Source organism: Euleptes europaea, chromosome 18 (genome assembly GCF_029931775.1).
Source record: "Euleptes europaea isolate rEulEur1 chromosome 18, rEulEur1.hap1, whole genome shotgun sequence".
Lineage (NCBI taxonomy): Eukaryota > Metazoa > Chordata > Lepidosauria > Squamata > Sphaerodactylidae > Euleptes > Euleptes europaea.
Genome location: NC_079329.1, coordinates 8,067,568 through 8,138,748, shown reverse-complemented (window position 1 = coordinate 8,138,748; position 71,181 = coordinate 8,067,568). Strand labels below are relative to the sequence as shown.

General features: G+C 47.8%; 1 protein-coding gene and 2 non-coding genes across 4 annotated transcripts in view; 2 read left to right on the top strand and 1 right to left on the bottom strand.

The window, feature by feature from the left end:
- The window catches only part of PARP2 (poly(ADP-ribose) polymerase 2), a 13,113-nt gene extending 5,439 nt beyond the window's left edge, over positions 1–7,674 (bottom strand). The window contains exons 1-10 of one of the 2 annotated variants that reach the window (XM_056863643.1): positions 7,520–7,674; positions 7,312–7,433; positions 6,270–6,482; positions 4,839–4,970; positions 3,885–3,958; positions 2,910–2,960; positions 2,074–2,170; positions 869–944; positions 675–777; positions 427–586 (exon numbers count right to left, since the gene is read on the bottom strand). In XM_056863643.1, coding sequence (XP_056719621.1) covers positions 427–586; positions 675–777; positions 869–944; positions 2,074–2,170; positions 2,910–2,960; positions 3,885–3,958; positions 4,839–4,970; positions 6,270–6,482; positions 7,312–7,433; positions 7,520–7,671 — 1,180 coding nt within the window. In that variant the 5' untranslated portion in view covers positions 7,672–7,674. The remainder of the gene's footprint in view (positions 1–426; positions 587–674; positions 778–868; positions 945–2,073; positions 2,171–2,909; positions 2,961–3,884; positions 3,959–4,838; positions 4,971–6,269; positions 6,483–7,311; positions 7,434–7,519) is intronic. The other variant, XM_056863642.1, reaches the window with a different exon arrangement.
- A 39,573-nt stretch (positions 7,675–47,247) lies between these two features.
- LOC130491023 (small nucleolar RNA SNORD126) lies at positions 47,248–47,325 on the top strand. Its single transcript, XR_008933859.1, has one exon. It is a non-coding gene; the product is annotated as a small nucleolar RNA SNORD126 (small nucleolar RNA).
- Positions 47,326–48,648: 1,323 nt separating this feature from the next.
- LOC130491018 (small nucleolar RNA SNORA79) lies at positions 48,649–48,798 on the top strand. Its single transcript, XR_008933855.1, has one exon. It is a non-coding gene; the product is annotated as a small nucleolar RNA SNORA79 (small nucleolar RNA).
- Positions 48,799–71,181: the final 22,383 nt, after the last annotated feature.

Below are 71,181 nucleotides of genomic sequence, written 5' to 3'. Positions count from 1 at the left end.
GTTTCCTAAAAAGGTGGAACACATTTCAAGATATTCAGCCACAAGTGAGGAATTAAAATCAATATTCACAAATCCATCTCCAAAACAGTCTTTAAAAGGTAATTCCCCACCATACCTCTTCAGAGTAACTGAAGAGTTGGCTTTTATATGCCGACTTTCTCTACTACTTAACACAGAATCAAACTGGCTTGCAATCACATTCCCTTCCCCTCCCCACAACAGATACCCTGTGAGGTAGGTGAGGCTGAGAGAGTGTGACTAGCCCAAAGTCACCCAGCCGGCTTCGTGTAGAGGAGTGGGGAAACCGACCCAGTCCACCAGATTAGCGTCCGCCGCTCATGTGGAGGGGTGGGGAATCGAACCCGGTTCTCCAGATCAGAGTCCACTGCTCCAAACCACTACACCACACTGGCTAGGGTCACTCACCTAGAGGGGCCTTCTTGGTGTCATACTTCATCTCCACAACCATCTCTTCCATGGTGCGGATGCTGCAGATCAGTTCAACCAAGGCCTGCACCCGCGGATCCAGTTGCGACACCGGCTTGGGGCATGAGATTGATTTCTGTGAAGACTCTTCCTCTTTATCCTGCAAGGAATGTAAAGCAAGAGATTATGAGCTGGTAGAGCAACCTCCCCCGTCGTTCCTTCTCCCCAACATTTTCTCAAATTCTCACTGCATCACTGGCTTTGTAGTCCATGTGGAGAAGGTCATATTTGCCTGGAACCTTCTGAAAGTTACCTCGCTTGGCCCACTCATTCTTGGTTTTATCTAAGAATCTAGAAAAAATAGAAGGAAAAGCCAAGATCACTTCAGAGATGGGGGACACTGGATTGAATGGGGACTTATTTGAGTTTCAACTCTACTTACTTCTTGGCGAAAATGGCTTTGGCTTTAGTCAAGTCTCCAGCGCAACTCACAAGGGAGTGCTGACCTTGTTTACCCACTGAAGAGGAAAAAGAAACAGAATGAGGGGAAGCTTTATTCAAAGAAACAGAATGAGGGGAAGTACACACCCACAGTAGGAGAGGATGGGAAGAAAAAAACCAGGAGTCCTGGCTCCTGGGAATACTGTTTACAGACCCCAAAGCCCCAACCTAGGGGGTTACTGCACTTGTATTTCCACCGATGTATTAAGAGTTTGAAAACGTTATAAAAAATACTGTTTGCACTTTGTTTGGCCCCTTTAGCTGTGAAGATGTCTTCCAACCATTTATAAGCCGTGGTATCCAAAAACCCTTTTAAAGCGATGTTTTTTACAACATTTTCAAACTCTTAATACATCGCTGGGAATACAAAGTGCAGTAACCCCCATAGTTTGAACCGGAAGAACCATCTAACACCACAAAAACTACTTTGCCTTAAAACTGACAAGCTATGCGAACAATTGAAATGTGAAATTACAGATATAGTCAAACTAGTTTATATATTGCATTTATCGCTTTATATTTGGCACACTTGACCATTAGTTAGGCTGTTTTTGAATTTTGTACTCTTTTGAAATATTGAGATTTTTAAAGTGATATAATCTCGATATTAAGCATGCTTATTTTATTCTCTTTAATCATGTCCTTGGTTTGATTTTGCCAGGTATCTTCATGCGTAGTAGTAATCTCAGTTTTATTTGTATTATTCGCTTTATCTATTCTATTTTATTACTTTTTCTATTTTTTATTATGTAAAATAAATCAATATAATTTAAAAAAAACCTACTTTGCCAGCCTAATAGTGATTAGCCAGATGTTCCCGTGAAACTCCTAAGTGGACTACAAAGCCATCGGCTGTCACTTGTTGCCTGTCTCAATCATTTGTTAACCCAAGGTGGATTACTCCTGAACTCAGGAGATCTCATCCTCGGCTATCATGCCTAATTGCCACCGACTGAATATCCTCCATGAACATCCCATTCCCGTCACAGCACTGTCCAGCGATGGAATCAGACATCATGACTAAACAGGGCCCCAGCTTGCCTTACATTCAGAGAAGTGAACTTGAACTCCCAAATCTCCCCCCACTCCCCTTAGAAGCTTATTCTTGTTATTCGGCAACCATCCCGGCCTGTTCCCTGGACTCACCACGCCCCCAGCGCGTCCAGACGCTGTAGCTTCGCGCCCCATCATCCTCCAGCAACTGGATGAGGTAGTACTTGTTGTTGTTAAACTGAAGATTTGTCTGGGAGGGCCCAAAAATAGATGGGAAGCAGGATTCAGTATGTGAACGAACAAACATCCTTTGGGGCTTCTTCCCAGATAGCCTTGAAGTCACCCCAGCGGGATTCCCAGTAGAGCCTCTGCTTTGCATGCAGAAGGTCCCAGGTTCAATCTCTGGCATCTCCAGTTAATGGGACTACACAGGTAGGGGATGTGAAAGACCCCTGACTGAGACCCTGGAGAGCTGCTGCCGGTCTGAGTAGGCAGTACTGACTTTGATGGACCAAGAGTCTAATTCAATATATAGCAGCTTCATGTGTTCATGTGTATTCCCTGTTCAAAAGTATTTGTCTCCTGGATGATTCCCCAACACCTAATCTGCATCTTGCTATACAAATGTCTCGCACATGAATGTCACACATGAAGCTGCCTTATACCGAATCACACCCTTGGTCCATCAAGGTCAGTATTGTCTATTCAGACCAGCAGCGGCTCTCCAGGGTTTAGCCAAAGGTCTTTCACATCACCTACTACCTGATCCTTTAACTGGAGATGTCAGGGAACAGACATCTTCTGGGCATGGAGTATGGGGGTCACTGGGTGTGTGTGTGGGGGAGGTAGTTGTGTGAGTGAGGAGGCCACCAAAGTCCCCTTTAGCAGGCTGTTCTCCCACACAGGCTGCCAAGATGTTTACTCTAATTTAACCCTCCAGGGCCCCCATCGGTTTAACTTTTTTAAACAGATAGGCATATTCTACTTACCTGATTCAACATCACATCGTAAATGTCATCTCCCTCACAATAAACATGAGCCTTTCGTAAGTAGGAAGTGGGAAAAGGAGACAAAAAGGAAAGAAAAACAGTGTAAGCGCATAGGTCTTTTGGTGACTATAAGCTAGGCGCCTCACTTAGGCAACTTGAAAATGTACACGAACTAACCAGTGGATGTTATGATGGTGTGGTCACGTAATCGCATGACACCAAGAATGAGTAGCAACTGCCACAGGGAAGAAGGTTCATATAACATTTATTGCTCATTGGCAAAGTTTTAAGCATTTACACAAGGAAGAAGAGGGGCTGGTTTTTATATGCCAACTTTCTCTGCCACTTAAGGGAGACTCAAACCGGCTGACAATCACCTTCCCTTCCCCTCCCCACAACAGACACCCTGTGAGGAAGGTGGGGCTGAGAGATCTGTGACTAGGCCAAGGTCACCCAGCTGGCTCCGTGTGCAGGAGAGGGGAAACAAACCCAGTTCACCAGATTAGCCTCAGCCGCTCATGTGGAGGAGTGGAGAATCAAACCCGGTTCTCCAGATTAGAGTCCACCGCTCCAAACCACCGCTCTTAACCACGACACCACGCTGGAAAACTCACAGGCATATCCCTAGTCAGCAACTGGCTTTCAAAAAGCTGGGCTGGATGGCAAACTAATGCTGTATTTGCCCTATAACGTCCCATTATGGTGACTGCTGCTCCTTCCTCCTAACCTCTTTGACTTCTGGGATGGCAACCGGCAAGCGAGGCTGCCCCTCACAAGGGGTCTGTTTGGGCTTTTGGGCCACTTCTTATCCTCAAGTAAAACGTCCCAAAGATGGGTTGTCTTGCCCCTGATCTGGCAATGTCCCTAGCTATCAGCTGCTAGTGGGCCATATGCGGAGTTAGACTGAATTATTGCTCTGCCCCCTTAGGTCCCAAAATGGCAGAGCGCTACTGTTCACGGTAGCCAGCGCCTTACTGTGCCAAGCTTTGCAGTGCATTCTGGGTCCACGGGCGCTTTCCCCTTCACGACGAGTGTCTTCACAGCCTCTCCTGGGGGAGAGGGAGACAGGTTCACCACAGGGTTGTGCAGACGACTTAAAAGAGCAGCTCACAAATATACGATTTTGCTCTGAGGGTCAGTAGTCAGAACTCTGGTTAGTGTTTTTTTTTAAAGCAAGTTTCTAATTTTTAAAGCTAAGAATACAATACAGTGGCCTAATGTGGCCTCGAAGATCTGCCTCAAGAGATGGCTGGTTTTGTGTTTCAGTTCTTCCTGTAGGTCATCATTCGGCACACCAGGGACTGGGCTGACAAAATCTTAGTGGTAGTAGTGGTAGTAGTGGAGGAGGAGTTGGTTTTTATATGCCGACTTTCTCTACCTTTTAAGGAGAATCAAACCGGTTTATAATCGCCTTCGCTTCCTCTGCCCACAACAGACACCTTGTTAGGTAGGTGGGGCTGAGAGAGCTCGAAAGAACCTTGGCCTTCTATGCAAGGATGTTTCCCCACGGTCACCCCAGCCGACTGCTTTAGGGCTTCCTTTTGATTACGCATGCCTTTTCCGACAGTCAGAGGTCATCTTGCTCTCCCTGTGCGTTTTTGCCCACATTTCCCACATGTTGTTTTACTCAGAATTTGGAAAATGCAGGTAAAACGCGTGGGGAGAGCGAGGCGACCTCTGATGGGCAGAAAAGGCATGCGTAATCAAAAGGAAGCCCCGAAGCAGTTGGCGGGAGTGACTGTGGGGAAGCGTCCCTGTATAAAAGGCCTGTGACTGGCCCAGGGTCACCCAGCAGGCTTCATGTGGAGGAGCGGGGAAACCAACCCGGTTCTCCAGATTAGAGTCCACCGCTCCTAACCACCACACCACACTGGGTGAGAAAGTCCGGTCACCACCTGACCCATCCAGGGCCATTTCTGTGGCCCTTACCCTTGGCATCCCCCTCTCCCTGAGAGGTCGCTGTATTCGCTCCGTTCCGGGCCTTCTTTGTTGCAGTGGGACCTCCGGTATCAGAGAAGCTGTTGCTGGCTTGAGCTCCTCCCTCCTTATGCTCTGCTGCGTCTGGATTGCCAAAAAAGAAAAGAAAAGCAGAATGGAATGGGGCTCTTGACTGGAGGAAAAGGGAAGGCAGCTACGCAGGCAACTACAGCACCCACTGTGTGTGCAAAGTGCCTTCAAGTCGCAGCCGACTTATGGCGACCCCTTTTTTGGGGTTTTCATGGCAAGAGACTAACAGAGGTGGTTTTGCCAGTGCCTTCCTCTGCACAGCGACCCTGATATTCCTTGGTGGTCCCCCATCCAAATACTAACCAGGGCTGACCCTGCTTAGCTGCTGAGATCTGACAAGATCAGGCTAGCCTGGGCTAGGACCCTTTTTAAAAGGGGAGCAATCTCAGGCTCTTGCAGGGACCCCATCCCGGCTTCTCACTGTGCCTCTTTCCCTCCCCAGGGCCTCCCCCTCCTCACGCTACTTCTCAGTCTACTGGCGTGCTGTGTTTTGTTTCTCTTCTGGTTGTTGGATTGGAGGCTGCTGGTTTCAGATTTCTCCAGTGAGTCATCCTAAGGCTCTCTGGGTGTGTCTGCCCACATCGTTGGACTCTTTGCTTGTTTATCTGCTTCGCATTGTCTCCCTCCTAGCCACCCGTCCGTCCAGACGTCCTCTCCCAAAACTGGGGAGGGAATTTATTGATTCAAGAATTAATTTATTTGTGGTCCAAATGCCCACAGTGGAAAGGGACAGCCATAAAATATATCATTTAAAAACACACACACAAGAAGAAGAAGAGTTGGTTTTTATATGCTGCTTTTCTCTACCACTTAAGGAAGAATCAAACCGGCTTACAATCACCTTCCCTTCGCCTAACCACAACCAATACCCTGTGAGGTAGGTGGCGCTGAGAGTGTGTGACTGGCCCAAAGTCACCCTGCTGGCTTCATGCGTAGGAGTGGAGAAACACATGAAGCGGCCTTATACTGAATCAGACCCTTGGTCCATCAAAGTCAGTATTGTCTATTCAGACCGGCAGCGGCTCTCCAGGGTTTCAGGCAGAGGTCTTTCCCATCACCTACTTGTATAGACCCTTTAACTGGAGAAGCCAGGGATTGAACCTGGGACCTTCTGCATGCCAAGCAGATGCTCTACCACTGAGCCACGGCCCCTCCAGTTCACTGAAACAAATCCAGTTCACCAGATTAGCCTCCGCTGCTCATGTGGAGGAGTGGGGAATCAAACGCGGTTCTCCAGATCAGAGCCCACCGCTCCAAACCACTGCTCTAAACCATTACACCATGCTGGCAAGAACCCAGCTGCCCCGACAAAGGGACAAAACCTAAGCTTTTGCACCACCCTGCCTTCCCTACCAGATCGACAGCATTCCATCTCGCGTTCAAATCCAGTACGGGTGTTGATCTGCACCATGCGGGCAGTGTCCAGCTTGTAGCAGGTCCGGCCAACCATCACTTCCACCGTGGGCTCTCCGTGGCCGTTCTTCGCGGCCTGCAAGGCCAGGCAGGTGTCGGCCGGGTACGGCAGCCAATCGCCTTCTTGGTCCCCTCGCCACCGCCATACAAAATCTGTCCCCGCAGAACAAGGGAGGAGAGTCAGCAACTGAAACACTGAATCGTCCCTTTAGAACAAACACATTTTGGACAGCAAAGGTAACGCTTGATGTCTGAATTCAGCACTGCTAGCCTCCCCCACCCTCCACAAAAAAAAAAAGATTATCTTGGGTCAGGCCCGCACATGCAGCAGAATGACGTGGTAGAGCCCAGAGGAGTGGTAAGCTGAGACTGTACCACTCTGGCCTGCGGGTGGTGGATGACAGTCCTGCCAGGTAGACATTAGGAGGAATTTTCTAACAGTCAGAGCGGTTCCTCAGTGGAACAGGCTTCCTCGGGAGGTGGTGAGCTCTCCTTCCCTGGGGGCTTTTAAGCAGAGGCTAGATGGCCATCTGTCAGCAATGCTGATTCTATGACCTTGGCAGTTCATGAGGGGGAGGGCATCTTAGCCATCTTCTGGGCATGGAGTAGGGGCCACTGGGTGTGTGTGGGGGGGAGGTAGTTGTGAATTTCCTGCATTGTGCAGGGGGTTGGACTAGATGACCCTGGTGGTCCCTCCCAACTCTATGATTCTATGACCCCCTAACCCCAGGAGAGGCTGACTGGAAGGAGATGGCCAGAGCAGATAATCATACAGAGATACACAGGGCAGGCTCCTCTACTGGTAGATACTTTGGCCAGCCGAGATTTAATCTGATTAATTCCTCAGAACACATGCTGTTTGGGAATGCTCGGAGCATGGGTGTTCATCACAGAGTCAGCGACTGAACACCAGAAACTGGGCAGTCCCAGGGGGCTCAGTACCCCCACCCAGCCCTTCACGAGTGCCCCACGAGTCACTCACAAGCGTCCCGCTCCCGAACCGCTGCTGCCACGCGCACTTCCTGCCCGGTCTGTTTATCCCACAGCACCATCCCACGCAGGTCGACGGAGGCCTCGCCGAGGTCCACGGAAAGCTTTCCCGCCCTGCAGGAGAAGCAGAGCTTGTACCCCGGAGCTCTGCCCGAGGTGCCCGGGCTTCATGCAGAGGGACAACAGGCACTCCGACTCACCTGGCTGCCTGGCTTAGGGCCTCACCCTGCTCCGCGAGGAACCGCTGCCACCCGCTGTCGGAGGTCTCCCGCTCCCAGCATAGCTCCAACTCAGCCCCTGCAGGGCTGGGTTCCTCGTCTTGGGCTTCGTAGGCCTTCCGTTTCCGTCCCATCTCTGAGGGGGCCGCACCGAGGGTCCAACTGTCCCTTCTCAATAGCCCGGTGGAGTTACTGGAGAGTCTAGTGGAGTGACTGGAGAGAGCAATGAATCAGTAAGTCCCTGGTTCGAATCTTGCGTCTGCCACAAGCAGACGTAGTTATTAATTAATATCGGCCTTAGTTATTAATTAAGACGTTTATATCCCACCTTTCCTCATCGTTCAAGGCCTGCCAGTGTCTGTCTCTGCCTCCACCTTGCAATAGAGGGATAATAACCCTGCTTTACCGTAAGGCGTTGTTGCAAGTATTCCAGATAATGTATGCAAAGACCACTGAATACCAAACAAGTATACTAAATTATCTGCTTTCGACCAGTCCAAGCATTTGTTTGCCTTAGTTAGGGTTGCTAGCCTGTAGGTGGGACCTGGGGATCTCCCGGAATTACAGCTCATCTCCAGACATCAGTTCCCCTGGAGAAAATGGATGTCTCGGGGGGGGGGGGGCTCTACGGCATTGTACCCCAGTGAGGTCTGTGTCCGCCCCAGGCTCCATCCCCAAATCTCCGAGTATTTCCCAAGCTGGATCAGGCAACCCTAACCCCCACCTCCACCCCATCCCTTGCCAGTGGATGCCCAGGGGAGAGCTGGCAACCCTAGCCTTAGTAGCTGCTAGCCACGGCGATCAAAGGGAACCTCCCCATCCAGAAGTAGAAAAGAGCAAGAGTCCAGTAGCACCTTCAAGACTAACACAAATATTTTCTGGCAGGGTAGGAGTTTTCGTGAGCCGCGGCTCACGAAAGCTCCTACCCTGCCAGAAAATATTTGTGTTAGTCTTGAAGGTGCTACTGGACTCTTGCCCTTTTCTACATTCAGATACCTGAAGAAGTGAGCTGTGGCTCACGAAAGCTCATCCCCTGCCAGAAAATATTTTTGTTAGTCTTTAAGGTGCTACTGGACTCTTGCCCTTTTCTACATTTAGATACATTCAGATACCTGAAGAAGTGATCTGTGGCTCACGAAAGCTCCTACCCTGCCAGAAAATATTTGTGTTAGTCTTTCGGGTGCTACTGGGCTCTTGCTCTTTTCTACTACTGCAGACAGGCTAACACGGCCACCCACTGGGAATTAGCTCCACATCCAGAGGCAGTGAACCCCTGAGAGCCAGTGCCAGGAGGCAACCTCAGGGGAAGGCCTGGACTTCCCCAGGCAAGGGACCAGAATACCAACCCAGACGGAACCCTGGTGCGATTCAGCGGGGCTCTCTGCTTATGCTCTTGCGCAAGGAACCAAACCGAACCTCCCCAGCTTGCAACGCGAATGAACGCTTTGCAGCCCCTTGCACGGTATGACCCCGCTTTAAAACAACGAACCCCTTTAATTCCCTTGGGCAACCCACCCCGATCTCCGGCTTCTTTCCGGGTCGGCGCTGCAAACGCCGCCTCTTTCCCCGCCGCCCTCCGCGCGCGCTCCCGGGAACGTTCCACAGGCCACGCCCCGTTTCCCGGGCTTCCCTCTCTCTTGGAACGTCGGCCGCTCCTTGAGCTGATTGGCTGAAGACGGCTGGCGGGGCGGGGAGAGGGAAATCTCGGCGGGATGCAAATCGCGCCCCGTTGCATTGTGGTCGCGGCTCGCTCGCTCCCGAGCGTCCCTCTCCGGTTTTTCCGACCGGGCGGGGGGTTTTGCAATGCCTAACTCGTTCGCACCCGGCGTTGCGATCCCAAACTAGCGAGCCGCCGGGCCTAGCCGAACCGATGACTCGCTCACCATCACCGAGAAGGCGCCAAGGAAACGAAGCTTATATATTGCACGTGTGAATGCTTTGCGGGTAGCTGGGAGGAAGCTCTCCGCAGAGGCTACACGCTGGGTGTTTCGTCACCCCCATTGCGCCTTTGGGAAGGTCTGAGAGAAGGGCCGAGCACCGCCCTAGCAGGGCGCCGCCTCCTGGAGGCGGGTGGAGTTCCCAGAGATGCGGGTCCCGGGCCGGCCCCAGATGTTGGGGGCAGGAGAAGCGGCCCTCGGGCTGCGGATGCCCCAGTGGCCGCCCTGGGATTTGGGAAGGACCCACGGCCAGCGCGTTGAGTGCAATGGGCAGAGGTGAGGCGAGCGGCAGCCGCTTCATAACCCAATTCAGACTAGTCTCCCCCCAGCTTTTGCAACCTGCAGCAGAAAACACATTTATTTATTTAAAGATCCAAAAGAGAAAAATGCCTCCGCAATGCAAGGGGGGGGGGAGGGGAAGCAGCTTGCATATGTTTTTTTTTTTTATGAATTTTTATTTTCTTATTAAGTCACATTCAATTTCAATATTCACAGTGGGTCGCCGTGTTCGTCTGTTCAGTAGTAGAAAAGGGCAAGAGTCCAGTAGCACCTGAAAGACTAACAAAAATATTTTCTGGCAGGGGATGAGCTTTCGTGAGCCACAGCTCACTTCTTCAGGTATCTGAATGTATCTAAATGTAGAAAAGGGCCAGAGTCCAGTAGCACCTGAAAGACTAACAAAAATATTTTCTGGTAGGGTGTGAGCTTTCGTGAGCCTTTATCTGAAGAAGTGAGCTGTGGCTCACAAAAGCTCCTACCCTACCAGAAAATTTTTTTGTTAGTCTTTAAGGTGCTACTGGACTCTGGCCCTTTTCTACTAGTTTCAATATTGTCATCTTCAGAGTTACATAAAATAAAACAATTTCAAACTGATCAGCCTAATCAGTAATAACTTTTCTGACTTCCCCTCTCCCCTCCTCTACCAAATTAATATCTATATAACCTCCTCTGTGTTTGTTTTCTAATTCATTATAATTCATTATATCATTTCTATAAACTACATATTATCATACTTCTATACTTTAATTATTGAATACTTCATCCTTTCAACATTGATCAATTGAATTAGATTAAATCATAGCCTTTAACATTTCCCATATTTAAAGGGTTTTCACAATATGTTATCCATGCCTCCCATTCTCTCGAAAGCAGCTTGCATCTGGATGGCCTTTTATTTTTCACCTCCATCATCAACCACAAGGGAAGAAGAAGAGTCTCTGTTTTTATATGTCCACCACTTAAGGGAGACTCAAACCGGCTGACAATCGCCTTCCCCTCCCCGCAACAGACACCCTGTGGGGCAGGTGGGGCTGAGAGAGCTGTGACTAGCCCAAGGTCACCCAGCTGCCTTCGTGTGCAGGAGTGGGGAAACAAATCCAGTTCTCCAGAGTGGCCTCAGCTGCTCATGTGAAGGAGTGGGGGCTCGAACCCGGTTCTCTAGATCAGACTCGGGGGGTTACCGCACTAGGTTGCTTTAAAAGAGTTTTTGGATGCCACGGGTAAAAAATGGTTGGAAGACGTCTTCACAGCTAAAGGGGCCAAACAAAGTGCGAACAGTGTTTTTTATAACAGTTTCAAACTCTTAATACATCGCTGGGAATACCTAATGCGGTATCAGCCTCTAACGCTCCAAACTACCGCTCTTAACCACTACACCACACTGGCTCCATTCCAGATGGCCTTTCTATTAGGGCTGTCAAAAAAAAAAAAATTCGGTACAGTTCGGATTCGGCCGAATTTGGCCCTTGTGGGTTCGGTACGTGCCGAAGTCCGAACTCCCCCACTTCGGATCCGTTCAATTCGGCGGGAATTCAAAGTTCGGGGAAAAAATTCGGCCGAATAAAGCCATTAAAAACACAACCGCGCCTTTCCGCGGCTCTGGGGGGGGCATTTTTGGGCTTAGAGGTCCCAAACTTTCAGCAGAGCTTCAAAGGACGTATATTGAAAGACTCCCCAAGTTTTGTAAAGATTGGGTCAGGGGGGGCTGAGATATGGGCCCTGAAAGGGGTCCCCCCCACCCTTAATGTGGATCTCTCCGCAGAGCTTGCCGCCCACGCACAAAGCTCCCGGCCCGACAAACAGCTGATGAGAGCAAGGGCGGGGCAGGTGCTAAGAACTTTGCAAAGCAACACAACTGCAGAGCAACCCCTTTGCAAATATGCAAAGGGCGGGGCAGGTGTGAAGAATTTTGCAAAACAATACAACTGCAAAGCAACACAAGCACGCAATGCAAAACCTTTGCAACAGTGCATAGCAACACCTGACACCTGGGAGTTTGCATACCATGGAAAGGGACAGAGGCAGCTAGCTATGCATAATAAGCAGGAGGGGGTGGAATGTCTCCTTTTGCATTGGACTTGGGACCAGGCAGATGCATTCTTTAAGTCACCATTTGAAAACCAGTTTTGAGCAAGCATCAATAACCTAACTGATCTTATGAATGAGGAAAAACCTGAAGAATAAAAATGAAGCCCCCCCTCAAACCAGGGAGAGAGAGACTGGAGGGGGAACACACACCCCAGGCAGAACCGGCAAAAGCCCCCTTTGGCTTCCCCCCCTCCCACCCACAGAAACTGCTCCCTCCCCACACACACACACAGACTCTGCTTTCCCCCCACACACACACACAGAAAAGAAAAAATATAGATTAAAGCCCCCAAAGGGGTCTTACTGTGGCTGTCTTCTGTTCCAGCAGGAGGGGCTGGGAGGCTGGGTAATCCAATATGATTCCATTTGTATCCAATATAAGATCCATATGTATGCATCTCTCGAGGGTGATCCATTCATCCCAATAGGGGAAAGGGGAAAGCCCATATCTCGGGGGGCCCTGACCCAATGTTTACAAAACTTGGGTGGTCTCTTAAAAAGCCTTGACTGAAGCTCCGCCGAAAGTCTGGGATCGGCACACCCAAAAATGCGCCCCCTGCAGCCATGGAAAGAGAAAAGGGGGGGAGCCCTTTCAGCCCCCACTGAACCCATCTTTACAAAACTTGGGTGGTCTCTTAAGAGGGATTCTCTGAAGCTATGACAAAAGTTTGGGGGCTGAACCCCCAAAAAAGCGCCCCCTGCAGCCACGAAAATGGAAAAGGGGGGAGAGGAAAAAGGGGTGGAGCCCATATCTCGGGGGCCCCTGACCCAATGTTTACAAAACTTGGGGGGTATCTTAAGAAGCCTAGTCTGATGCTCCGCTGAAAGTTTGGGGTCGGCACACCCAAAAATGCGCCCTCTGCAGCCATGGAAAGAAAAAAGGGGGGAGCCCATATCTCGGGACCCCCTGACCCAATGTTTACAAAACTTGGGTGGTCTCTTAAAAAAACCTGTCTGAATATCCCCTGAAAGTTTGGGGTCGGTACCCCAAAAAATGCGCCCCCTGCAGCCACGGAAAGGAGCGAATGTGCACAAGCACCCCCTCACACACACATGAGGATTTCCCTCTTTCTCTCTCTTTCCCCGGCCGGCCGCACATCAGCTGATTCCTCCAGCACTCAATCCTGACTGATTGGCCAGAAGAAGACCCAGCTTGGCCACCGATTGGCCGGGGGAGGAGAATGCTGCTTACTGACGGTTATGCTGCTTACTGACGGCCGAATTGGCCGAATTTATTCGCCGAACTCCCGAACTCGCTGAATTCGGCCCCCCCGGTTGCCCGCCAGTTTTGAGTTCGGATCCGTCCGAACTAAAAACCGCCGAATCAAGGGAAATTCGGCTGATTTTCAGTTCGGGCCGAACCGAATTGACAGCCCTACTTTCTATTTCTCAGCTCCATCACCAACCAAAAAGGGAGTCTGCAACCAAGGAATCAGGAGGAGACTTGCGATGAGAAGGGCAGCCGTGAAGGAGCTAGAAAAGATCCTTAGGGGAAGGATGTGTTGCTGGTGACCAAGGTCAAGTTAGTTCATGCTGTTGTTGTTGTTGTTTTATTGTTGTCATTTATTTATTATTATTATTATTATTATTATTATTATTGCATCCTGCCTAGATTAAGTCCTAGATTACAACAGTCCTAGATTAAAACAGTTTAAAACAAAGACAAACAGCAGCCTGACAATCAAGACAGCGGACAGGAAGACAGTAGATCCCTTTGAAATGTGGGGTTGGAGGAGAGTTTGACAGATACCCTGGACCGCCAGAAAGACAAATCCGTGGGCTCTAGATCAAATCGAGGCCAAACTGTCCCTAGAAGTGAAAAAGGCTAAACTGAGACTGTCGTACTTTGGTCACATGATGAGAAGACAAGAGGCACTGGAAAAGACAATAATGCTAGGAAAAGTTGAAGGAGAAGAGGAAGACCTCCAGGAACGCAGGGGCCAAGGGCTTGCAATACCTCATCTGGGGTTGCCAGCTCTGGGCTGGGAAATTCCTGGAGATGTTGGAGGTAGAGCCTGAGAAGGGCCGGGTTTGGGGAGCGGAGGGACCTCGGCGGGGTATGATGCCACAGAGTCCACCTTCCCAAGAGGCCTTAAACATGGTTATGTGCAAGCAAAATGGAGGAGGGGAAAGCCGAGTGGCATGCACCACCCCTAGCTCCTTGGTGGAGCGAGATAAACATACAATGCATTGACTAATCAGCTCCTCTTTCCTTTTAACTTCTGGTGTGATCTGAGGTCTGCAATTTAAACCAGACAAAGTCATTGCAAAGTAAGCTTTTTGAACCCATGGGAGGGGGGGGTTGTTTGTTGACATGTATCTCTGAGCTTATTATTATGTTCTGGCTCAGGGTGATAATAAAAATGCCTGACTCAGTATGATGATTCATCATCACTTACTACAGACTACACAGAAATGGAAATTTTAAAACGGCAATGTCAGTTTCGGATTCCTGGATGTGTTCTCGTTGCTGTGATTCCGTAGCTGAAACCACCAGACACCAGATTGCTGCCCCCAAGTTGGATTTGGCTAAAGATGCCCTTACAGTTTACAGGGAGCGAAAGGAAAAGGAGAAAAGCACGTGTTTTATTCTCTGGCTGTTCGCATGGAACTGGGCAGAATACTCACTTCAGGGAATCTATTAACGGGAGGCTTATTTCTCTGGGACTCAGTGGGTAGCTCTGCACTCTTCGGGCCATTGGAGGATCCAGGGTTTAATTTGGGTTTACCCAAAGAACCTAGTTATAAATATCATTGCCTAGGCCTAGAACAACAACAGAGTGCCCCTGAGCATGCACAGAGCATTTTCCCCCTCACCAGCTGTAATCAGCTATGAAACCGCGGAATAGGGCATGATACAGATCAAAGAAACAAATTTCCAGCTGTTAAAATAGCATCCACAAACCTACAATGACATCCATAAATGTGTCCAAAAATGGTATCTAGTCCTCAGTCTAGAAGCAGGCCGTAAAAATGGTCAAAAAGGATGGAACCCCGCAGTTAAAAGCCTAGATCCAAAGGGCCCAGGCAGGAGCTGATGTGAAAGGCTTCTGCCTGAGACCCACCACCTGGAGGTTGGTAACCCATGGGACTTGACGGTTGTGGGGAGGAGCAATCTCTTGCTTCAGGGTTGCCCTTTTCTCTTCTGGCAGAGTACAGAAAGCCACCGACGAAACTTTCCCTCCTACTGGAGATGCAAAAATGGTGACAGCCGTTCGGATTTCTGTCCCCTACACAGCTGTTAAAAGCGCAGGAGCCCTGCTGGAAGAAAAGGTGGCAACCGCCTCATACAGAGACATAGATTTGGAGAGCCTGACGTGGAAACGATTCCAGGGACTCCAGCTTTGCCTGAGGGGTAGATTCGATACAAACGGCGTACCCTTCACCCTGTTTTTATCCGGCAACAGAAATGGCAGGAGGATAAATGTCCGATTTCCTATGCTTTTTATGCCTGCGGTCGATGGTGACCCTACCAAAGTCCATTTAGCATCACACTGCAAACAGATTTCAACTCGACAATTTGGAGAGTTGTCCACTTTGGGATGAGACGTGCCTGGGCAGGGGAGGCGATGCTTCTCTTTTGTTTCCTGGGAGCCCTTCTCCCTTCCCGGACGTCTTCCTTTTGTCTGGGTTTTTGGCACAGTTTAGGGTCCCGCCTTTGCTTGGCCTCACCCTGCGGTGTGAATCAGACAAACCAGCCCTGAAGGAATGGAAAGTGAAACTCCTCGCGGTGGAGAAAAGGGTCTTGTCTCCTGGCCGAAACTGTGCAGTAAGGATTTGGTCTTCTCCGAGGATGCAAAATGAAAGGGCTGGAGGAGGGAGGAGCGCAAGGAGCAGGTGAGTTTAACGGCAGGTGATGCGGATGGGGGAAACCGCCGCAGCTTTAGAAATGGGGGGTATCTTTCTATATTTAACTGGCCAGCTACCTATCACTTCTTGAGAAATTAATCCTCCAGTTTTTACTCTAAGAAGAGTTGGTTTTGGGATGTACTAATCCCATTGGTTTTTATATGCTGACTTTCTCTTCCACTTACGGCAGAATCAAACCGGCTGGCAATCAATCGCCTTCCTTTCCCCTCCCCACAACAGACACCCTGGGAGGTAGGTGGGGCTGAGAGAGCTCTAAGAGAGCTGTGACTAGCCCAAGGTGGCCCAGCTGGCTTCATGTGGAGGAGTGGGGAATCAAACCTGGTTCCCCAGATCAGAGTCCACCACTCCAAACCACCGCTCTTAACCACTACTCCACGCTGGCTCTACCTCGCCCTGTGCCTTTAAAAATTGCCTGTTGCACTACCATGGGGAGAGGCCGTGGCTCAGGGGTAGAGCATCTGCTTTGCATGCAGAAGGTCCCCGGTTCAATCCCCAGCATCTTCAGTTAAAAAATGACCGGGGAATAGGTGATGCGAAAGACCTCCACCTGAGATCCTGGAGAGCCACTGCCAGTCTGAGTAGACAAGGCTCACCTTGATGGACCCATGGCAGCGCCACGTGTTCGTCTTCACTAGCCAAATGCATAAGTGCTGGGATACTGTTAAGGGCACAAGAGTTGTGCCAGGGCAAAAAAGTGGTAACCTTCCCATTTGTAGCCGCCTTCAAGTCCCAATGATACCTACAATAGGTAGGGTTGCCATCCTCCAGGTATAGCCAGAGATCTCCTACTGTTACAACTGATCTCCAGCTGACAGAGATCACTTCCCCTGGAGGAAAGGGCCCCTTTGGCATTTGGACTCTATGGCATTGAAAACCCTCCCCTCCCCAAACCCCACCCTCCTCAGGCTCCGCCCCCAAAATCTCCAGGTATTTCCCAACCCGGAGATGGCAACCCTAACAATGTAGGCACCCCACGAAAGGAAAAGGGGACCATCAGGGAAAAGGGAGACCAAGCAAATGGAGCCTCTTGCTCTTAGGTAGCGTCTATAACTGCTCTGTTGTGAGGGGAAGGGAGAAGAAAGATGGCGGTTGCTCTCAGGTAGGTAGGTGGATGGAGGCGGCCTTGCTGCCTCACTTCTCCCTCCGAGGAGGCTAAGGGACAACACTGTGGGGCGCGGAGAGGACTCAGTTTACCATAGAATCATAGAAATGGAAGGGACCACCAGGGTCATCTAGTCCAACCCCCTGCACAACGCAGGACATTCACAACTACCTCCCCCACCACACCCCTAGTGACCCCTACTCCGCGCCCTACTCCAAGCTTCTGGTGGGAGCTGCAACCATGAAGGGCCTAACCAAGTGAGGGCAGCTCTGCACAGCGTGCTGAATCCCTATAGGACAGGGATCTGCGCTAGGGTTGCCAACCTCCAGGTGGTGTCTGGAGAGCTCCCAAGATTGCAACCGGGTTGGTTTCCCCAGTCCTCCACGTGAAGACTGCTGGGTGACCTTGGGCCAGTCACAGTTGTCTCCGAACTCTCCCAGCCCCACCTACCTCACAGGGTGTCTGTTGTTGGGAGGGGAAGGGAAGGCGGTTGTCAGCCCCTTTGAGACTCCTTAAAAGTAGAGAAAGCAGGGTGTAAAAAACTGAAGCAGCAGGCTTTTAGAAAACCAACAGGCCTCTAACAATAAAAATAAATAAATAAGAAAGCATTACTAAACTCCAAAATCAGAGGGCCTCTGGAGAAATATGTGTAGAAGTTAAAGACAGACAAAAGAGAATTCAAGAAGAAGATAACTGTACAATACTACTTGTTCTTCCAAGGTTGACAAACAGAGTAAAGCAGACAAGATGTCTGGGAACTATTAGGGAGGAAAAGATTAATTGTTACCGGATAAAGTAACAGGTGCATTAACAATGGACTCTTTGCACAAGTTTGTTTGACCAATCAGGTAATTTCTGTCTTATAATTCACCAATAAGATGTCTGCATAATTAAAACCAATGCAAGTTATTCTAAATTGTATGGATCATCCCCTAAGCCTCTGAGCCCAATGAAAAGCTATGATGTAATATGTGTAGTTAAAACATTGTAATGAGCTAATTAAGAGGTTATATAAGTCTGAACACAGTTGTCTCTAGAGCTCCAGCTCCATCTTGGAAAGCCTCTGAAAGGCAGAGTCTGGAGACTCAAATAGCTATTTGAAATAATACATCTGATTTTTCCAAAGTTGGTTTTGAGTCTTTGTGTTTGAAAATCTAACGCCTAAAGTCTGCTATAACAAAACCAACTCTTCTTCTTCTAGCTACCCTACATCAGATTTCTGGAGAAAGAAATCCTGTACTTACTAAGGCTTCAGCCCATTAACACCCCGGGATGACTGCCTTCTTTCTCTGCCCCATGCACCTTACAATATATGTCAATTTCCTCCCAAATTTCCATTGTTCTATGGAAAATTGATCTCCCCATGAGTTAAAAATCCTGGTATTCTTAAATCATCAAATAGCTGCATTTCTACGGAGCCTTGACCTAGGCTTAGGGTTGCTAACTCCATGTTTGAAAAAAGCTGGAGATTTGGGGGTGGAGCCTGAAGAGGGCATGTTTTAGGGAGGGGAGGAGCCTCAGCAGGGACTAATGCCATCGAGACCACCCTCCAGAGCAGCCACTTGCTCCAGGGGAACTGATCTCTGTAGTCTGGAGATCCGTTGTAATTCCGGGAGATCGCCAGGCTCCACCTGGAGGTTGGAAACCCTATCTAACCTGATCTTGTCAGATGTAGGAAGCTAAGCAGGGTCAGCCCTGGTTAGTACTTGGATGGGAGACCACCAAGGAACACCAAGGTTGCTGTGCAGAGGCAGGAAATGGCAAATCACCTCTGAATGTCTCTTGCCTCCGAAACCCTACAGGGTCACTATGAGCAGGCTGTGACCTGAAGGCACTTTCCTCCTCCACCACCACCACCACCACAATGTCTACTGGGCCTTTTACCACCACGTTTTTAAAAGGCTAGCTCTAGTTGTTTTCTGGTGGCACTGTGATGCTTTTGTCTGGTCTGATTCTGATTTCAGTTTCCTTCCCTTACTTTGTTGTGGGCGGCCCAGGGATGGCGGTGTCAGGGATGAGGAAATGGGCAACATCTACTTATTTAGCATGTAGGGTTGCCATGTCCCTCTTCGCCACTGGCGGGAGGTTTTTGGGCGGAGCCTAGGGAGGGCGGGGTTTGGGGAGGGGCGTCAATGCCATAGAATCCAATTGCCAAAGCGGCTATTTTCTCCAGCTGAATGGATCTTTATCAGTGGGAGATCAGTTGTAATAGCAGGAGATCTCCATCTACTACCTATTAAAGGTAAAGGTCCCCTGTGCAAGCATCGGGTCATTCCTGACCCATGGGGTGACGTCACATCCTGACGTTTCCTAGGCAGACTTTGTTTACGGGGTGGTTGGCCAGTGCCTTCCCCAGTAGTCTTCCCTTTACCCCCAGCAAGCTGGGTACTCATTTTACCAACCTCAGAAGGGTGGAAGGCTGAGTCAACCTTGAGCCGGCTACCTGAAACCAACTTCCGTTGGGATCGAACTCAGGTTGTGAGCAGAGCTTGGACTGCAGTACTGCAGCTTACCACTACCTATTAGCATACCTTATAAGCCAAGCTGTGAAATGCTTATTGGCTTTTTGCACTCCACTGCTGACCGTTTTATCTCTTACAGGTCTTAAGGAAGTCCAAGGATACCCCTCTTCCACCCATGGGAGCCATGGCTAGATAGTGGCATCAGAGAAAAGGGTCCCAGAGGGTCCCCATCCCACTGGAGTGCAACAGAGAAGGAGGCAATATGGATGTTGCGGTGTCTGTTTCAGTACTGAGAAGCCCACCTCGGAGGCAACTGGAGATCCCCCATGAAGGCCAGCTAAGTGGACAGAGGCCTACGATGCCCGCCGAAGGATCCTGGGCCACCACTGATGCATTGTACATCACTTCTGCAGAGCAGAAGCTATGGGGTCAGCTCATGGGGGTCCTGTCTCCAACGCTTTGGGAAGTAAAGGTCTCTGGGAGGCTCCAAGGAGAGTCGGGGGTCATCTCTTTTTTGGGCTCCCCAGAGGGTATTTTGAGAGCCAAAGAGGCCATTAGCAAGCTGCTCATCATGGTGGGCTCCTTGGCCAAAGCCAACCGGATGGTCCTTCCACAAACTGAGCAGAGAGCAGTGGGTTCTTTCCACCTTGGCAAAGGCCTTGACCTTCTTCTCTGGGAGGGAGAAACTTCTAGATTCAGGGTGGACGCTGCAGTGATGATCAGCCCCAAGGAAGATGTGGGCTGTGGCAGTGCTGTGTTTGCTCAGAGGGTGTTGAGCCAGCGAGGTTCTCCCGGCATCAACTTCAGCGTTTTCCTTTCATGCCCGCAAACGGTGGAACTTGGGGCGGGTGCAGTGAAGATGCTGCTGGAGGCCGCGTCCCAGAAAGGTGTCCAGTCTTTGACAATGTCCTACACAGACCCCGTTGCCTCCACGTGTCCAGCCGAGGCCGTGGCTCTAGGAATCGAAGCCTTCAAAAAAGACCACCCTGCTTCCTCCTTGAAGACCATTCACTTTGTGTCCGGTGACAGAGAGGTGGTGGCGGCGTTCCACAAGGAGTGTGAGAGCCGCTGGCCGCTAGGAACCAGTCATCAGGATCAGCTGAGACATATGCTGTCGTCCTTGGAACATGTTAAGACGGAGGTCATTTCTGGATACAGCGCAAAGCGGAAAGTGAGTCTTTTAGGCCTTTAATGCAAAGCTGTTTCTCTTGCGGTCACCCCCCGATTGCTATGCATGCCTTTTCTGTCTGTCAGAGGTCGCCTTGCTCTCCCAGCGCATTTCTGCGCATTTTGCCCATGTTTTCTGGATGCTGTTCACATAGGATTCCCCAGACTGCTGGGCTATCACTGAGATGATCTGATTATTGGAGAGGTGTATTTCAAGTCAAGTCAAGTTTGTTATATAACGCCATAGTTAAAACTTACATCTATTGAGGGAGATTCAATACACATGCAGTCAAAACCAGATAGAAGCCTAATCTAAAGAATATTATTCCCTATCACAAGTGGCCAGCTCCGGCATCATGTGTGTGCAAGTAAGATGGCATGGCCTCTATGGGAGAGACCTGTAGAGACATCCTGCTGCTCGCTAGTCCAGGAGGAAACCAAGAGAACAAAGGGCACAGGAAGAGAAGGAGGAGTCACAAAGAAGCTCCCAGTTTAGACAGAGAGGCATCTCATTCATTAAGAAGATAACACACATCTAGAGCACTGTAGCGCCCCCCTAATGTCCAGGCATGTTGGGTCGCCTTACTCCAACATTAATAGTCCCCCACACTGAACCACTCCATCCTCCATGATGGCAGTGTAAGAACTGGTTCACATGTAGGGAGGGGCCAGTTGTAAAGCATCTGCTTAGCACGCGGAAAGTCCCAGGTTCAATCCACAGCATCTCCAGTTAAAGGGACTAGGCAGGTAGGTGATGTGAAAGACCTCAGCCTGAGACCCTGGAGAGCTGCTGCTGGTCTGAGTAGACAATATTGATTTTGATGGGCCACAGGTCTGATTCAGTATAAGGAAGCTTCATGTGTTCATGTATGTATGCATCACTTCTTTACCCAGTTTTGAGGCCTGGCAGCTGAATGTGTGAAATTCTCCCCGGCAAATTCACGTTTCTTCTGCCGCTGCCTGTCTGGCCGTGTGGCAGTTTGAATCTCCAAGCCTAGGCTGAATCAGCCCTATCTTGTCAATGCTTGTTTGTGTGTTTTCCTCTCTTCCAAGTGCGCCTAAACTGTATAGCTGCCTTCTCTTGTCTGTGCCAGACGGACGTGGCTGTCTTTCCATTGGTGCTGGAGTCCAGTGGGGTGAGATGGGGCCCGGACTCCCTTGCCATCACGCAGAAGGCTCTGAAGATCGTCCCCCAAGCTGCGAACCTGCAGCCGGAAGAGGTCCTTTCAATGACCGCCTCGGCCTTCCCCGAGTTTGATTGTGGAGAACTGTACTTGGTGCGGCTCGACGGGTCTCAGCTGAGACCTGAAGGTACTCTTGAGGTAAAAGAAAATAGCCCTGTGACTGCCCCTTAATTTAAACAGGGGTCCAGCAGGCTGTTTATTTTTGCTACAACTGACTAGCAGGGACTACCCTTCAACGCCCTTAACATGTTTTCCCTTTCTTCCCTAGACACTTCCTATGCTGAAGGTGTTGACTTGTTCTTGGCTGCATCTTCCCTATTGCTGAGCATCTTTGGCCTTCTCTGCTCCTCTCTTCCTCTGAAAACCTGTCCATTGCAAGCCCTTCTTTGAGATCTTTGGATTAGGAGAAGTTCTTGTGTGTTTCAGTGTTGGTTTGTTAGTAATGTCTTGGTTCTGTGTCTCAAGTCAACTTCATTTGAGTACTGGGTTTAGTGCCTCCGTTGAAGAGTAATTGCAGATCACCCAAGTGATGGGCCATCTAATGTAGTCATGGATTCCTAGTGTGAATTTTCATCATCAGCCTCATGGGGTTGAAGACCACTGGCGGGGTTGAAGACCACTGATCTAGAACAGAAGAAGAAGAGTTGGTTCTTTTATGCCAACTTTCTCTACCTTTTAAGGAGAATCAAACCGGTTTACAATTCCCTTCCCTTCCTCTCCCCACAACAGACACCTTGTGAGGTAGGTGAGGCTGAGAGAACTGTGACTGGCCCAAGGTTACCCAGCTAGTTTCATGTGTAAGAGTGGGGAAACCAACCTGGTTCCCCAGATTAATGTCCGCCGCTCATGTGGAGGAGTGGGGAATCGAACCAAGTTCTCCAGATTCGAGTCCACCGCTCTTAACCACTACACCATGCCGGCTCCCCAACAGAGCTATTCAGCTGTTGACCCAAGCCAAACATGGCCCCGCAACCATGCATAGAGGCTTACCAAACCTGTTTTCTTGTTCCTTGAGGTGGGGTGGAAGGTTATTAAACAGTGTATTATTGATAGTGTTTACATGGCTGGGAGGGGTCACATTTTTGCTGGTAGACCACAAGTTGAGCACGCCTAAGACTAACCACAGAGATTCCTCTTCTGGGCGCTTTGCCAACTGACTCCCCACTTCTGAAACCATTCTGCTTCCCCAGTTTCACTCTCGTTTCTCTAGACTGGTACGTGGTGAACCCCCCCCAGAGTGGATCTGCTTGCGAGGGCTGCCCTGACGCCACCTCCCTCGCAATAACGCCCTTGGTTTTGACTTCCCAGCAGGCGGTTCGCCAAATGGTGAGGAGCTGCCTCTCTGCCTTCTATGGCTCCTTCCTGGAGTCCATTTCGTTCCCTCTGGTGCAGCCAGCAGACTCAGGCCTGGCTGTGAAAGAGCAGTGGTTGCTCGTCGTGCTGGAGGAGATCGACCGCTTCCTGAAAGAGTTCCCCAACACCTGGATGAAGCTGGTGCAGGTTGTCTACCTGCCGGGGCGGAGCGCCCCTTGCCAGGTAGCCTGGGTTTTGGTTTTCTGGATTTAGTCTCTGGCTCAAATAGTGGTTTTCTAATCCAGTGCCTACCTGACCTGGATGGCCCAGGCTAGCCTGATCTCGTCAGATCTCAGAAGCTAAGCAGGGTCAGCCCTGGTTAGTATTTGGATGGGAGACCACCAAGGAAGTCCAGGGTTGCTGGGCAGAGGAAGGCACTGGCAAACCACCTCTGTTAGTCTCTTGCCATGAAAACCCCCAAAGGGGTTGCCATAAGTCGGCTGCGACTTGACAGCACTTTACACACACACACAATCCGGTGCCGCCGTTTGGTGGAAACACCTGCTCTCAGCTGGTGCGATCTGTAGTTAGGGTTGCCAGGTCCCTCTTCACCACCGGCGGGAGGTTTTGGGGGCAGAGCCTGAGGAGGGTGGGGTCTGGGGAGGGGAGGGACTTCATTGCCATGGAGTCCAATTGCCAAAGCAGCCGTTTTCTCCGGGGGAACCGATCTCTATCGGCTGGAGATCAGCTGTAATAGCAGGAGATCTCCAGCTAGTACCTGGAGGTTGGCAACCCTATCTGTAGTACAATCAGTAGTGCTTAGGGCTGCCAGCTCTGGGTTGGGAAATACCTGGTGATTTGGAGGGTGGAACCTGAGGAGGGCGGGATTTGGGGGAAGGAGGGATTTCAATGGGGCAAAATTTGAAAGTCCAGTTTGAAAGTCCACCTTCCAAAGCCCCAGACACAACCAATGTACACCATAATGTGTAAAGAGGTCATTTAAATTGTTTAGTTCTTCTCCTCTGCATCTAAACAGCAGTGCCATTATGATGCAGCCATTTTTAACACGGTACACTAATCTATCTTTTTTTTCCTAGGTGGGAGATTGTATTACTACTGCCGTAGGTACGTCGTCATCACTGCCTCAACAGTGTGGGATGGTTGCCAAGTGATTTTATCTGTTTATTTCAGATATGTTTTATTCCGCCTTTGGGCCAAGAAGGGTCCACCCGGTGGTTTAAAATGGAACGGAAATGCAATATTGTAGTTAAAATCCAGTCCCAGCAAAGAGTCAACAAATAAACCGCATAACCAGTTGGGGAAAAACAGCAGTTAACAGCCCACAGACTTAGGGATACTTAGAGCCAGTGTGGTGCAAGTGGTTAAGAGCGGTGGTTTGGAGCAGTGATCTGGAGAACCGGGCTTGATTCCCCACTCCTCCACATGAGCGGCAGAGGCTAATCTGATGAACTGGATTTGTTTCCCTACTCCTACACATGAAGCCAGCTGGGTGACCTTGGACTAGTCACAGCTCTCTAAGAGCTCTCTCAGCCCCACCTACCTCACAGAGTGTCTGTTGTGGGGAGGGTTAGTGGTGGACTCTACTCTGGAGAACCGTGTTTGATTCCCCTCCCCTCCATATGAATGGCGAACTCAAATCTGGTGAATCAGGTTGGTTTCCCCACCCCTCCACATGAAGCCTGCTGGGTGACATTGGGCTAGTCACAGCTCTCTCCAAACTCTCTCAGCCTCACCTACCTCACAAGGTGTCTGTTGTGATTGTAAGTTGCTTTGAGACTCCTTAAAGGTAGAGAAAAGCAGAGTATAAAAACCAACTTCTTCTATACGGGAGCTTTTTGGTCTATATCACACCCCTTTATCATGTTCCTGATGGTTATGATGTGTAGTGTTGCCAATTTCCAAGTGGAGATCTCCCAGAATTACCAGGAGAACTGAATTCCTTGTGCGTTTTCATGGTACAAATATGGTCTAACATTGTATACATTGACTTTCCTTTCAGAACTTGTGGGTGTCTGTCATCTGGAGGACCCTCTTTTCCTCCGGTACCTGAAGGAGAGCCCAGATGCCTTTCATCAGTTCGAAATGCAACTGAAAGAGGTTGGTTGTGGTATCCAGATGTTCTCGTCATGGGGAATGTTGACGTTCTGTGCCATGGGTCCGTCTGTGGAGCTCTATGACTTGGGAACGGCGTTCCAGTCCACGCGGGAAAAGTATGGGATGCATCGTGAGACCAGGACAGAGGTGATGGAAGCTCTCCTTGAGCAACTGACCCTTGTGAACGACTTCAAATCCATCAGGATCTTCTTCAACGATGGAATGCGGTTTGTGGGCCTGTGGGACGAAATGGCCTCTTTCTTGCACTGCCTCACCCGAGCGGCCTTCCAGAGGCAGTGGGTGAGCCAGGAATGCTCGGCCGAACCCCTGTGCAGGTGTACCATTGCAAAAGACATTTTGGTTCAGGAGATTCTCAGAGCCGACACTCTTGTAACTGTTGAAATGCTCACCGGAGCCTCACCGAGCATCAGATTTGGGGGCCGCCGTCACAGAGTGGAGGAAGCTGAGAGGCGCTATAAAGAGCTACTCAGCAGTTTCCAAGTCCTGCCGGTCCCTCTGTCTGACGTCCAGTCTCAATTTGTCAAGGCTCAATGGGGCAACCTCTTCCACAATCACTTTTTTTTAGAGCAGAGCATTCCTTCCGCATTGGAGATCTCTGAAGTTGTCCAAGTGTCTGGCCTAGACTTGGGTAAAATGAAGGAAGCAGAAGAGCTCTTCTTAAAGCATGTGTGCGAGAGGACAGTGGAGATATCTGAGGAGGTGAGGTGGGCCACCATGTGTGAGGACTGGAAGAAACTCCTGCACAGGTTGGGGTCCCACAAGGAAATAGCCCTTCATAAGACCACCTCTACCCAGGTGACAATAGTTGGCATCTGTCCTCGTGTCACTCAGGTGGAGCAATCCATCCGGGAGTATCTGTGGGACAATTCTCCAGTGGAAGAAAGAATAACATCTGACAGACCAGAGCTGGTCGCAGCCCAGCAAAATCTCCTCCGTATAATGAGCTGGGAACATCTCAAAGTGAGCGTCCAGCTCTTACCCGACAGCCAGATTTTAATTTTGCAGGTGAGCGGCATCCGAAAATCTGTGCAGAAAGCCTTACCGGCCATCGGTAAATACTTGGATTCCCTAGTGCTGGGTAAAATGCCTCTGAGGAAGAAGTCTCTGAGAAAATACTTCCTTGGGACTGGGTCAGGTGTGCTTCAGGAAATGGCCCTTCGGCAGCGTTGTGTTGCTACAGTGCAGATACAAGAGATTGAGTGTTCTGGTAGAGCGGTCGATAGTAACAGCGATGGACAGCAGGTAAGTGTGGTGTTATCTGAGATAGTTGTTGCTTAACAGCTTCTGTTCTGCTTGCTGGCTTCATGCCGTTTTTAGAAGAGGTTTGCCCCAGGGGTAGTGTTCAACCCCGGGGAGTCAGACTTATGACTCCAGAAATGGGTCTACTATAACTGGTGTGACAGGCATTCTGCAGCTCGGACCCTTGAGGTTTGTCGTCTGTTTGAACAGGAGAGAAAACCCAATGGATTTGAACATGGGGAACAGTGAGAGAAGTGCATAGAAGTCAAGACTTTGTGGTTTTATTTCCTCGGGAGTAGTCCTGGGTATTTAGCTGCACACTGAAGGTGTCCTGAAGCTATCTCTTAGACATATCCTAGCAGTAGAAATGAGCAAGAGTCCAGTAGCACCTTAAAGACTAACAAACTTTCTGGTAGGGTATGAGAGCCAGCGTGGTGTAGTGGTTAAAAGTGGTGGTTTAGAGTGGTGGACTCTGATCTGGAGAATGGGGTTTGATTCCCCACTCCTCCACATGAGTGGCAGAGGCTAATCTGGTGAACTGGATTTGTTTCCCCACTCCTCCACATGAAGCCAGCTGGGTGACCTTGGGCTAGTCATAGTTCTATTAAGAGCTTTCTCAGCCCCACCTACCTCACAAAGTATCTGTTGTGGGGAGGGGAAGGGAAGGTGATTGTAGGCCAGTTTTATTCTTCCTTAAGTGGTAGAGAAAGTCGGCATATAAAAACCAACTCTTATTCTTCCTCCTCCTCCTCCTCCTCTTCTTCTTCCTCTTGTGAGTCATAGTTCACTTCTTCAGATACAGCTAGAATGTGAGTCCATCTATCTTTAAGTCGACAAGAGTGAATTCAGACACCCAATGGCAATAAGAAGTAAATGTTACCTGCTATTGACATTTCTGCATTTTATACATAGATTGTAAGGTGGAGTGGAATTATTGCTTATATCGCAAGACCCACATCAAGGCACACAATGGCGCTAATTTGAGATCTGGTATTTTACCCTCCAGGGTTTCGTTAAGAACCGCCTGTGGGTGATCGATGCACTGGGTAGAGAAAACCACGTGGCCTCATGGAAACAAGACGTGACTGGTTTTGCTGCCAAATTCCGTGAAAGAAACATCCGTAGTGAAGCAATAGCAACCTTCAGCGACCAGTTCCTCAAAGAACTCTGCAGTAGCACATCGTATAAGTTTCCCATTGACCTCCATCATCTGAAGGATGATGAGCTTCAGATCTGTGGCATCCAGGAAGATGTGGAGAACGTTCTGGAAGCTATTCAGGCCAAGATCAAGGAATACCAGGCTGAGCAGATAGAAATTACGGCTCAGTACAAGAAAGCGCCATGCATATTTGTTGAAGAGTTCTTGGTTCATGGGATGCTCCCATCCGATCCTTCTGTAAGCTGTGAAACCCTTGCTGGAAATCCAGCAACTGTCATTTTCAGGGGGTCTCGTCAAAATGTGGTAGAACTGGAGAGGTGTTTTAAGGAGCTGCTTAGCGGCTTCCAGGTTCTGCCTGTCTCTCTATCAGATCTCCAGGCAGAGTTTGTCAAGGCACGGTGGGGTAGCCTTTTCCACAAGAACTTCTTCTTGGAGCAGGGCATTGCTGCCATGTTGGAGATCTCTGGAGCTATCCAGGTTTCTGGCCTAGACTTGGGTACCATGAAGAAAGCAGAAGAGCTCATTGTGAAGCATGTGTGTGAGAAGACGATGGAGATACCTGAGGAGGTGAAATGGGCCACCGAGTGTGAGGACTGGCAGGAACTGCTGCAAAGGTTGGAGTCTGACCAGGAAGTAATTCTTCATAATACTTCATCCAGTCTGGTGTTTATGGTTGGCATCTGTCCCCATATCGCTCAAGTAGAGCGATCTATTAAGGAGTTCCTGGAAGACCACTCTGAAGTAGAGGAACGCTTGAATGTCACTAGGCCAGAACTAGCTTTAGCTGGGGAGAATCTCCTCCACATAGTGGACTGGGATCATCTCAAAGTGAACATCCGGGTCCAGCCAGACACCCAGATCTTGTCCCTGAAAGTGACCGGTATCCGGAAATTTGTGCGGGAAGCCATATCATTTGTCAAACTGGACTTGGATTCCCTGGTACTTGGTAAGCTGCCGCTGAATAAGGTGGTTCTTGGTGACTACTTCTCTGAGGTAGGAGCAGATATGCTGACTCAAACGGCCCAAAATCACTACTGCATTGCGAGGTTGGAAATTCAGAAGAGCCCTGGCCTTGGTGGTGAAGTTGCCAATAGCAACGGAGACGGGAAACAAGTAAGTGTGGTGGTGACCGAGAGAGTGACTGGGTAGGCTCCTTCGTTTCTACTCCTTGAGTGTACGTTTTTTATTAATACGGTCAATTGACCAATCACATGCCAACACATCAGAGTGTCCCGACTCAACAGCCTGGTATCATAGGATCACAGACCGCCTGTATAAATAAAAGTGTAAGATCAGCAAAAGCAACCCCTGGTTAAAATTATCACCTTAAAATTTATAAAATTGTAAAGTATTTTAACAATCATTCTTAAACCAAGTTGTGTGCATTTTTATAGCAACTGCGCAGAACTGGCAGAACTGGATTTTCTCCTAATAGGAGCTTCTTTACCAGATGCTCAACTGACTCATCAAGGAGTTTGCCAAGCAAGGGGGAAATAAGCTTTGTTCGGACTTCGCGGTAGAATGGGCTACATATCAGTGTGTGTTCGATGGTTTCAATGTCCCCTGTCCCACACGGACAAAACCTTTCTGATCTAGGGATCTTCTTATATTTCCCTTCTAAAACAGCCGATGGCAGAGCCTGGCATTTGGCAAGGGTAAAGGCCTTCCTATAATTGATAGACTCAAGATGAGAAAAATAAGCCACAGGTGAGACTAAGTATCTAGATTTATCAGGTACTAGGAAAAAAATTGATTTTCTGAGATCCGTCTGGCGTTCAATATCCTCCACCCTTTGCTTCAAGTAACTTGATGCTCGGTCTACGCCCGTAGCTAACAGGGTAGGTGGAGAAAGTGTATGTTTTATTCTGCTGGTCCATGACTGTAAGAAATTACTGACTGATTGGTTCATTTCTCCCTGTCCCCCTTTTCTAATACAAGCTTGGCCAATGACCAGTGCTAAAGCACGTAATGAATAGCCGTGACTTCCAGATGGGCTTACTTGGTTAAATATTGGTGGGGGGGGGCTCTTTCTGAGCTGGGACTCTATTGGCAGGGCCGAGGTCAGCATACCCTGAAGTGGGGAAGCTGCCCGGGCCCAGGGCTTCTGGCAGGGCCCACTGCCACTGACCACATGCCTCCCCTGCTGCCCACTCACCCTTCCCCAACCCTCTTGCTTGCAAACACTTTGCCCTCCCCCATGCTTCCAGCGGTATGCCATACCTGTAGGGTTGCCAACCTCCACGTACTAGCTGGAGGTTTCCTGCTATTACAACTGATCTCCGCCTGATAGAGATCAGTTCCCCTGGAGAAAGTGGCCGCTTTGGCAGTTGGACCCTATGGCATTGACATCCCTCCCCACCTGAAACCCCTCGCTCTTCAGAGAGCCACAAAATGACTGGAAAGACACCTGGAAGCAGCCAGGCATTCGTCCATCACGGCTTCCAGTTGGAGCTGGCATCTCTCCCCCCTCCGACACTTGTATTACATTTTTTAGAATCATAGAATCATGGAGTTGGAAGGGACCACCAGGGTCATCTAGTCCAACCCCCTGCACAAAACAGGAAATTCACAACCACCTTCCCCCACACCCCCAGTGACCCCTACTCCATGCCCAGAAGATGGCCAAGATGCCCTCCCTCTCATGAACTGCCTAAGGCCATAGAATCAGCATTGCTGACAGATGGCCATCTAGCCTCCTAAAAACCTCCAGGGAAGGAGAGCCCACCACCTCCCGAGGAAGCCTGTTCCACTGAGGAACTGCTCTGACGGTTAGAAAATTCTTCCTAATGTTTAGCTGAAAACTCTCTTGATTTCATTTCAACCCGTTGGTTCTGGTTCGACCTTCTGGGGCAACAGAAAACAACTCGGCACCCTCCTCTCTATGACAGCCCTTCAAGTACTTGAAGATGGTTATCATATCCCCTCTCAGTCGTCTCCTCCCCAGGCTAAACATGCCCACCTCCTTCAAACTTTGCTTTGGACGCCAGGTTTAACTAAAAAGTGTGTGTGTGTGTGTGTGTGGGGGGGGGAAATCTAAGGACGTGGTATCAAATGAATGTCCAGAGTCTTAGGTCAAGGCTTTTTGTGATTCTAGCCACAGTTTTTGGCGTGTTTCCTGCCCACCCCGCAGGGTTTGGCTGAGACCACCTGTGCTGTGATCCACGTGGTAGGCAAGCAGAGTGACGTGACCTTATTCAAGCAAGACGTGGCCGATTTCCTCGCCAAGTTCCACAAAGAAACCGTCTGCAGCGCAGAGATACCAGCCTTCGGCGCGGAGGTCCTCCGCGACCTCTCCAAGAACACACCGCACCGGTTTCCGGTCGCCCTCCGTCAACTGAGGGAGAAAGTACTCCGGGTTTGTGGTTCTCGAGAAGATGTGGAGAACGTCCTGGGAGCCGTTTACGCTAAGATAGAGGAAGCCACTCGTGCGAAAATCGAGAGGGACCACAGGGACTGGCTGGAGGCCAAGCTTCTGCACGAAACGGTCCAGTGGAACCACGAGACCGGCGCCGGCTGGTCTGCCTTTGACCCGGCGACTAACCTCCGCCTGGAGAAGGCCTATCGAAAGAATAAAACGAAGGCGCGGCTGCAGTGGGAGGGACGGGACGTCCGGATCAACTTTCTCAAGAGTGAAGCCTGCGTGCCAAGCCGTGGGCTCACACTCCAATTACGGAGGGACATTTGCTTATGGGGTAAGGAGAGGCGCTTGGAAGAAGCGCCTGGTTGTCAAAGTCGCTTTCGTTCTCCTTCTGTTGTCTATATGTTTGTGTGTGTGTAAAGTGCCCTCAAGTCGCAGCTGACTTATGGCGACCCCTTTTTGGGGGGTTTTCATGGCAAGAGACTAACAGAGGTGGTTTGCCAGTGCCTTCCTCTGCACAGCAACCCTGGTCTTCCTTGGTGGTCTCCCATCCAAATACTAACCAGGGCTGACCCTGCTTAGCTTCCGAGATCTGACGAGATCAGGCTAGCCTGGGCCATCCAGGTCAGGGCTATATGTTTAATCGTGTTTATTTCCAGCCTCCCTCCAAGGAGCCCAAGAAAGCGTATATGGGTAGGGTTGCCATCCTCCAGGTAGTATCAGAAAAAGAACGCTCTGTGCTGTACAGTATGAAGAAAACAAAAACAGCACAAATTTCCAATGCAATTAAATATATTAAGTGCAAAGAGGTGTACAGTGAAAACACATACAACAAACAATACACAAAACAAAAGGGATCAAAAAGATATGGTAAGTACTAAATGTTGTTGCTAAGTCATTGATAAGCAACAACATTTAGTACTTACCTTATCTTTTTGATCCCTTGTATTTTGTGTATTGTTTGTTGTATGTGTTTTCACTGTACACCTCTTTGCACTTAATATATTAATTGCATTGGAAATTTGTGCTGTTTTTGTTTTCTTCATCCTCCAGATAGTGGCTGGAGATCTCCCGCTATTACAACTGATCTCCAGCTGACAGAGATCAGTTCACCTGGAGCAAATGGCCACTTTGGCCATTGGACTCTATGGCCTTGAAGTCCCTCCCCTCCCCAAACCCCGCCCTCCTCAGGCTCTGCCCCCAAAACCTCCTGCTGATGGCAAAGAGGGACATGGCAGTGCCACGTTTTCTTTCCCAAATCTCATTCCCATTTTCTTTTTATTCAATGCGCATGTTTTCAGGGCAGCGGAGGTGCTTTCCAATTCCTTCCTGCAGCCGGCATACTCAATATCTTTGACTTAACGGGTGTAATATTAATGAAATGCAAGGTTTGTTGCTCCACCGTCAAGATGTTTATCTCGTTGCAGACAAGACTATTGCCCCACACTGGGAAGCGATGGATCAGTGTCTGGTAAAAAAAGTGAAACTCGAGAGGAGCGCAGAAGAATATCAGGACGTTGTAAAGCGTTTCAGTCGGTTGGGTGGTGGCTTCACAATCCTAAACGTGAGTCACGGTTGCTTCAGAAACTCTCATGTTAATGGGGGAGGCACCTATTTTGAAACCAGAAGAAAATCATGGGAAGGGGACTAATATCTCCACAGGTAGAGAGAATCCAGAATCGCTACCTGTGGGTATCCTACTGCTGGAAACGCAGCTGGATGGAGAAGAAGAACCCGGAAGGGGTACAGAATGAGCGCATCCTCTACCATGGGACGGGTCCGGAGAACTGCCGTTCCATCCAAGAGATCGGCTTCAAGAGTGCCTGCAGGAAGGGTAAGCTACCCTGGCGGGGGTCTTCCCAATCCCAAGGCTCCCCCAGGCCCAAGACTCTGGGATCCATCAAGACCAGAAATGGAAAGGATGCTGGGAAGGATCCAAGCAAGGCTTACAAATCATTATTTTTAGTTAGTAGGTAGGAGGTGGGGGGAATCAGCCAGGGTGGTGTAGTGGTTAAGAGCGGTGGTTTGGAGCGGTGGACTCTGATCAGGAGAACGGGGTTTGATTCCCCACTTCTCCACATGAGCGGCGGAGTATAATTTGGTGAAATGGATTAGTTTCCCCACTCCTAACCCTGAAGCCAGCTGGGTGACCTTGGGCTGGTCACAGCTCTCTCAGCCCCACCTACCTCACAGGGTGTCAGTTGTGGGGAGGGGAAGGGAAGGTGATTGTAAGCTGGTTTGATCCTTAAGTGGGAGAGAAAGTTGGCATATAAAAACCAACTCTTCTTCCTCTTCTTCTTCCTCTTCTTCATCATCAGCTTGTGTGTACTCTCTTCTCTGAAGGGCTGTTAGAAGGAGGATTGAGAGGAGGAGGGTAGAAGGGAGAAGGAGGAGAGCACCATGCAAGGGGCAAACATGGATGAGGAGGTGGTCTGGGAGGAGCTCTGTGAATGCTGGAGAGGAACAAGGGCCAATAAACATGGAGAGCTTGTGGCCAAACAGAAGACCTGCTGGGCAAATGCCCTACCTGGCCCTGCCCACGTTCGATAAATACTTGGTGGGCACCAGGAAAGGTGTTGGTAGGCACCACAGCACCCATGGGCATGAGGTCCCCTGTAATAAGGTGTATAGTAGGATTGCCAGGTCCCCCCCCCCTCCACTGGCAGGAGTTTTTGGGGCAGGGCTGGGGTGGCAATCCTACAAACTCACCTGTGCGCAACACAATCACGTTACTTCCGGGTTTACCGAAGAACCACCGCATCATGATGGGCCACTTTAGCACCCAATCCGCCCTAGCATTTTGAAAGCCATCATGGTGTAGTGGTTAAGAGCAGTGAACCGGGTCGATTTCCCCACTCCTACACACAAAGCCAGCTGGGTGACCTTGGGCTAGTCACGCTCTCTCAGCCTCACCTACCTCACAGGGTGTCTGTTGTGGGGAGGGGAAGGGAAGGAGATTTTAAATTGGTTGATTCTCCTTAAAAGGTAGAGTAAGTCGGCATATAAAAACCAACTACTACTCCTCTTCCTCTTCTTCCCCATCGCCAGGCGGCGCTTCCAGGAGTAAATCTGTTCAATCGCCATTCCGAGGAGCCTGGTGGATTGACAGGCATCAACCTGGCAACCCTATTGTAGAGACATGGCCTACACTTTGTCTTCTGAAACCTTCCTTAAACCTGTACCTTGCTCTGCTCACGTGCAAACACGCCCTCTGCAAAATAATTTGGGTTTTTAAGAAGAGGTTAGATGGCCATCTGTCAGCAATGCTGATTCTATGACCTTAAGCAGATGATGAGAGAGAGGGCCTCTTGGTCATCTTCTCGGCCTGGAGTAGGGGTCACTGGGGGTGAGGGGGGGGAGGTAGTTGTGAATCTCCTGCATTGTACAGGGGGTTGGACTAGATGACCCTGGTGGTCCCTTCCAACTCTATGATTCTACGAAATACTGTGTTACACATTACATGCTGGGTCATCTTTCTTGCTTCTGTTTCTTTGCAGTGGGCCTCTTCGGCCAGGGGATCTATTTTGCGGAGCAGGCTGTTCACTCTGCTTACTACGCCAAGCCCGATTCCTGTGGGCATCGGTTTATGTTCCAGGCTCGAGTCCTGATCGGGGAGTACACGCGCGGGGAAGAAAAGATGGTCTTACCGCCCATGAAGCCGGGGGGAACGGGCCCGTACGACAGTTTGGTGAACGTTCCCAGCAAGCCGACTCTCTTTGTGACTTTTTTTGACGACCACGCCTACCCCGAATACCTGATCACTTTCTCTGGGTTGCCAATCTGACAGCAGGCACCAGGCTGCAGAAGGGCTGGGACTGTTTGCAGACACTGCTTGATACTGGACTCGAGATTCAAAAAGGTGGAAATTCCAGGCTGGAAACCAGAAATGATTTTATTTTGTGTGTTGTGCTCCATCGCAGGGGGTGGGGAGACAACCATATAAATTAATAAATCTGTTTCCTAAATGCAAAGAGGAAATAGCGAGAAGATTCCAGGGGTTTTTTTTAAACCAAACTTCTTTTGCTTGTTTGTCACTAAATATGGAAGCAAACGTTGTATTACTTGCTGCCAAAGACCGAGATCTCTTACCTGCTGTCTGTGGATTAATATCTCCTTTTACTTTGAGGACTGAAATGCGAGACGCTGTCTCTGGGTTTTGAATGGATGTTTTCATAAGCACACTTTTCCATCAAGGCTTACAGGATACAAGCTCTCTGAGCCACCGGGCTGTGGCTCAGTGGTAGAGCATCTGCTTGGCATGCAGAAGTTCCCAGGTTCAGTCGCTGGCATCTCCAGTTAAAGGGACTAGGCAAGTAGGTGATATGAAAGACCTCTATTGGCTGAGACTCTGGAGAGCCCCTGCCAGTCTGAGTAGACAATACTGACTTTGATAGGCCAAGCGTCTGATTCAGTATAAGGCAGCTTCATGCGTTCATGTGTTCAACTATACACTTGGGCTCTGAAGGTTACCCATCTAGCCTCCTACCCGAAAGTCACCGTGGGATATCCTATAACCTTGCAGACACCTTCTGATAGGCGGGCTAAGTTACTAGATAGTATCCCTTCTGGGTTCCTGCTAACTTATATGGTTTCCACAAGCATTCACATACATTCTCGGAGTTCCATGCTTCCCAGGGGCTTGCAAGCCCGATCTGGACCACAATGCATGTTGTAGTGGTTAAGAGTGGTGGACTCTGATCTGGAGAACTGGGTTTGATTCCCCACTCCTTCACATGAGTGGCAGATGCTAATCTGATGAACTGGGTCGATTCCCCACTCCTCCACATGAGCGGCGGACTCTAATCTGGTGAACCAGGTTGGTTTCCCCACACCTTCACATGAAGCCAGCTGGGTGACCTTGGGCTAGTCACAGTTCTCTCTGAACTCTCTCAGCCCCACCACCCTCTCAAGGTGTCTGTTGTGGGGAGGGGAAGGGAAGGTGATTGTCAGCTGGTTTTGATTCTCCCTTAAGTGGTAGAGAAAGTCAGCATATAAAAACTGACTCTTCTTCTTATGCCTCCCCCTGCCCAAGCCATTTTTCTGACCTAAAAGGGCTCTGGGGAGCCACTATTTTGTTCCTAGCAGGAACTACCTACACTTAAATGTCTCCCTGATAACTGGGTTGTGGGGGGGCAGAAGGGATTCATAGTTTGAAAAGACATGCATAATGAATCTCTGTTTTGGCAGGGTTTCCCCAAAGAATAAGTATGAAATATAGACCACCACATTTTTCTTTTCCATGAATGCTTGATTTCATTTTATTTGCTGATAAACGCAGTAACAATCTGAAGATTATATAAGTAGGGTTGCCAGCTCCGGGTTGGAAAATACCTGAAGAGGTTGGGGGTGGAGCCTGAGGAGGGAGGGGTTTTGAGCGGGAGGGACTTCAGTGCCATAGAGTCCAATTGCCAAAGTGGCCATTTTCTCCAGAGGAACTGATCTCTGTTGTCTGGAGATCTGTTGAAATAGTTGGAGATCTCCAGCCACCACCTGGAGGTTGGCAACATAAGGTATAGAACAAAGCCAACAAAAGGTATAGAACAATGCTAAGGCAAAGGTTTGGCAAATGGGACATTCGTGGAGTGGGAAAAACATTTAATGGTCTATCTAGATCAGTGGTTCCCAAACTTTTCGGGCCACCGCTCCCTTGGTTCCACAAACTCAACCCCAGCACCCCCTACCCTATCCAGAAAAAGCATTATTCAAAATAGGGCTTTGCATGACTCACTAAAGAAGATAATAACAATAAAATGTCAAAACAGTAACAATTAATTGCACGTCTATTCAAAATCAAATTAAAACTTTTTAGTTGAAATTTATTCAACAAAACTGAAGAACTTGATCCAGTGGTACCAGCTCTTCAAAGTCTGATAGTTTGCACCAAATTTGCCAGCATGGTGCCGCAGGTTGATCTACTGTAAATTAGTGAACAACACAGTGGAAGGGGCCCACCTCTGGGGGCCCCCTGCTGCCCTCATGCATCTTAGTGCCCCCCTAGGTAATCCCACCGCCCCCCAGGGGGTGGTACTACCCACTTTGGGAACCAACGATCTAGATGATGTATAAGGACACTGGACAGACCACCTACATCACACACCACTGTCTTCTTGGCTATACAGGAAATATTATGAAGCAACAGTAAGCATTAATCTGAAGGGAACCAGAAGTGCTTAGTTATATACCTCTGGACCTTCATATTATTCAGGACAGTGAGAAGTACTCAAGAATTATACGATAGCTGAATGATTAGCTAAGGTCTGCCAAACCTATGAGCTTTCCCACTGATCCGGATTATCATCCTTGTGTTTCCGGACTTCAGATAACAGGGAACAAAGAAGTTGGACTGTCTGCTCTTCGTCCATTGAGCCAGAAGGTGGCAGAGGAATAGTTGTGGGTGGGGTGGAGTCATTCGTAAACTTCAAATCACGGCAGAACAAGACAGGCTCCTGGCCGAAGCCCAGCTGGTACTGCCACACGTACATCTGGCTTTTGGGCATCAAGGGCTCATTAATAACTTCGTATACCTCTGCGGTTTCGCTCCAGTCTTCCTCCTCGGTGTTGACAGAGATCCCACCATATTCGGCGGTGAGGGAAAACTGGTGTCTGGCAATGTCTTCGCCGAGGTCTCCTGACTTGTACGCGTCACCCATGCTAATGTTCCAGGCCTTCACCACAGTGTCCATCTTCATCTTGTTGTAGCCTACTTTCTTAGTGATCTTCTTCCGTACAACAGTGTCGGAGTCATTGGAGATGGTCTTGATCGCCACCCATCTCCGAAAAGCCGGACCTTCGTTAATAGCCAGCCCTCCGGGGATAAAAGGGACCACACTACCATGGAAGGAATATGTCACAGCGTCTAGGTTTTCGTGGAAGTTGGTGCACCTATAGTACTGGACACCCCCTTCACCATGCGGTTTTACAAAGTAGTAGTAATTCTTGGCGCCCCAGTAATAAAGGCCATTCTTGCACTCTGGGTGAAGGGTATAGTCAACTGCATCTTCATCTGTATTCATGTTGGTGACCTTACGGTAAACACCTGCCTCCTGGAAAACAATGTAGAAGTGTCCGAAAGCGGAGAGGTAATGATCCCCTCCCCGACAATTGGGATGGAGGCTGTGCGTGATAGCACCGTCATCCTTGTTCATGTTGGTGACACGGCGATAGTTGTCTCCTTTGATGATGTAGAAATGGTCGTCCTCATGGGCTAAGTAGTGATCTCCACCCCGACACGAATCGTGCAGCTTAAACACTTGCAGGTCTTCGCCCTCGTTGAAATTGCTTGACTTCATGTAGCAGCCCAGGTCGGAGCGGATGATGTAAGAATAATCATCCACCCCACAGAAATCGGCTCCTGGAGCTTTGCTCTTGGGGACTATTTGAGGCATCGTGCTTGTTTGATTCTAGGAAACAACAACAATATATCTAATTATATAAAAATGGTGTGCAAAAGGAATCGAGTGCATTTCCTGGTTTACTGGAAAACAGATGATTGCAGAAGAAGAAGAAGAGTTGGTTTTTATATGCGGACTTTCTCTACCGCTTAAGGGAGACTCAAACCGGCTTACAATCACCTTCCCCTCCCCACAACAGACACCCTGTGAGGTAGGTGAGGCTGAGAGAGAGTGACTTGCCTAAGGTCACCCAGCTGGCTTCATGTGTAGGAGTGGGGAAACCAATCCAGTTCACCAGAATAGCCTCCGCCACTCATATGGAGGAGTGGGGAATCAAACCTGGTTCTCCAGATCAGAGACCACCGCTCCAAACCACCTCTCTTAACCACTACATCACGCTGGCTCTACAGATTAAGAAAATAATCCAAATGGTGAATTGGTGCTTTGCCTATGAAATATGGCCACTCACTCTGGCCTTTTATGCAGGGACGTTTCCCCACGGTCACCCCCGCCGACTGCTTCGGGACTCCCTTTTGATTATGCATGCCTTTTCTGCCCGTCAGAGTTTGCCTCGCTCTCCCCATGAGTTTTGCCCGCATTTTCCAGATTCTGGCTGAAACAGCATGGGGGTGGGGTGACACTCAGCAAGATGGAAAACTCTTTTTTTTTTTCCTACAAAATTCCCGTTGAGATTTAGTAGTACTTACACGGGGAAATGGCAGGGATGAAGCTGCGTCTAAAAGAAGATTTAGGAGAGATGCTAGCAGGTTCTCAATGCAGAATTAGAAGCAGCAACTGCGAGATCAATTGCAGAAAACACAGTTTGCAACTAACACAAGACGGATTATCGTTCTGATGTCATGATTAACATTACTTTCTTGAGCCGTCAGGTATTTTTCTCTGGGACCTATAGGAAAACATATGTAAGTAGCTAAGAACGAGACTGGCCATTCTTGTCTAATGCAAAACCAAAAGAAAGGATAGATACGCTTCTTTATGCATTCTGCATCCAGCCTTTCCTTTGGGAGACCGCCCCAAACTAGAAGAGTGAGTAACATAATCTTCAAGTTTTGAATAGAAATAAAGGTGGATTTGTCTTATGATAGGTAGGTTGTCTCCCCCTTTGGGGATGGACATATTTTTTCATTGTAATTCATTACAGTGCACACTGCATTACTCACATTCCCCTGGGCAGGGACTTTAAAGTTAAAAGAACGCAGAGTTTGTGGATTACTACATCTGTGTTTTTAATGATCAATCACAAATCAATATATCTAATTCTCAGCATGGGCAAACCTATGGATACTTTAATCCAGAGACAGGAGCCATGAACAGATAAGACAGGTCTTTCTACAAACCTGGAAAAGGCCCAAGGTTTGCAGAAAAACCTGAAATCTAAAAAACATAAAAAGCCCTGGGGAGTCACTCCCCCAATATAATCGAGGGAGCACCTGTAGCTTTAAGAAACGAATGCCCTCTATGGCCATTTGCTAGGGAACCACAGCAGTATTGCCGCTCTTGAAGCCTTGGTTTCCGTTAGTACAAAGCAGGGGATGGGCCCTTTTTGGGGCTGCTTTGGCTGCTTTGGCCTTTCAGGCAGAACTCACAAGGGTCACCTGCAGTAAAAACCACCGGGCAACTTTCTACTGCATGACTCACCCAGGTCTAGCTCCTTGCTACTGTTCAACAGCAACCACCCCACAAAAGCCAGCATATTTTAGCGGTTAGTGTTTCAGAGACTAGGATGAGGGAGACCCAGGTTTGAATCCCTGTTCTGCCATGGAAGCTCACTGGGTGACCTTGGGCCAGTCACTCATTCTCAGGCTAACTTACCTCGCAGGGTTGTTTTGAGGATAAAATAGAGGCAAGAAGAAGCTCCTCTGAGTCACCGTTGTGGAGAAAAGTGAGGTCGAAATGATGTAAAACACACGCCTTTTGGAACAGCGGAGAATCTTGTAGTAGACTCAGGTCTTCCAGTATTGTTCTTCTCCAATCCTACTCATCTTTTTACCCTTCTTATATACTGTCCTGTGACTTGACGTCACACACATACACACACATCTACTGTCTCGCCTGTTTTACTGTTCTGTTGCCAAAATGCCTCTCTTGCAAAACTTAAGCTGCTTTTGCAAAAAGCAGAGGGCGTTCCACCTTGACCTTTCAGCCAGATTTTGATGGCTCTTCCTAAACTGCATACTAACTCCCCGAAGGACCATCATAATCTTGACCAAGCATTTCTCTCTTGCTCAGTCTCACTTCCTCAGCCAGCAAACCTGTCATGAGGCAAGCTTCGGACCCTTTGGCCGTTTATGCTTGGTAATTAGCAGCGCGTTCCAGGCTGAAGTGCCCTGCATATTTTTTTGAGCATTTCTTGAGCCCCTTTAACGCAACCTTTTTTATTTGCTCCATCCCTGCCTCAAAGCATCCACTCAAGGAAGCATGAAGAATCATAGCCCAAGGTTAGGTATGCAAACGACGATTGCTAATGGCTATGCAAATGAAGGAGGCGGCGAGTCGGGTGTGTGGAATTTGTTTGACTCTCCTCTTGCATCGGGACCATGACTAGGCATTTTAAAGGTCAGATTTTAAAAAGGAGCTTTGAGTGACCATCAAAATCCTGCATAAATGGCCTTTTGTGTTTTTTGCTTAGGCTCCTCTTGCAGATTTCTAATGCACACCAGTGTTAATGGCAATGAATCATATGGTTGTATGCAACGGGAAAGCAGCCCCAGGTGGCAGGTTGTATTAAGATTTCACGGAACGAGTACCATTTTCACATCACTCAAAAATTGCACCAAGGAGAACGTGATCATAGTCGGTGGTTCAGGGTTTTAAAGCGATACAGAATGTTTTTTCCAGGTTTCTTGATCAAAGGCCTACATATGTGTAGAGTTGTATGTAGGTGGGGATGCGTCAAAGCAATGAGCCTGCTCCTCGTGGTGGCTGGAGGTCTCCAGGCGACAGAGTCCACCCTTCAAAGCACCCATTTCCTCCGAGGAGACAAGAAGAAAAAGAAGAAGAGTTGGTTTTCTTCTCTACCACTTAAGGGCGACTCAAACCGGCTTACAATCACCTTCCCTTCCCCACAACAGACACCCTGTGAGGTAGGTGAGGCTGAGAGAGCTCTAACAGAGCTGTAACTTGCCCAAAGTCACCCAGCTGGCTTCATGTGTGTGTGTGTGTGTGTGTGTGTGTGTGTGTGCCATCAAGTCGCAGCCAACTTATGGCAACCCCTGCCTTCAAGACAAGAGACTAACAGAGGTGGTTTGCCAGTGCCTTCCTCTGCACAGCAACCCTGGTCTTCCTTGGTGGTCTCCCATCCAAATACTAACCAGGGCTGACCCTGCTTAGCTTCTGAGATCTGACCAGATCAGGCTAGCCTGGGCCATCCGGGTCATGTGTAGGAGTGGGGAAACCAACCTAGTTCACCAGGTTAGCCTCTGCCGCTCATGTGGAGGAGAGCGGAAATCGAACTCGGTTCTCCAGATCAGACCGCACTTGTGTTCCCAGTGATGTATTAAGAGTTTGAAAACGTTTTAAAAAATACTGTTTGCACTTTCTATGTATTCCCACCGATGTATTAAGAGTCTGAAAACATTATAAAAAAGACTGTTTGCACTTTGTTTGGCCCCTTTAGCTGTGAAGACGTTTTCCAACCATTTATAAGCTGTAGTATCCAAAAACCCTTTTAACATGATATGTTTTTATAACATTTTCAAACTCTTAATACATCGCTGGGAATCCAAAGTGCAGTAACCCCCAGACTCCACTGCTCCAAAGCACCGCTCTTAACCACTACACCACGCCGGCTCTCTGTAGTCTGGGGATCAGCAGTAATTGCAGGAGATCTCCAGGCCCCACCTGGGCACTGGCAACCCCCGTGAGTGGGCTTCACTTAAGGTCTCACAATCGGTTTGCCCAGGGCCGGATTTAGGTTTGATGAGGCCCTAAACTATTGAAGGTAATGGGGCCCTTTATATGTCCAGCTGTCCTTTGTCAACAACAAATTGTCGCTGTGTTTTTGTGTTGCATATATGCTATATGGTAATTTATGGACCTAATAGGTATCTAAAACCATTTGCCCATAACAAAATATGTATTTTATCAAAGTAATTGTTGAACTCAAATACAATTAAGATTGGCTAGCAGGCGGGGCCCATAACTTACATCATAGCAGCCTACACAACACAAAACACTATTGCTGTATGTAGGTTTTATTTTATTTATTTTTTATCTTATATTTTGGAAATGTACATCCAGGTTTTTTTTTCCTTTAAATTTGTTGGGGGGCCCCAAGAGAGTGGGGCCCTAAGCTATAGCTTGTTTAGCTTATACGTCAGTCCGGCACTGGGTTCGCCACGTGAACAACAAGGCGTTAATTCAGTGGGTCGCCGTGTTAGTCTGTCTGCAGTAGTAGAAAAGGGCAAGAGTCCAGTAGCACCTGAAAGACTAACAAAAATATTTTCTGGCAGGGGATGAGCTTTCGTGAGCCACAACTCACGTCTTCAGGTATCTGAATGTATCTAAATGTCGAAAAGGGCAAGAGTCCAGTAGCACCTTAAAGACTAACAAAAATATTTTCTGGCAGGGGATGAGCTTTTGTGAGCTACAGCTCACTTCTTCAGGTATCTGAATGTATCTAAATGTCAAAAAGGGCAAGAGTCCAGTAGCACCTTAAAGCCTAACACAAATATTTTCTGGCAGGGGATGAGCTTTCGTGAGCCACAGCTCGATTCTTCAGGTATCTGAACGTATCTAAATGTCGAAAAGGGCAAGAGTCCAGTAGCACCTTAAAGCCTAACACAAATATTTTCTGGCAGGGGATGAGCTTTTGTGAGCTACAGCTCACTTCTTCAGGTATCTGAATGTATCTGTCGAAAAGGGCAAGAGTCCAGTAGCACCTTAAAGCCTAACAAAAATATTTTCTGGCAGGGATACCCTACCAGAAAATATTTTTGTTAGTCTTTAAGGTGCTACTGGACTCTTGCCCTTTTCGACATGGAGTTGCTGAGATACGTGCGTCGTTTTGGCCTGGAAAGTGCAGCCCATTGAACAAACCGCGATGCCCTTTCAGCGCCTTGCCCACATTGGGAAGCATGCCATCCACGTGCTCCTCCTGCAAACTCACTTGAACAAGCCCCCAAAGGCGCGATTGGCTGGTCTTCTCGGCCAATAGCAAGACGGAGCGGCAGTATTTCCTGCTCCGCCCACCCTTTTCCGCCTTCTCTTGCACCGGCCATGGAAGCGGAGGTGGGTGTTGTGCGTCCTCGTCCCCCCCCCAAACTCAATCCACTTCTAATCTCAGGTTAGTCTTTGCCATCCGTCCTCGCCCTTTTGGGGGGATGCTTTGCAATCGGGGTAAGGGTCGTTTGGCGAGCACGCTGCCTTTGCCCGGTCGCTTTGCTCCACGCATGGCTTGATCGCACGTGTGTGGGGGGGGGTCCTCTTTTTAAGGGTCAGCTTGCGTATTTGGCCTGTGCTTTGCACCCGTGCTAATACTGAAGCCTAATATCTACACGTGTCCCCCCCTTTTTTTTTATTAAATATTTACTTATTTAAGATAGGGGATGCAGAAGGAAAAGAGAGGGATAGGGGATCCCTCCGCAAATAACAAAGAAATTACAACATAGTGACAGCATCTAGATTTCTAATTAGTCCAGCAGACTTTCTCTTGCCATTTTCTTTTTTGGCTTTTCTAACTTTTCCACCAAGAGTTAACTTCACTGTGACTACCCCTGTGTTTGTAGTAGAAAAGAGCAAGAGTCCAGTAGCACCTTAAAGACTAACAAAAATATTTTCTGGCAGGGTATGAAGAAGTGAGCTGTGGCTCATGAAAGCTCCTACCCTGCCAGAAAATATTTTTGTTAGTCTTTAAGGTGCTACTGGGCTCTTGCTCTTCTCTACTACTGCAGACAGACTAACACGACTACCCACTGTGAATTACCCCTATGTTTATAACTTTTAATCTGCTACTATCGATATAAAGTTTCAACCATCAATTTCTATGTATCTTTAGATGACTTTATGTGTAAACGGCAACTACGATATGACAAATATGTTTGAACAATGAATTTAGCCAATTGCATTTTTGCTGTTTGAAGAAGTTATATCTATATATATATATATACTCAGTGCTAGTTCTTAATATATTTACAATAGAAGATATCAGTATGGGTCTAAGATTAGTTTATTTTATATATATTGTATACTGTATTGATAAGAAATCAAGGGTGTATTCCAAATGAAGCTAACTTATGAAACTTGGATGCAACAGCTTGGAAAGGTTTGGATGCAGAAATTTAATGTTTTCCTCATTTCCCTCCCTACCCTTTTATTTTTTGTACCCTAAAAAACCTTAATTATATATATATATATATATATATTATATATATATATATATATATATATATATATATATATATATATATATATATATATATATATATACACACACACACACACATATATATACATATACACACACACACACACATATATATACACACATACATACACACACACATATATATATATAAATTTCTTTATATCTATAAAATAGTTTCCATTTTCTATTAAACTGGTTGGCTGTATTCATCATGTGAGTCATTTTGGCCGTTGTAAGGGGTCGCCATAAGTCCAACTTGACAGCACTTTACACACACACAGCACACTACATCGTTTTGTCTTCGTGTTTCCCCTTTTTGTACAACCCCATGTGTTGTGGTCTTAACGTGCTAGATTAGAGAGTAGCTCCCTCCCATTTCCTTTGGTGCTAGAAAACTGGGCATACCAGGATAAAGATTTTGTGGCCGTTTTTATTTCTAAGTAGTACCCTGGCCTGGGTGGCCCAGGCTAGCCTGATCTCGTCAGATCTGGGAAGCTAGGCAGGGTCGGCCCTGGTTAGTCCTTAGATGGGAGACTGCCAAGGAAGTCCAGGATTGTTTTGCAGAGGAAGGCAGTTGGCAAAACCACCTCTGTCTCTTGCCTTCAAAACCCTACCGGGTTTCCATAAAATTGGCTGCAACTTGATTGCCCTTTACACACACGGGAGGATGTGGGTGGGGGATTGGTGGGAGCCTTTACATACTGATGCTAGCGGGTAGCCTTCCTCTTGGGGAGGGAGATGGAAGAGGCAGAAAAGAGCAGCTCGCCAACAAAACTGGAGGAAAGTGATGTGTTGCTGCTTTGGTTGAGGCTATTTTCATCCATGAGATTTCAATAGGCCTATGGTTGGGGCAGCTTCCATACTAGCTGGCCTCTCGCCCTCCGCTTTCTTTTCTCATCTCTTCCCCGTTCCCTTTTTTGCCCACCCCCTTCCTTTCTGAACCTTCCTGTTATCTCCCCCCTGAACCAACCCTATCCAGCAATGTTTATGGGTTCCTCTTTCAACTACTGTACAACACCCAGACGTATAAGAGGAGACATTTTGGGGCGCCACTACACCACGCTCTTAACTACTAAACCATAAAGTTTCTCTTCAGTGTCTCTGCCTGCAACCCTAAGATACTCCCTTGTACGTCCATGGTCTAATAGCAGCGAGAAGAAAACAAATGAGAAACATTTTATTAAGATATTTATTTATTGGGTGGATGTGATGGTTTTAGCGTGTGTGTTTATTATGCTTGTTGATGGTTGCATTGTTTGCTGTAAGGCGCCCTGAGCCTGGCTTTGTCAGGAAAGTTGCTGGATACAAATCAAATACAATTTCTATGTATACACAACATCAGAAACAAGTGTACTTTTAAGTAAACGTCTGAGAATCTCATGAGCTGTTTAGGCATCATATGGGGAAAACCCCCTTAAACTATGGATGCTTTGCTGGGAAAGGTGCAGGGTAGAAATCAAATAAAAAATAAATGGGGTACCTTTCTTTGTACTGTTTCCCCTTACTTCAGGTCTTGATTCTGCTGAAGCAGGTGCATGAGGGTGGTTTGCGTATTCTGCTAACCTGTACCCTTTCTGTCTTTGATTCTCCAGGCTGGGAAAAAAATGCTGGGGTGCTATTTGAGGCCTCTGCCTCAAGGCTGTGCTGGAAAGCACTGGTCTGGTGTAAATATTGAAGGTTCCCCATGTATTTATGTAAGGCTTAACCTAGAGGAAGTTCTGCAGTCTCATTTCTACAGAGGTAATAGCAGTTGCAACTTCTGTGTACGGCATGCTGCAGAGAACCCTAATCTGGGGCGGGGAAGGTTTTCTGTGAATAAGAAGTCCCAACGTGTTAAAATGGTAGTAACGTAAGAAGCCCATCAAGGTGGTCCCATGAGTTGACTTCAAAATGCATCATGTTTTTAAACAGGAGAGCCAGCGTGGTGTAGTGGTTTGAAGCAGTGGACTCTGATCTGGGGAACCGGGTTTGATTCCCCACTCCACATGAGCGGCGGAGGCTAATCTGGTGAACTGGGTTTGTTTCCCTACTCCTAGAAATCCAGCTGGGTGACCTTGGGCAAGTTACAGCTCTGTTAGAACTCTCTCAGCCCCACCTACCTCACGGGGTGTCTGTTGTGGGGAGGGGAAGGGAAAGTGATTGTAAGCCGGTTTGAGTCTCCCTTAAGTGGTAGAGAAAGTTGGCATATAAAAACCAACTCTTCTGCTTGAATGAAACTAGAGATACTATCTGTGGTTAGAAAGTCCAGAATAATGCCCAGAATGGGGCTTAGCATATGGAAACTTTGCTTCTAGAATAAACACCCTTATTTGGGATGGAAGAAGCATAAGACATTGACCTGGTGGCTCAATCTGCCTGCCTTTAGAATAGAGAGACATGCAAAGGTCATAATAATGGATGCTTTTCGTTCACAGGTTGTGAGTTTGAAGGGAAATGAACAACTAGAGTTGGTTCCGCAGAATTCTGCAGTGTGACCAGCTGCCCATCACAAGATGGGCTGAGCAAATCCACAAAAGGCCCGGGATTTCAGAACTTGTAATGGGACTTTGGTGGTTAGTGGGAGAAAGGTATGATCTTGTCCACTCTTGAACAGATTCCTGCACCATGGTGGGCTTCGTTCCCCTCCCCCTTTTTGAGTGGGTTGGAAGAGTGTTTTGGGGAGTCTGCTGTGATGATTTGCATGTGAAGTCCGTGTTTCACCTGATGAACCATGATTATGCACATGCTCTGAGCAGATTTCTAGGCACAGTGGATACATCCACAAATTTTAACCGAGGGAGATGTCTGCATAAATACGTGAAGGATGTTCTTGCCCTTCCCTTGGGGCGGGGAGGGGGGGTTGCATAGTAAGCCCCTTTTCTCTCTTGGAGGATAAGCTATGACATGTTGTAGTGACCTGGATAATGCCTTGCCCCAAAGTGTTAACACAGGCCTTACTAAAAAAAGGCTGAAGAAATAAGAGCTTTGAAATAAAATCCCCCCCCCCCCCAGACTGTCAGGTATGTTGTTGGCAGCTAAAAATTGTTTGAAGCTCAATTGCTAACAGATGCTGTTCTTGGATTTCATAGGTGTCATTCTGGAAAAAAAAAACGGCTGGCTGGTTTTCTATCCTGATATAGAAAAGCATTGTAAACAAGCCTGAAGTTGATCTCCCGTAGTGACTCTTCAACTAGCACGGTCATTACTCTGGACAGGCGTAGGTAAGATTGAGGGGTTGTTCAGAGAAGAGGGTACACGTTTACCTTGCCTAGTGAACTCTGGCATTGAAGGGCAGCAGAAGATGGGTCAGGAACTGGAATCCTAGCCAAAGATTGGGCAGTTCTGACTATTGCTGTTTTATTGCCTGTAAACCAAGGGTCCCCAGTCTTGCTCAGGCTGAGCGCTCTTTGGACTTGAGAAAGAGTATTGTGCAGACACCCACCACAAAATGGATACCCTAGGGGGAAGGGCAAGTCACAGTGTCTGCCATTGGAGCAGAGCCATCACAAAACCTCTGTGCTTTGTTTTTTGTTTCCAAAAAGGGGAGGAATTGTTCCTGGACCAGCCACAGGGAGCAGGGCCCAACCCCAAAGTCACACAGTTCCTTTCAGTGGCTCAGTAGAGCCTGTGACATACTTGGCTGGGAAAAATGTTGGCACTCTGAAAGTAAGAAAGGCCCTGCTGGATCAGACCAAGGTCCAGCAGTCTGTTCACACAGTGGCCAACCAGGTGCCTCTAGAAAGCCCACAAACCAGACAACTGCAGCAGCATTATCCTGCCTGTGTTGCACAGCACCTACTAGAATAGGCATTGCTCCTCTGATCCTGGAGAGAATAGGTCTGCATTTTGAAATGCATTGTTAAAAGCTCTGCTTGCCAGCCAGCTGATAAAAGGCAGTCTGAAAGTCCCTGTTTTGTTTTTTAAACTACTGTTCCATTCAAGGCCCTTTGGATATTTTCCCTCCAAGGGGGAAGCGGGCACTGCATTGGGAACCCTGTTCTATGAACCAAGAAAACTATGGAAGTTTGAGGTCTGTGTGATAGTGGGGTGTGTGTGATGAGAATGTTGAATGCAAAAGTTCCCGATGACCGTTCCTCTCACTGTCACAAGATTTGGGCAGTGGGATTTTGTGTCATCGCATATTAAAGGTGGCCTTTCTTCACTCAGGGGTGCCTAGGGATGGGTTTGGCCGTCCCATGGTTCTTCACTGAATTTTGCGGGGTCTCACATTCTAAAACCAACGCAGCTGGGGCTTAAACACAGTCTGAAGCGTAGGAGGCTGTTCCCTTTGGCATGTTGTTATTCACATAGTGTCACAACCCCTGATGCACTCCTTTCCCTTGTTATTTTATTCCACTTGGCCAGTAAAGTGGAAAAACTGATATTTTATGTGTATTATAACGGTTGTTTTATTTATATTTATATTGAGTCCAGCAAGGTAGAAGTGTTCTTAATACATACACTTTAGCATGTGTCTTATTTGACACGGACGGTAGAAAAGAGCAAGAGTCCAGTGGCCCCTTAAAGACTAAAAAAAGCTCCTACCTTGTCAGAAATTTTGTTAGCCTTTAAGATCCCATTGGACGCTTGCTCTTTTCTACCACTTGACAGATATACACGGCTACCCATTGTGATCTCTACACACACACAGGATTTCTTAGTTCTGTACCAGTGAACACATCAGCTACAAATTAAGACCCCTTTCTTCTGTGTCCAGCAGAGTGTGTACTGGGTTATATAGATGAAAATAACATGGGAGGCACGTATATAACAAAACACACAAGTTTAGTTTGTAAGCATCACCTCTAATGCTTTCCCTCTCTAGCCTGATAGCTGACAGTTAACAGAGCTGAGAGGTGCATTGTACTGAATGGTTACAATATTGGTTCTTTCAGTGTGTTAGAGTTGAATAAAGACAATAACTAGACAGCTTTTTAAAAAATCAGTTTTTGTCAAGAAACAGCACCAAACCTTGCCTGCGTAAAATCATATACTACAGTCCTTTATGGACTGCCTGCGTAGTTCAGGACACCTTTCTCCCTCCAAATCCCAATTGTCCTTTTTGTCCATTGGCAGTTGATCATTAAATTTTCCTCAAACAAAAAACCCCTTTCTTTCGGTTTAGTGTTTCATGCAGCTTATTTGGATCTGATTGGGGATAGGGGGGGAAGGGTGGAATCTTTTCCTGTCCATCACACACAGTTTTTGGAATGCATGCGTTCTTTAATGGAAGAGTGCTGCCACACTCATCTCTAACTTTGCCAAATCGCTTTTCCCACAGGGCGTTCAAGTTGGACTTTTAAGATGCAGACGGCCAGCTCCTGTTACTGGTGGGAAAAGAGTTTGTTCAGAAGACAGAGGGGTTCTGCCATAACGTCCCAAAATGAAGACAGTGGATTTTGAGAAACTCCCTTGATTTTTTTGGAGTGGTTACTTCAATAAATTTATTACCTGAATTTCCTTTGTAGAGTCAATCCATCTCTTGTTGGGTCTTCCTCTTTTCCTGCTGCCTTCAACTTTTCCTATGGTTGCATTCTACTTGGGAATGGTCTATAACTTGTATGCTTTAGATCAGGGGTGTCAAACATCCGCCCCCTGAGGTAGCCACACACACACCCTACTCCTGATGTGGGCTGGTGAGCCCACTGTAGGCCTGCCAGCCGAGGTAGCCACCCTCCCAGTCCCAAGGTGTCAATGATCAAAGGCTAATGTTAAATATTAAATGTTAAAGAGTTCGCTTTTATATGCCGACTTTCTCTACCGCTTAAGGAAGAATCAAACCGGCTTACAATCACCTTCCCCTCCCCACAACAGACACCCTGTGAGGTAGGTGGGGCTGAGAGTGACTTGCCCAAGGTCACCCAGCTAGCTTCATGTGGAAGAGGGGAAACAAATCCAGTTCACCAGATTAGCCTCCGCTGCTCATGTGGAGGAGGGGGGATCCAACCCGGTGCTCCAGATCAGAGTCCAATGCTCCAAACCACTGCTCTCATCCTACACCACGCTGGTCAAGTCTTCCTCACAAGCCCATATATTGATATAAATATTTCCTTGGTGTTACGTGGCAGTGTAAATACACATTGCTACCGGGTGTAAAATCTGCAGGGTAAACAAGAGTAATTGTTTTTAACATACGCTAAGGTCACAACCAAGTTGACTTTAGCAGCATTTGTTAAACCCGAACCCAGGCTGAGTGAATTGGGGCAGTCATTTTAATGCTCCTTGTAGCCTGGCATTACCTTCTCCAGAGAGACATTTGCCTTCTGTCTCCCTCAGTTCGGAATCCTATCCCACAGCCTTATGCCATGCAACATCTCTTCAGCGATGGATACAGGTACACTAATGCTTTTGATGCCTACTACACGTACAAATAGGGGACCTGTGGCGCAGAGTGGTAAGCTGCAGTACTGCAGTCCAAGCTCTGCTCACAACCTGAGTTCGATCCCGACGGGAGTCAGTTTCAGGTTGCCAGCTCAAGGTTGACTCAGCCTTCCATCCTGAGGTCGGTAAAAGGAGTAAAGGGAAGATGACTGGAGAAGACATTGGCAAACCACCCCATAAACAAAGTCTTCCTAGTAAATGTCTGGATGTTACGTCACCCCATGGGTCAGGAATGACCCGGTGCTTGCACAGGGGACCTTTACGCATGCAAATTGGAGATGGGAGGCAAAAGGGGACATTAAAAACTCGACTACAGTTCACATTCAGCCCATAATTCACATTTTTTATTCCGAGGAATAGCCCATCTCTTCAAAACTACATGATTGTGTCCGCACAAAGGTGCCACGAGTGACACGCGGAAGTATGATTAATACAAATATTCAATGTGACATCACCAGGTCCTACCCAATGATAATATTATCCCACCTAATAAATGCGGGGATTTAGGATGAGGGGATCTGGCAATCCTAGTATTTGAACGATCTACTAATTCGGACTTGACGTTCTGGCAGCAGGCGTTTCAGAAGGTGGCAAAGGAACTTCTGTGGGTGGAGTGGGGTTGTTCGTAAGCTTCATATCGCGGCAGAACAAGACAGGCTCCTTTCCAAAGCCCAGCTGATACTGCCATATGAACATCCGGCTTTTGGGCTGCAGGGTCAGGTGAATGGATTCTTCCATCTCTGTGGCTTCGCTCCAGTCTTCCTGTTGGGTGCTGACAGAGCTTCCGCCATGTTCAACAGAGAGGGAGAACTGGTACTGGACGAGGGCTTCCATGAGGCCTCCGGACTGTGCGGTTACATTTGTGCTAACGTTCCAGGTTTTCTCCACAGAGTCCATCTTCATCTTGTTGTATCCCACCTTCTTAGTGATCTTCTTGTTCCAGTCGATGGGAGTGTCGGAGTCATTGGAGATGGTCTTGATCGCCTCCCATCTCCCAAAAGCCGGACCTTCAGTAATAGCCAGCCCTCCAGGGATAAAGGGGACCACGTTACCATGGAAGGAATATGTCACAGCGTCTAGGTTTTCGTGGAAGTTGGTGCACCTATAGTACTGTATACCCCATTCATCATGCGGTTTTACAAAGTAATTGTAATTCTTGGTGCCCCAGTAATAAAGGCCATTCTTGCACTCTGGGTGAAGAGTATATTCAACTGCATCTTCATCTGTATTCATATTATCGACCCTACGGTAAATGCCTTTGCCCTGGAAAATAATGTAGAAGTTTCCAAAGGCGGACAGGTAGTGATCTCCGCCTCGGCAGTTGGGATGGAGGCTGTACACGACAGCCTCGTCATCCTTGTTCATGTTATCGACGCGGCGATAGTTGTCTCCTTTGATGATGTAGAAAGAGCCATTAGTGTGGGCTAAGTAGTGATCTCCACCACGACAAGAATTGTGCAGCTTAAACACTTCCAGTTCTTTGCCCTTGCTGAAATCGGTTGACCTCATATAGCAGCCCAGGTCGGAGCGGACGATGTAATAATTGTCATCCACCCCACAGAAATCAGCTCCTGGAGCTTTGCTCTTGGGGACTATTTGAGGCATCGTGTTTGTTCCTAGAAAACAACAATATATCTAATTTTATCAAAATGATGTGCAAAAGGAATCAACTGCGTTTACTGGAAAACATGATTGCAGAAGAAGAGTTGGTTTTGGTATGCCGACTTTCTCTACCACTTAAGGGAGACTCAAACCGTCTTACAATCACCTTCCCCTCCCCACAACAGACACCCTGTGAGGTAGGTGGGGCTGAGAGAGAGTGACTTGCCCAAGGTCACCCAGCTGACTTCATGTGTAGGAGTGGGGAAACAAATCCAGTTCACCAAAATAGCCTCCGCAGCTCATGTGGAGGAGTGGGGAATCAAACCTGGTTCTCCTGATCAGAGACCACCGCTCCAAACCACCTCTCTTAACCACTACACCACACTGGCTCTACAGCAGGGGTGGGGAACCTTTTTCCTGCCAAGGGCCATTTGCACATTTATAACATCTTTTGGGGGCCATACCAGGTCTCCCAGTGGGGGGGAGAGACTAGGGTTGCCAGGTCTCCAGAGGGCTGCCCTGTGCCGCACCTCCGCGGCGGGGCCCCGGAGCTCCTGAGGGCCACAAAAAATGTCCTCGGGGACCACCGCTCCAAACCACCTCTCTTAACCACTACACCACGCTGGCTCTACAGATTAAGAAAAGATAGCTGTGGTAAATATAACACAAATGATCACCCCCTCCAAATGGTGAATTGGTGCTTTGCTTATGAAATACGGCCACTCACACTGGCCTTTTATGCAAAGACGTTTCCCCACGGTCACCCCCTCCGACTGCTTCGGGATTCCCTTTTGATTATGCATGCCTTTTCTGCCAGTCAGAGTTCACCTCGCTCTCCCCGCGGGTTTTGCCCGCATTTTCCAGATTCTGGCCGAAACAGCATGGGGCGGGGGGGGGGGGGACACTCAGCCAGATGGCAAACCCATCTGTTTTTTTCTGCAAAATTCCCACTGAGATTTAGTAGTACTTACACAGGAAAATGGCAGGGATGAAGCTGCGTCTAAAAGAAGATTTAGGAGAGATGCCAGCAGGTTCTCAATGCAGAATTAGGAGCAGCAACTGCGAGATCAATTGCAGAAAAGACAGTTTGCAACTAACACAAGACAGATTATCGTTCTGATGTTATGCTTAACATTACTTTCTTGTGCCGTCAGGTATTTTTCTCTGGGACCTACAGGAAAACATATGTAAGTAGCTAAGAACGAGACTGGCCATTCTTGTCTAATGCAAAACCAAAAGAAAGGATAGATACGCTTCTTTATACATTCTGCACCCAGCCTTTCCTTTGGGAGACCACCCCAAACTAAAAGAGTGAGTAACATAATCGTCAAGTTTTGAATAGAAATAAAGGTGGATTTGTTTTATGGTAGGTAGGTTATCTCCCCCTTTGGGGATGGACATAGTTTTTCATTGTAATTCATTACAGTGCGCCATGCATTACTCACATTCCCCTAGGCAGGGACTTTAAAGTTAAAAGAAAGCAGAGTTTGTGGATTACTACATCTGTGTTTTTAATGATCAGTCACAAATCAATATATCTAATTCTCAGCATGGGCAAACCTATGGATACTTAAATCCAGAGACAGGAGCCATGAACAGACAAGACATGTCTTTCTACAAACCTGGAAAAGGCCCAAGGTTTGCAGAAAAACCTGAAATCTAAAAAACATAAAAAGCCCTGGGGAGTTACTCCCCCAATATAATAGAGGCAGCACCTGTAGCTTTAAGAAACGAATGCCCTCTATGGCCATTTGCTAGGGAACCACAGCAGTATTGCCGCTCTTGAAGCCTTGGTTTCCGTCAGTACAAAGCAGGGGATGGGCCCTTTCCGGGGCTGCTTTGGCCTTTCAGGCAGAACTTACAAGGGTCACCTGCAGTACAAACCACCAGGCAACTTTCTACCGCATGACTCACCTAGGTCTAGCTCCTTGCTACTGTTCAACAGCAACCACCCCACAAAAGCCAGCATATTTTAGCGGTTAGTGTTTCAGAGACTAGGATAAGGGAGACCCAAGTTTGAATCCCTGTTCTGCCATGGAAGCTCACTGGGTGACCTTGGGCCAGTTACACATTCTCAGGCTAACTTACCTCACAGGGTTGTTTTGAGGATAAAATGGAGGCAAGAAGAATGATGTCAGCTCCTCTGAGTCACCGTTGTGGAGAAAAAGGAGGTAGAAATGATGTAAGTATATAATAAATATAGATGTAAGATGGGAGGCCAGATAAAAGTTAACTTTGTTGGTGGGTGGGAAGGAGAGAAGGACGAAGGGAAATGGTAGAGGCTATAGGGAAAGAGGAAATAATGAGAGAAGGGGAAATGAGATCCCCCCACTTGAACATATATATAGAGTCTTACCACTCCTTAAATCAGAGAGTTTCTTAGTCCAGCCTGAGATTTTCCTGCGACCACGCACGTCTTTTGGAACAGCGGAGAATCTTGTAGTAGACTCAGGTCTTCCAGTATTTTTCTTCTGCAATCCTACTCATCTTTTTACCCTTCTTATATACTTGACGGCACACACACATCTACTGTCTCGCCTGAGCAGCTTTAGAGGGTTGCTATCATCAAACACAGAGGGGAGGCTTGTGTCAGAAATTGCAGGCTTGTGTGTGTGGATTGTGTGACCGTGAGTGGGCAGGGCAAACCTCTCTGCCAGCTAATGCCTTATCAGCGGCTGGCAGGCAGGGGTGTGTGTGGGTGTGCCCCTAGCTCTGTGTACAGGGAGGGGGAAGAGGGCTGGGGGGTTTCCCCTCAGTCGGTGGGGCTGTAAAGCCCTTCTGAGTGGTTATTTCAACCCATACCACCTCCAGCCAGGAGATTCCCAAACAAGTGGTTTTTTTGACTATGAGGGGGCTGGAGGGACATTAGTAGCTTCCTCCCTTACAGAATGAGCAGGGCGTGGTGCTGTTCTGAAAAAAACCCACTGCTAAGGCAGAGAGCTGCTATCTCGTAGTGTGTTACAGCCAGAGCTGCTTATCTCTGGCAAGGCTAAACTTTTTCAGAGAACAGCCAGGACTGCGTAAAGCTTACAGAGAGGGGAGAGTGAGCCGGGAGGGGGGGGGGAGAAGGGGAGGAGGAGCCGATAGGAGCTAAAGAGGGGGGGGGCATGGAAAAAAAGCACAGGAGGGCTGTCCTCTGCTTCCCTTCATTCTAGCCCAACACATGGTTAAGACAGTCTGCAGCATGCTCACTATAAAAATCTTTACACTAGAAGGTTTGTAAATCCACCCCACGCCCGCCGCAGAAAGAAAGGTTCTGCGTCCCCCAGCCGAAAAAGAGCTGCTTATCTCTGGCCCCGGCTATTCCTGTTATGCACAGAGAGTGAGAGAGAAGGATCTCTTTTTTCTTTCCACTTTTTACAGTCAAGGCAGCAGGAGGCTGAAGTTGGTTCCTTATTCCCAGTTCGTTCCCTATTCCCAGTTCCTTATTCACATTTCCTAGTTCCTGAATCATTTTGAGGACATTTCAAAAGCTCTGCACCCCAAAACATGGATTGGACCACCACATATCATACACCCCCACAGTCAGGGGACTGTACCCTTTGAGGTGGCGCATGCTGGGTCCTGGTCCAAAGTCCTGTTTTGGCACCACTGCCTTCTTTTTGGTTCCCCCACCAAGAAACCTGTATTGCAAAGAGGTTTTGAATAAGGAACTGGTTCTCTGCACCCCAAAAACATGGATTGGACCACCACATATCATACACCCTCACATTCAGGGGACTGTGCCCTCCACAATGGCACATGCTGAGTTCTGGTCCAAAGTCCAGTTCGCTAGACATTTCCAGATGAGTGAAATGGTTTTGGGGAGAGTTTTCCCAGGAAGAAGGAATGATTCCAAGACCCCTGAATAGAACTGTAATTACTTAGGTAACTGCTGTCAGTTACTAAGTGACCTGCAAGTGGACCTTTAACACATATGCTAAGGGAGCTGATAACTTCTCATTTGTCCTGGAGCCACCACACTTAGGAGCAGCTGGCAGAAGAATTGGCCTTTGAACCAGGACCCAGCACATACCCCCTTGAAGTGCACAGTACCCTGAATGTATAATATGTGGTGTATGATATGTGGTGCTCAAAACTTAATTTTGGGGTGCAGAAGGCTCACAAATGTCCCAAACATTTCTTCACAATACAGGATTTTCAGGGGCCACCACAAATAGAAACAGGTGATACCAGAACCAGTGTGTGGACCGAGCACCACTGTATGTCCTCTTGCAGGGGACAGTAGTTCCCTATTCAAAACTTCTTTGCAACACAGGTTTCGAGGGGGGGGGGCAAAAAGAAGGCAGTGGTGCCAAAACCTGTGTTTGGACTGGGCACCGCTGTATGTCTTCTTGGAGGGGGCAGTGTCTGGAGTGTGGGGATGTGTCATTTGGGGTGGTCCAAAGATTATTTTGGGGCACAGTGTCTGTATGGGCATCTGTCCTGGGTCACCCCACTTGGGAGCCGCTGGCACAAGAACCGGACTTTGGACCAGGACCCAGCATGCGCCATCTCGAAGGGCACAGTCCCCTGAACGTGGGGGTGTATGATATGTGGTGGTCCAATCCATATTTTGGGGTGCAGAGCTCCAGTTCCTTATTCAAAACCTCTTTGCAATGCAGGTTTAGGGGGGGACCCAAAACGAAGGAAGTGGTGCCAGAACCGGACTTTGGACCATGACCCAGCATGCGCCATCTCAAAGGGCACAGTCCCCTGAATGTGGGAGGAAAGCCCCCCCTCTTATCTAGGTCCTGCAGCTGAACATGTGCTCTCCAAGCCACGCCATCAGAAACTTTCTTTCAAGCTATCAGTATCTGCCACATTCCTTCATTCTAACCGCGCAGAGTTTTAGGGAGACAGCCTCTGACGGGCAGATATGTTGATCTTATAGCAAGTCATTCCAGGAACACAGTGTTTAAAGCATGACATTTTAGGAGAGGAGGGGTTGGCTTCTCTCATCTTTAACCACACAGGTCTCTGCAAAAAATAAAAAGGTCTCATAGCAAGCGTGCACGGGGGGGGGGGGGCACAAGATGGTCGGAGGAGCCGTCTATTTTTTTCTAAGTGGTCGAACGAGAGCCTAGACTAGAGCATGGCAGCAGCAGGGTGGGGAGGGGGCTCAGACTCCTGCTTGCTTAGCCAGCCCCCGTGAAAATAAAACACAGAGGAAAGTTTTCCTTTCTTTTTTTTTTATAATTTTTTATTGAATTTTACAATACAAAAAAGAAAAGAAAAAAGAAACAAGAAAAAAAAAGAAAATATATATATAGATAGATATAAAAGGGTATTCACATAACATATTGAATACATTTCATTTTTTAATACATTCATCAAAAGAAAAATACCCTTTCCCCCCACCCACCAAAAGTGACCCATCACCATGACTTCCATAGAAGTGTCCAGTAGCTTTATTTATTAATTATCTAAATTCTAATATTGCTTAAAAAATAATTTTCTATAGCTCACTAAATAACAAAGTAAAATCCATTTTTGCCAACTTATCCCAATATGAGGTGGCCTTAAACCATGTTAACTTAAATTCTTCCAAATCATTTCCATGCAGAATTTCCGTTAATCTGGCCATCCTCATATATAACCACACTTTCTCTCTCCATTCTATAATTGAGGGTTTACTTGTTTGTTTCCATACTCTAGCTATCACAATCCTTGCAGCAGCAAAACTATATTGACAGATAATCCTATCCCGATCATGAATATCGTTTGTGGGTATTCCCAGTAAACAAAATAATGGTTTTCTTTTCACTTTACTATTAATCAAATTATTTGTTTCTTTTATTATTTTTTTCCAAATTTTTTTGATTTTTTTACAAGTCCACCAGACATGCATATAAGTTCCTCTTTCTGAAAGTTTTCCTTTCTTAAACTCTCCTGTGGAAAAGAGAGGTCAGATGGTTAATTCATGTGCACAAAACACTCACACGGCCATCCCTGCCCCCGAGCCCCTCCTGAGAGAGACCGTACAGAGCCTCCTGTTTTTGGCCCCCATGGGTGGGTTTTTTTTAAAAAAAACACCTAACGCCGACCCTGCCGGGGGGGATCTAGGCACTAACTCGCGGAGGGAGCCGGCCAGAGCGCCGAGCTTTGGCATGGAGGTCAGGGACAGCACACGATTTTCATGGCATTCGGAACTGGTTTTTTAAAAAACACCGCCGACCCCTGCCGAGTAGGCTGTTGTAACCTGTGCCATGCTTGTGTCAGCGGGAGGGGAGCAAGTGACCTATCACCGGATGCGGTTAGGGGAGGGGGTGCCGGATCTGTTACCCCCGAGGGTCTGCGGGGTTGCAGGGAAGAATTAGGGCGCAAAAAGCGCCCCCTGTCGACATACGAGGTTCTGAGCAGGGGCGGGAGGCACACCGCGGGGGGAGAGAGGGCCTCCGAAGCTCGATAGGGCAGAGTGGGGTGCGGCCCGAGCCGCGGAGGGGGGCCCCCAGGCGAAAAAAAGCCGGAGGCGGGGTGGGAGGCCTGGTGAGCGGGCTTAAAAAGGACGACCCTCTGGCGGCATGCACGAGTGGTTTTACAAACAGAAGGGTGCAGAATGGACACGCGCTGGAAGCATCCTTTCTCAGCCATCTTGGCGGGTCCTAGCAACTGCGGTTCAAAATTTTGAACTAACTTGCCTTTTTTTGGCCCCTGTTGTAACCTGAGATCTCTAGCATATGCAGAATCCAGATTCTTCCCTAAGAATGCTAGTGCAAGTAGATTTTCAATCAGTTGCGATCTCACAAAGTATAAAGTTTGTGTTTCAAGCCAAATTTATTCTTCTGCCTCTCAGTGTTTAAGTGAACAGGGGTTGTATTGAGATGTGATGGTAAATCAACTTAAAAATTAGCCGACCAAGCCCCAAGCAGGCAGCTGCTCCAGCTGCTGCTGACTTCCATAAATGAAGCCACTGTTAAAAGGGCAGAACATTTTCCTCCAGGCTGTCAGCAACCCTGTTTGTGAAGGATGTGGAAAAATGAAAACAACTTGTGACTTTTGTCTGCTTGCCTTAGGTTTTAAACATCCACCCATCAGTGTGCGTGTGTTATATGCCGTCAAGCCGCTTCCGACTCATGGCGTGGCGACCCTATGAATCAATTTCCTCCAAAGTACCCTACCCTTAACAGCCTTGCTCAGATCTTGCAAACTGAGGGCCGCGGCTTCCTTCATAGAGTCAATCCATCTCTTATTGGGTCTTCCTCTTTTCCTGCTGCCTGCAACTTTTCCTATGGTTGCATTCTACTTGGGAGTGGGCTATAACTTGCATGCTGTAGATCAGGGGTGTCAAACATCCGGCTCTTGAGGCAGCCACACACACACCCCACTCCTGATGTGGGCTGGCGAGCCCACTGTAGGCCTGCCAGCCGAGGTAGCCACCCTCCCAGTCCCAATGTGTCAATGATCAAAGGCTAATGTTAAATAAAGGAAAATACTATCAGAGTGTTATTGTGCTAAGAAGAAGAGTTGGTTTTTATATGCTGACTTTCTCTACCGTTTAAGGGAGACTCAAACCGGCTTACAATCACCTTCCCCTCCCCACAACAGACACCCTGTGAGGTAGGTGAGGCTGAGAGAGCTCTAAGAGCTGTAACTTGCCCAAGCTCTCCCAGCTAGCTTCATGTGGAAGAGAGGGGACACAAATCAAGTTCACGAGATTAGCCTCCGCTGCTCATGTGGAGGAGGGGGAATCAAACCCGGTGCTCCAGATCAGAGTCCAATGCTCCAAACCACTGCACTCATCCTACACCACGCTGGTCAAGTCTTCCTCACAAGCCCATATATTAATATCAATATTTCCTTGGTGTTACGTGGCAGTGTAAATTCACATTGCTACCACATGTAAAATCTGCAGGGTAAACAAGAGTAATTGTTTTTAACATACGTTAAGGTCACAGCCAAACTGACTTTAGCAGCATTTGTTAAACCCGAACCCAGGCTGAGTGAATCGCGGCAGTCATTTTAATGCTCCTTGTAGCCTGGCATTACCTTCTCCAGAGAGACATTTGCCTTCTGCTCCTTCCTCCCTCAGTTCGGAATCCTATCCCATAGCCTTATGCCATGCAACATCTCTTCAGCAATGGATATAGGTACACTAATGCTTTTGATGTCTACTACTCATACAAATAGGGGCCCTGTGCCACAGAGTGGTAAGCTGCAGTACTGAAGTCCAAGCTCTGCTCACGACCTGAGTTCGTTCCTGACGGGAGTCAGTTTCAGGTCGCCGGCTCAAGGTTGACTCAGCCTTCCATCCTTCTGAGGTCGGTAAAAGGAGTAAAGGGAAGATGGGGGTAAAGGAAAGATATCTGGAGAAGACACTGGCAAACCACCCCATGAACAAAGTCTGCCTAGTAAATGTCTGGATGTTACGTCACCCCATGGGTCAGGAATGACCCGGTGCTTGCACAGGGGACCTTTACGCATGCAAATTGGAGATGGGAGGCCAAAGGGGGCATTAAAAACTCGACTACAGTTCACATTCAGCCCATAATTCACATTTTATTTTTTATTCCGAGGAACAGCCCATCTCTTCAAAACCACATGATTGTGTCCGCACAAAGCAGCCACGAGTGGCACGCAGAAGTAGTATGATTAATGCAAATATTCATTGTGACATCACCAAGCCCTACCCAATGATAATATTACCCCACCTAATAAATGCAGGGATTTAGGATGAGGGGATCTGGCAATCCTAGTATTTGAACTATCTACTAATTCGGACTTGACATTTTGGCAGCAGGCATTTCAGAAAGTGGCAAAGGAACTTCTGTGGGTGGAGTGGGGTTCTCTGTAAACTTCGTATCACGGCAGAACAAGACAGGATCCTTTCCAAAGCCCAGCTGGTACTGCCATATGAACATCCGGCTTTTGGGCTGCAGGGTCACGTGAATGGATTCTTCCATCTCTGTGGCTTCGCTCCAGTCTTCCTGTTGGGTGCTGACAGAGCGTCCGCCATATTCAGCGGAGAGGGAGAACTGGCACTGGACGAGGATTTCCATGAGGCCTCCGGTCTGTGCGGTTACATCCATACTAACTTTCCAGGTATGCTCCACAGAGTTCATCTTCATCTTGTTGTATCCCACCTTCTTAGTGATCTTCTTGTTCCAGTCGATGGGAGCGTCGGAGTCATTGGAGATGGTCTTGATCGCCTCCCATCTCCCAAAAGCCGGACCTTCAGTAATACCCAGCCCTCCAGGGATAAAGGGGACCACATTACCATGGAAGGAATATGTCACAGCGTCTATGTTTGCATGGAAGTTGGTGCACCTATAGTACTGTATACCCCATTCATCATGCGGTTTTACAAAGTAGTAGTAATTCTTGATGCCCCAGTAATAAAGGCCATTCTTGCACTCTGGGTGAAGATTAAATTCAGCAGCATCTTCATCGGTATTCATATTAGCGACCCTACGGTAAATGCCTTTGCCCTGGAAAATAATGTAGAAGCTTCCAAAGGCGGACAGGTAGTGATCTCCGCCTCGGCAGTTGGGATGAAGGCTGTACACGACAGCCTCGTCATCCTTGTTCATGTTAGTGACGCGGCGATAGTTGTCTCCTTTGATGATGTAGAAATAGTCGTCCTCATGGGCTAAGTAGTGATCTCCACCACGACAAGAATTGTGCAGCTTAAACACTTCCAGGTCTTTACCCTCGTTGAAATTGGTTGACCTCATGTAGCAGCCCAGGTCGGAGCGGACGATGTAATAATAGTCATCCACCCCACAGAAATCAGCTCCTGGAGCTTTGCTCTTGGGGACTATTTGAGGCATCGTGTTTGTTCCTAGAAAACAACAATATATCTAATTTTATCAAAATGATGTGCAAAAAGAATCAACTGCGTTTCCTGGTTTCCTGGAAAACAGAAGAAGATGATTGCAGAAGAAGAGTTGGTTTTTGTATGCCGACTTTCTCTACCACTTAAGGGAGACTCAAACCGTCTTACAATCACCTTCCCCTCCCCACAACAGACACCCTGTGAGGTAGGTGAGGCTGAGAGAGAGTGACTTGCCCAAGGTCACCCAGCTGGCTTCATGTGTAGGAGTGGGAAAATGAATCCAGTTCACCAGATTAGCCTCCGCCGCTCATGTGGAGGAGTGGGGAATCAAACCTGGTTCTCCAGATCAGAGACCACCGCTCCAAACCACCTCTCTTAACCACTACACCACGCTGGCTCTACAGATTAAGAAAAGATAGCTGTGGTAAATATATCACAAACGATCACCCCCTCCAAATGGTGAACTGGTGCTTTGCGTATGAAATACGACCACTCACACTGGCCTTTTATGCAGGGATGTTTCCCCACGGTCACCCCTGCCGACTGCTTCGGGACTCCCTTTTCATTATGCATGCCTTTTCTGCCCATCAGAGTTTGCCTCGTTCTCCCCACGAGTTTTGCCTGCATTTTCCAGATTCTGGCCGAAACAGCATGGGGTGGGGGTGGGGCACACTCAGCAAGATGGAAAACCCATGTGGTTTTTTCTGCAAAATTCCCCCTGAGATTTAGTAGTACTTACACTGGGAAATGACAGGGATGAAGCTGCGTCTAAAAGAAGATTTTAGAGAGATGCCAGCAGGTTCTCAATGCAGAATTAGGAGCAGCAACTGCGAGATCAATTGCAGAAAAGACAGTTTGTAACTAACACAAGACAGATTATCGTTCTGATGTCATGATTAACATTACTTTCTTGTGCCATCAGGTATTTTTCTCTGGGACCTACAGGAAAACATGTAAGTAGCTAAGAACGAGACTGGCCATTCTTGTCTAATTCAAAACCAAAAGAAAGGATAGATACGCTTCTTTATACATTCTGCACCCAGCTTTTCCTTCGGGAGACCGCCCCAAACTAGAAGAGTGAGTAACATAATCTTCAAGTTTTGAATACAAATAAAGGTGGATTTGTCTTATGGTAGGTAGGTTGTCTCCCGCTTTGGGGATGGACATAGTTTTTCATTGTAATTCATTACAGTGCACCATGCATTACTCACATTCCCCTGGGCAGGGACTTTAAAGTTAAAAGAAAGCAGAGTTTGTGGATTACTACATCTGTGTTTTTAATGATCAGTCACAAATCAATATATCTAATTCTCAGCATGGGCAAACCTATGGATACTTAAATCCAGAGACTGGAGCCATGAACAGACAAGACAGGTCTTTCTACAAACCTGGAAAAGGCCCAAGGTTTGCAGAAAAACCTGAAATCTAAAAAACATAAAAAGCCCTGGGGAGTTACTCCCCCAATATAATCGAGGCAGCACCTGTAGCTTTAAGAAACGAATGCCCTCTATGGCCATTTGCTAGGGAACCACAGCAGTATTGCCGCTCTTGAAGCCTTGGTTTCCGTCAGTACAAAGCAGGGGATGGGCCGTTTTCGGGGCTGCTTTGGCCTTTCAGGAAGAACTTACAAGGGTCACCTGCAGTACAAACCACCGGGCAACTTTCTACCGCATGACTCACCCATGTATAGCTCCTTGCTGCTGTTCAACAGCAACCACCCCACAAAAGCCAGCATATTTTAGCGGTTAGTGTTTCAGAGACTAGGATGAGGGAGACCCAGGTCTGAATCCCTGTTCTGCCATGGAAGCTCACTGGGTGACCCTGGGCCAGTTACACATTCTCAGGCTAACTTACCTCGCAGGGTTGTTTTGAGGATAAAATGGAGGCAAGAAGAATGATGTCAGCTCCTCTGAGTCACCGTTGTGGAGAAAAAGGAGGTAGAAATGATGTAAATATATAATAAATATAGATGTAAGATGGGAGGCCAGATAAAAGTTAACTTTGTTGGTGGGTGGGAAGAAGGAAGAAGGGAAATGGTAGAGGCTATAGGGAAAGAGGAAATAATGAGAGAAGGGGAAATGAGATCACCCCACTTGAACATATATATAGTCTTACCACTCCTTAAATCAGAGAGTTTCTTAGTCCAGCCTGAAATTTTCCTGCGACCACAAACGCCTTTTGGAACAGCGGAGAATCTTGTAGTAGACTCAGGTCTTCCTGTATTTTTCTTCTCCAATCCTACTCATCTTTTTACCCTTCTTATATACTGTCCTGTGACTTGATGGCACACACATACACACACATCTACTATCTCACCTGTTTTCCTGTTCTGTTGACAAAATGCCTCTCTTGCGAAACTTAAGCCTCTTTCGCAAAAAGCAGAGTTTGTTCAGAACACAGAGGGATTCTGCCATAAAGACAGTGGATTCTGAAAATCTCCCTTGATTTTTTTGGAGTGTTACCTACAATAAATAAAATTATTGCTTGAATAAAATTGCAGCTTAATACTTGTTTCATTTTGCAAAGTATCTGTTGGGATGGAGTTGAGCACTCCTTTGAAAACCGTTTCCTAGGCTGCATTTCCTGTGAATTTTTTTATTTAGGGGCAAATTCAGACTAGGCTGGTCTTGCAGAGATTGAAATGCAGTGTTGTTATGGGTTAGATGTACAGTGAGGGGAAAAAGTATTTGATCCCCTGCTAAATTTGCCTGTTTGCCCTCTGAAGAAGAAATGACCAGTCCTTAATTTTAATGGTAGGTTTGTTGTAGCTGTGAGAGAGAGAATAACAACAGGAAAAACCCCAGAAACCCAGAAGACAAAAGTCAGAGATTGGTGTGCATTATAATGAGGGAAATAAGTATTTGATCCCCTATCAACCAGCCAGATCCTAACCCTAACCCTAACCGTCAACCTCCTCGTAGCTGTGAGAGACAGAATAACCCCCATAAACCCAGAAGACAAAAGTCAGAGATTGATGTGCATTATAATGAGTGAAATAAGTATTTGATCCCCCATCAACCAGCCAGATCCTAACCCTAACCCTCAATCTCCCTCGGTCTGGGGCTCCATGCAAGAGCTCATCTCGTGGAGTTGCAATGATCATGAGAACGGTGATGAAGCAGCCCAGAACAATGATCTCCGGGCAGCTGGGACCATAGTCACCATGAAAACAGTTGGTAACACACTACGCCGTGAAGGACTGAGATGTTGCAGAGCCCGCAAGGTCCCCTTGCTCAAGACAGCACATGTACGGGCCCGTCTGCAGTTTGTCAATGCACATCTGAATGACCCAGAGGAGAACTGGGTGATTCAGATGCGCATTGGCAAACTGAAGACGGGCCTGTACATGTGCTGTGCTGTCAGCTGCCCTGAGATCTTCTGGGTTTCTGGGGGCAAACGGGCAAATTTAGCAGGGGATCAAATACTTTTTTCCCTCACTGTAGGTAACTAAAGACTGATTTAACTGGAATTGCAGTGTCCTTTTATGTCTGTCCTGTGATGACTTTACTTCCAAGATCATTTCCAACACTGAAACCAGTTTGTGTTTCAAGCCAAATTTATTCTTCTGCCTCTCATTGTTTAAGTCAGGGGTCAAAAGAGCCAAATATCAACAGTACACCGATTGAGATTTCTTTTGAGAGCCAAATTTCTTAAACTTAAACTAGGTAGGTAGGTACACTGTTTATTAACTCAATAAACTTTAATTAAAGTTTTAAGTCTTAATTAAACTATAGGTACACTGAATAAAACTTGATATCATACTTAATAGTGATCTTATTTATTGATAAAATTAAATTGAAAGTCCCTGCCATTTCCCCGTCCCCGTCTGGAGTCCTCGTCTGGAGGCCTGGTCTACCGCCATAAAAGCCTAGACCTGGCCTCCAGCTGAGTCCCATTGGGAGGCCAGGTCTACCCATTGGCTTTCTTGGCAGTAGACCTGGCTTCCGGAGGCCCATAGAAGCCATTGGTAGACCTGGCCTCTGAAGGAGGACTTTTTCCCCTCCTGGGAGTCCAGGTCTACCGCCAAGAAAGCCAGTGGGTAGACATGGCCTTCCAATGGGACTCAGCCGGAGGCCAGGTCTACCAAAGGAAGCCCGCCCAACAGCTGATAGGCGGGCGGGGGGGCAGGAACCGCCAAGCCGCCCGCCCAGCAATCGCACGGCTAGAGGGGAGGGGGGCTTTAGCCTCCCAACCATTGAGGGCAAGGGAAAGGGGGACCTGGCCATTCTCCACTGCGGGGGGGGGGGGGGGGAGAGACAGCGCGCCCGCTCGCCTGCTCTCTCACACTCGCTCTCTCTCTCTCTCGATCTCAGGCACGCCGGCTCCGCAGCCCGGCTGCTGGCGTGAGCGGGCACGAGAGCAGGGGCTCTGAACCAAGTTCGGAGAGCCACACTCAACGGGCCAAAGAGCCGCATGCGTCTCGGGAGCCGCAGTTGCAGACCCCTGGGTTTAAGTGAACAGTGGTTGTATTGAGATGTGATGGTAAATCTGATGTAACCGTAGGTGCTAGAAGAAGAAAATATACTTATTTATTTGAGGTATTTGCATGCTCGTTTCCTCCCCCGGCCCCCAACCTATGAAATCTTTAATATGACCACTTGGCCAAACTGGATCTGAAGAAGAGAGCTGTGGCTCACAAAAGCTCATACCCTACCAGAAAATATTTTTGTTAGTCTTTAAGGTGCTACTGGACTTCTGACCTTTTCTACTACTGCAGACAGACTAACACGGCTACCCACTGTGGTATTTTTGCTGAAAGTATGGTTGTGTACTGAGAGTACTTGAAACTGCTGTCTTCTGTTGTGCTTGAGTATTTTTCTTGTAGGAACAGTCTAGCATATTCCTAAATGACCGTGTTTAAAAGTCCAGCATGTAAAGCTGGAAAGGGCTCAATCCTTTTGACCGTCATGATCACTTAAGTTTTTGGTTGGCCTTGACTTGGAAGAATTCTTCAAATGTTTGATGTTGCAAAACATAGTTTTTCACCATTGCAGCGCACAGAGCCCCTAAAAGATCGTAAATATTTAACTCACAATTTTTATGAGACTGGGCCTCAGTAAGGCCATAAAAGTAAGGAGTTAAGCAACAATTGTTCAAACAAATGTTTGATGTTGCAAAACATAGATTTTCCAGATTCTGGCCGAAACAGCATGTGGGAGGGGGACCCTCAGCCAGATGGAAAATCCATCTGTTTTTTTCTGCAAAATTCCCACTGAGATTTAGTAGTACTTACACGGGGAAATGGAAAATAGGAGCCCCGTGGCGCAGAGTGTTAAGCTGCAGTACTGCGGTCAAAAGCTCTGCTCACGACCTGAGTTCAATCCCGACGGAAGTCGGTTTCAGGTAGCCGGCTCAAGGTCGACTCAGCCTTCCATCCTTCCGAGGTCGGTCAAATGAGTACCCAGCTTGCTGGGGGTAAAGGGAAGATGACTGGGGAAGGCACTGGCAAACCACCCCACGAACAAAGTCTGCCTAGAAAACGTCGGGATGTGACGTCTCCCCATGGGTCAGGAATGACCTGGTGCTTGCACAGGGGACCTTTACCTTTACCTTTACATGGGGAAATGGCAGGGATGAAGCTGCCTCTAAAAGAAGATTTAGGAGAGATGCCAGCAGGTTCTCAATGCAGAATTAGGAGCAGCAACTGCGAGATCAATTGCAGAAAAGACAGTTTGCAACTACACAAGACTGATTATCGTTCTGATGTTATGATTAACATTACTTTCTTGTGCCGTCAGGTATTTTTCTCTGGGACCTACAGGAAAACATATGTAAGTAGCTAAGAACGAGACTGGCCATTCTTGTCTAATGCAAAACCAAAAGAAAGGATAGATAAGCTTCTTTATACATTCTGCACCCAGCCTTTCCTTTGGGAGACCACCCCAAACTGAGTAACATAATTGTCAAGTTTTGAGTAGAAATAAAGGTGGATTTGTTTTATGGTAGGTTGGTTGTCTCCCCCTTTGGGAATGGACATAGTTTTTCATTGTAATTCATTACAGTGCGCCATGTATTACTCACATTCCCCTGGGCAGGGACTTTAAAGTTAGAAGGAAGCAGAGTTTGTGGATTACTACATCTGTGCTTTTAATGATCAGTCACAAATCAATATATCTAATTCTCAGCATGGGCAAACCTATGGATACTTAAATCCAGAGACTGGAGCCATGAACAGACAAGACAGGTCTTTCTACAAACCTGGAAAAGGCCCAAGGTTTGCAGAAAACCTGAAATCTAAAAAACATAAAAAGCCCTGGGGAATTACTCCCCCAATATAATAGAGGCAGCACCTGTAGCTTTAAGAAACGAATGCCCTCTATGGCCATTTGCTAGGGAACCACAGCAGTATTGCCGCTCTTGAAGCCTTGGTTTCCGTCAGTACAAAGCAGGGGATGGTCCGTTTCCGGGGCTGCTTTGGCCTTTCAGGAAGAACTTACAAGGGTCACCTGCAGTACAAACCACCGGGCAACTTTCTACCGCATGACTCACCCATGTATAGCTCCTTGCTGCTGTTCAACAGCAACCACCCCACAAAAGCCAGCATATTTTAGCGGTTAGTGTTTCAGAGACTAGGATGAGGGAGACCCAGGTTTGAATCCCTGTTCTGCCGTGGAAGCTCACTGGGTGACCCTGGGCCAGTTACACATTCTCAGGCTAACTTACCTCGCAGGGTTGTTTTGAGGATAAAATGGAGGCAAGAAGAAGCTCCTCTGAGTCAGGAGGTAGAAATGATGTAAGTCTATCTACATATAAATAAAAATGTAAATGTTTGTTTGTTTAAAATCTTAAATCTCCGAAAGTTCTTCACCGATTGGTTTGAAATTTTGACACAACGTTGCATTCGAATACGCGCGTTTTTTATATTCCTATATTATATAGATGCAACACCTGTGACAGGTAAAAACATGCTTTTTGAAAAACAGCGCCATCTGTTGGACGTAGAAAACCAGTAGCTGATCATTGGACCTCTGAACGCGGAGATTTCATTGTCAGCTCTCAGGAGATCCGCCTGACTTGAATTTCTCCAATCCCTGGCTAAGATAATGGCCTTCAGTTGGCTGTCGTTATTTATTGGTTTAAGTGAGAAACAGGTGTGCCGCCTCTCCAGAGAACTCCATGGGCTGGCACCAGGACAGTAAAATCATAAAAACAACAACCATAAATAACTAATTTAAAACAAGTCATAAAAACTGTTCAGCAGCCTAAAACATTGTCCCTACAACAACCCTCAAAGTAGAAGCGGATCCTACAACTGCTCAAAAAAGGTCAAACCCATAACTCAAAAGCTTACCTAAAGAGAAGTGTTTTGGCCGGTTGCCTGCAAGACTGGAAATGAGGGGCTGGGAGGGCATCTCAAAGTTGACCAGGTCACACCTGTGGTTGCCCCCACCTGACTTTGGGGGGAGGATCAAAGAGATCAGGGCGTAGGAAGAGGAAAGTGGTGGGCTAGACAACACGAGAGGATTTGGTCCTCCGAGTCTCCCATCTCCCAGGATTGTAGGGCCTTAAAGGGGCACTTTGAATCGTGCCTGGGAACAGACACACGGTGCAGATCTCGCAGCACAGGGCCGATATAATTCTTGCATCCAGACCTCAGCGATAACTTGGTCTGAGCCCCTTCACTGTAGGTCAGATCCAGCAGCATCCTGAACTACGAATCTGCTCCTTCAGGGTGACTCCAGCCGCCTTTGGGACAGCCTCGTTCCTAAATGCTTGAACGCTGAATGTTTTCACCTCAGTTCTGTCCTGGTATTCAGTGAAGAAGAAAAAGCACTCTGCATATGTTCGAGCGCCACACACTATTTCATGTGGATTATGGCTAGGTCTTGAATGGGGAAATGGATTCCAGAACTAAGGCTTGGTTTGGTTTGGTTTTTTAATAGCATTACATGCACTGAGTGTGGTGAAGTGGTTAGAATGTCAGCCTAGGGGATTTGAGAGACCCGGTTTCAAATCCCCACTCTGCTATGGAAGCTTGCTATGGGACCTTGGGCCCTGCCTGACCTTCCTCACAGGGTGGTGGTTGTGAGGATAAAAAGGAGGAGGGGAAACCTTTTTTAAAGCAGCTTCAGGTCCTCCCTGAAAATAAGGAATAACTATATAAATAATAGAAGTAAGAAATAGTAAAATGTTCAATACCATTTCATGTGCCAGCTGTTATTGCGTGTCAATGGTCCAATCCTGTTGTTACTATGTATTCAGTGTGGAGATGAATTGTCACTGAATATCAAGTAGCAACATAAAATATTCAGTTGTTTCAGAATATCTCCTGTGAGAATTTGCACAGGAGAGTTTGGCTACAACTGCATTTCACCGTTAGCAAAGAGTTTTGATGGGGGGAGTCATAGTCCTGTGCTGACCCCCCCCCCCCCCGCTGGCATTCTGCTGCCCTGGCAGCCCGGCTGTTTGCAGGACCTCTCGCCTTTGTGGTGCTGGGCGGAGAGGAGGCCCCTGCTCTCTGTGAGGGAGGCAACAGCCAGAAGTACCTTGACAGCTCCTCTCAGTTCAATCCCTTGTGATTAGGAAGAGTGCCCTGCTACGGCTGCATCGGAGCTCCCTGCCCTGCCAACGGCTGCCCGGCACTGGAGGGGGAAGCCGGACAGCCCCATGGCTCGCTCGTCACGTTTCTTTTCTTTCTTTTCCATTTAACCAGACTGAGCCACAGCAACGCGTGGCCGGGTACCGCTAGTAAATAATAAATATAGATGTAAGATGGGAGGCCAGATAAAAGTTAACTTTGTTGGTGGGTGGGAAGGAGAGAAGGAAGAAGGGAAATGGTAGAGGCTATAGGGAAAGAGGAAATAATGAGAGAAGGGGGAATGAGATTCCCTCACTTGAACATATGTATCCATGTTGGCGAACCTATGGCACGCGTGCC